We start from the raw sequence: 52,330 nt of genomic DNA, 5'->3' as shown, positions 1-52,330 counted from the left end.
GGTGGCTGTGCTTGCACAAGGAGAGCGGTGGTGGCCCAAAGGGGCAGTGAAATTATCTCTTTCCCAGGTGTGAGCCCCTGACCTCCAGGGACTCCCGCTCCAGAGCAGAAGCTGCCGCTAGCAAGAAAGTCGGGCCCCGGGCGAGAGGGGAGGGGGTGTGCTTCACAGCTGTGCTCCAAACCATCTGACTTGTGCTGTGAACCATCAGGTGTGCTCTGGAGACCTCTCCTCTCTCGCGGACAGAGGCAGAGGCCACGACTCTGGGCTTCCGGGTGGGGGTGTGGGGAGAGAGCAGGCTAAGCCTTAATGGAGGTGGGAAGGGCTCTGGGGCCAGTCACTGCCCTACCAGGCAGGATGCGGGAGCACACCCCACCCACCCCAGGCAGGGCTAAGAACACTGGAGGGTCCACCTTGAGCCCGGGGCCAAGGAGCCCCCTCATCCCACCACCCCCGCTGCCAAGGCTCATGCTCTAAACCAGAGGGCACCGTGTGCCTCACCAAACAGAACTTGGGGATTTCTGCAGACTCCATCCCGAAGTCTGAGCCCTGAGTCCTGGCACCTCTGCCCCATCCCCGACCTTAAATTGGGCACCTCTGGAAAGGGACACCCCACCCAACCCATCCCTGCGCCACCACCACTACCTGGCAGCACAGATCTAAGGGACTCCGAGACCTAAGACCTGCAGGAGAGAGGGAGTGTGGAGTGACCCCTGAAGTGGCCACTTGGAGTCTCCCCTGTGCTGGGAATCGGGACGTCTGGGTGGTCCCAGTTACTCAGCTGTAGTTTGGTAAGAGGATCTCTGAAGGTTAGCTGGGTTGGGGGCCTAGACTGGGGGACAGAGCTTCTCCCAGCCCCCACTCAGATCTAGGAAGCAGAAGTCGGCTGGGACTGGGGTGGAGGATGAGGCAGGGCAGACCCCCTCCCCTTGGGCAGAGGGCCTGGCCTGGAAGGAAAAGCCAGGCTGGGACACGTGGGCTGGCTGGGTGTGGGAGGCGAGGCGGGCAGGGCAGGGCGGTGGTCACAGCTCCGACTCAGGGGTGCTGGCCAGGAGGTAGCCACTCCCATAGTGTCCGTTGGGGTTGCCACTGGTCTCCAGGGGCGATGTGCTGCCGGGCCCCAGGTAGGAGCGGTGAGTGGGCATGGGGGAGGGCGCCTCACTGGGCACCTTGCTGAGGATGAAGCGGGTCTCGTCGTTCTCCTCCAGGTTGGAGATGTCCTTCATCATGCGGCCCTTCTTGTAGGACACGGAGAGGGTGTTGGAGCCGTCGGAGAGCAGGTGGAAGTGCCGCAGAACGAACACCACAGGGATGGGCAGGACAGCCACGACGATGAGCGTGATCAGGAGAGCCATGGCCCAGTTAGGGAAATACAGGTAGCGCTCCGCAGCCTAGGGGTGGACACGGGTGAGGGCTGCTGCCCGCCCTGCCGCCGCCTCACCCTCTCAGACTCCAGGACCACCACCCCCGCCACGCTCATCCTGCCCAGGCACTGGCAGAGATGGGGTTCATCAGGGGCTGCTCCTTGGTTAGCTGGTCCCCTTGGCTAAGGGCCTGAGCTTCCCTGGGTCTCAGTTTCTGCACTTGTAAAAAGCTGGGGTGGATCCACTCCACGGACTCCACGTGGAGAGAAAACATGGGTTAGAAAGACTGGACAAGTGCGTTCACCTTTCTGACCCTCAGTTTCCCCATTTGTGTGACAGCGATAACACCACCTCTCTCTTTGGGTTGTTGTAAAGGTTACAGACCAGCTGTGCAGAGCCCCTGGCGGGGCCTGGCACCGAGTAGTTGCCCTATAAGGGGTTATCTCTACCACCTGTGGCATTAAAGGCCTGAGAAGATGCCAATGTCCCTGGGGTTTCAGACCCCGCCTCTCACCTCCTCCTTGATCCAGGCGCTGTAGCCCGGGGGCGTGACCCCCAGCTGGATGATGCTGGCCGTGGTGAGCACAGCCATGCACAGTGGAGACACGAACTTCCACATGTAGAAATAGAAGCGGTAGGGCCGGAAGCCCAGCATCTCCGTCAGCTCCTGCATGAACCTGCCAAGCACAGCGCAGGGTCCAGAAGTTGGCACCCCCCACTATGCCGGCACAATGCCCCCCAGCCACCTCCTCCAGGAAGCCTTCACTGACCAGTCCCTCCCTCCCAGGCTCTTACGCTCTTCACATTCAATACATTATTCTGTGGCCCCGCTGGCCTCTGAAAAGGCTCTGTTGTCCTCCCCTAACTTCCTCTGACTATGTCACGTCACACCTCACCCAGGGATATGATACAGCCCACAGGACACGCCCTGGGCAGGTGGACAGGCTCCAGAGGGCTTTGCTGGGTGGGCACCCAGCCCACCTGGTGCTGGCCTGGCTCTAGACTCCCCCTGCTGGAAGAGAGGTAGAAGTGCACATTCCTAGTGTCAAAAGGCAGAAGGCCGTCCTGACTTAGGGATGCCTAACCACTGGGCATGTGGGTGAAATTCCAGGAGGCTGGCAGGCTGTGTACATGAATGGCATTAAAAAAAAATCATCTTTACCTCAGTAACACCTAGCTGAAATCTTGCATTTCTTTCTATTATAAGTGCAAGCAACGACAGTAGTATTAACAGTACCCAAGACGCTGTAAGCAATTGATTAAATCACAGATATTTTCCTATCACATTACAATTGAGATACCGACAAACATCATTTATGCTCATCACTGCTTTGAAATTACCATTGTTATTAGACCCACAGCTAGATCTTGTAACTTAATGCAGTAAAAATAAAGTACACGTATATTACTGTATCACAGATTTTAAACATTATTTTGCTAATTTTCAATATAACTAGTTTCCTATATAATCTTATATATTTTATCTTATGCATTAAAAAATAACAGTCTGTGAAGGGGTACGGGGCTTCACCAGACTGCAGAAGAGTGAGAGCCTTTCCAGCAGCGTGTTCTAACCCCGGCTCACAGGGTTGCTCTCTGTCTTATCAGCCCATTCCCTCCTGCACTCTCCGAGGAAGTAGACGGCTGTAGCAGGGCCTGTGAGAGTCTGATTCTGAGACCAGGTCTAGACATCAGGGTGGGTCAGGCTGAGTGGGTTAGAGGAGCCCCGGGCATTGCTGAGTGAGTGAAAGGACTTCCTGGGGACACAGATTTGTCCTGAAATGAGGAATGAGGCCAGGGGCTGACAGTGTGTATAGGTTTCCCTGAGGCTCAGGCTACGAGACCCAATCCTTTCATATTGCTGAATTCTCTTACCCCACCCAACCCCAAACTTAGGGCCCAAACCACACCTTGTCTCACACTCCTTTGTAGCTCACTCTAGAACTATGAGTCAGGTTGCTGAAGTCAATGGGTTCTTTGAGGGCAGGGGCCTCTTGTGTACCCACCAAGTGCTTAATGAGCTTGACAGAATTCTGAAGAGTTGATACCCAGGAAAGGTGCTATGGTAATTTAAGCCCGTTCAGGATGATGCCAGCACCTGAATCCAGAAGACTTGTGTCCTCAGCCTGGCTCTCTCTCTCACCAGCCCAGTGGCCTTGGACAGTTGTGTCCTCTCTCTGAGACTCAGTTTCCCTAAGTGATCTGTAAGGGCACTTTCTGGCTGACACTCTGACTCTGTGATCTCCTGCCCCACTCATGAGCAGCCCTGGGAACACAGCACTCTCCAGGGAGTCATGATGGGACAGACCCCTCCTCCTGTCCCCAGCTCTCCCCCACGTCCCCCTTACTTCTTGGTTCCATAGATCCAGGCCACAGCGACGTTCTCAAGGATGACGATGACGGTGAGCGGCAGGGTGGCCGAGTAGTCATCAAACATGGTGACAAAGTAGTTTCCGGAGCGCTGGACGAACAACAGCCCCACGAAGAAGGCAAAGACACAGCAGCCCACTACAGAGAGCCGGGAGGCCGGTATGGGGGCAAAGGTGCAGGGTGCGTGGTGCCCCAGGGGTCTTGGGGGCACCCAGGTCCCTCCCATCTCACCCCTCCTCACAGCAGGCCTGCAGCCCACCCTCCGGTAGGCCCAGCCCTGCATGGAGGTGGGGAGGGGGTCCAGATGCTGAGGTCCTGAGCTCCTACTCTACTAGGCAGGGAGCACCCTGGGGCTGGGAGTGACAGGGATGGAACAGGGTGCAGGGCTTGCACGGAGGAAGCCGCCCCTGCTAAGACACCTCAGCAGGCCCTTGGGGAGAAGGGCAAACGAACCAAGAAAGAGGCCTATCTCCCAGCCCAGGTTTGGCACAGATTCCCAAACAGCCTTCTCCCTTCCGGCTCTGAAGTGCTCTTCTCTCGGTGGCGGAGCCAGGCTCCAGCTGTGTGCTGGGTTGGGTGGGGGGGGGTGGAGCTTTCTAAGTGTGGAGTCATGAATAACCCAGTGGGAAGCCAATCTTTCTACCGTCAGAGCCACCACCTGTTCACTGTCCCCCTGGACAGCCCACAAGGCCAGTGGGGGCTGCCGGGAGGAGTTACCTGTGAACATCTCCTTGGGCACCTTGAAGGTGTCGATGATGGGCGTGGTGATGCCCGCCATGGTCCCGATCATACTGCCCAGGCCCAGGTTGATGAGCATCAGGAAGAACATGACGGACCAGAACGGGGAGGCGGGGAAGTGCGTCATGGCCTCGGTGAAGGCGATGAAGGCCAGGCCTGTGCCCTGCACGGACTGAGGGTGGGTGCGGAGGGCGGGGCTGAGTGAGGGTCCATGACCACCTGGGAGCCCCCTGCTTCCTTATCTCCGCCCTCAGAGCTTTAGGAATATAGCTGTTCCCTCCTTCACAGAGATCCCCGCCCCCCTAAATCCTCTTGCTTTCGGCCAGTGGGTCTCAAATTTGAGTGGGCATCAGAATAACCCCCAGGGAGTAAAACATTAATTCAGGACTTCACCTGTGGGGCCTGGAATCTACAAGTTGTCCAAGGACCCCAGGTGATTCAGATGAAGATGCTCACTTTTAGAAACACACCCAGCTCAAGACTCTCCTCCTCTAAGCAATGCAGCCGCCCCCAGCTCTGAATGCCAGACTTTACCGAAGTGGGCTCAGCCTCGGCTGCCCAATGGACTCACGTTGGAGCCTTTAAAAAACACTGATGCCTGGGTCTCTCCCCCAAGGACAATGATTTGTTTGGCCTGGGGGTAAAGCTGGGTATCAGGGTTTTATAAAGCCCCCAGGTGACTCTGATGGGCAGCCAAGGTAGAGAACCACTGCTTTAATGCCCAGGTCCCTGCTCACAGGGAACTGACCGCACACTGTCCGCTGACATCACTTCTGTTCTATCCTGTAGTGTCTGCGGACTGCGAGGGAACACCTCCCCAAACTGTGAGAGTGTAGTTCTTGTCATTTAGATGTTATCAAGATTGTATTATGTAAAAAAAAAACTGCTACGGGGACTTCCCTGGTGGTCCAGCAGTTAAGACTCCGTGCTCCCAATGCAGGGGGCCGGGGTTCTATCCCTGGTCAGGGAACTAGATCCCGCATGCCGCAACTAGAGATCCCGCATGTGGCAACGAAGATCCCACACGTGGCAATGAAGATCCCGCATGCCACAACTAAGACCCCGCACAGCCAAATAAATAAATAAATATTTTTTAAAAAAGCCTGCTACCATCCTACTTCTATTCAGAGGACCAGGCCACGCCTGTGAGAATGGGGCAGGGTCTCAAGGAAGGGTGCCGTCCTTTATGCTGCCAGTTACCTGGGGAAGAAACCAGGGCAGGGGTGCCCAGACATGGCCCTTTCACTCTTGATCACATGGGAAGAGCTCACAGGGGACACAGTCCCTCAGCATTAGGCTGGTGCCCGTAGAATGCAGCTGACTTTTTCACGAGCGCAGGGAAAGCGTCAGCTTCCCTGGCTCCACGGAGAAGGGGAGGGTTGGTCGAGGCTGACTGACGGGAGCTGGCTCGGCCCCATGGGAGCCCTGGCACCAGCTGGATCCCAGGACCCCATGGGTATGTCTCTCTCCTGTTACCCCTCCTAACAGAACAGTCACTTTGAAAGTTTCCAGCTGTGCAAACGGGGATAGAAGCAAGGTGTCCAGACTTGGGCCTGCACGTTAATGAGAGCATTGCCCTGCCCTCCCCAGGGGCTAAGGGTCATTGTGGCAGTGCGAGTGGGATAGCTGGGGGAGGGGCAGAAGCATCAAGATTTGAACCCTGGCTCCCCTACTTCTTAGCTGTGAGACCTCAAGCAGGCTACAGGCTGCTCGCCTGTAAAACAGGAGACAACATTAATACTCGGCTCACGGCTCTGTCACGAGGGCCCAGGGAATAGACAGCAAAGGGCAGACGCTAACATAAACACTTATTTTCTTCTTGCTGTGTCCAAGGCACCGTTCCAAACGCATTACACATGGCAGAGACGGGTGCGCAGGAAACCCATTCAAGACACGTGAAAGCCGTCCCCGTTCCCTGTGATTTCTGGGACTTGTGCATCTGCCTTGTCTTCTCAGAGAGACTCAGCCTACCTCAGGGCAGGGGTTTTGGCCAACACCTTCCCTCTGTCCTTCTCTGGGCACATAGTAGGTCCTCACTTATCAAGTAAAAAATGAGTCCCTGGAGGCTTTCTGCACCCAAGCTCCAGCCACCCATGGCCTGTCTCTGGGTCTTGCACCCCCACACCTGCCTTTCTGCCCATCCTGGAAAGACAGCCTGCCCCATACCTTGTCCAGCTCATCCTCCAGAAGGCAGGGATCGAGGCCCAGGGCTGAGAAATGGTCCTCCTTCACGGTCTTGATGACCTTGTACATCTCCGCGTAGTCCTTAGTGGTCAGGTGAGAGAAGTTGACGTGAGGAGGGATGAGGGCCCGGCTCAGGACGTCGGTGTTGAGGTACCCCAGGATCTTCTCGGCATTCCTGCAGCACAAAAGGGGAGGGTAACGTCAAAAGGTTTAAAACAAAAAAGTCGAGAGAAAAGGTAAAAAAAAAAAAAAAGTGCAGGTAAAAAGGCAGGACTGGGCACCATCCTGGGGGCACCTCCTAGACACCCAGGCAGGATGCCATGGGCGTCGACGGAGACATCTCTGAAGCTGTCCCTGTGGTCCAGGGCTGGGGACAGAGAGCTCCTCTTACCTCCATCGCCCAGCGCGGGTGGAGGGGGACTCTCCCAGGGGAAGGTGGACAGCGAGAAAAAAAGGACAGGAGGAGAAAGGGGCCACCTACTCGACCACACACTTCTCGTTCATGATGTTGGCCTTGAAACCCAGCACAGCGAACACCACGAGGGTGGCCAGCACCGAGGTGAAGAAGTTGATGAAGGACACCAGGGCGGCGTCGAAGTGGCAGTTGTTGTCCTGTTTGTTGTAGCTGGAGAAGGCGATGACACCCCCAAAGCCCAGCCCCAGGGCAAAGAAGACCTGTGTGGCTGCCTCCCGCCACACCTGGGGGTCCAGCATCTTGTCCAGCTGTAGTGGGGGAGGGGCGACCATGGCAGGGGAAGAAAAGAGACACACAGATCATGGCTTAGGGAATTCCCTGGCGGTCCAGTGGTTAGGACTCGGCATTTTCACTGCCGTGGCCCAGGCGCGAACCCTGGCCGGGGAACTAAGGATCCTACAAGCAGGCGGCGCAGCCAAAAAAAAGAAAAAAGATAACGGCTTTATTCACGTGCAGTGGAATTCCCACCACACCCCCCTTCCTCAGCCTCACGGAGTCCAGAGGCAGCGTGGCACAGTGGTAAAGAGCTACGTGTGGCCTGGGCAATTCCCCTAACCTCCCTGAGCCTCAGGTCTCCTATGGGTAAAACACAGATAGCAAGAGTATCAGGAATCTTAAAAAATACAACAAACTAGTGAATATAACAAAAAAGAAACAGACTCACAGATATATGGAGAACAAACTAGAGGTAATCAGTGGGGAGAGGGAAGGGGGAGGGGCAAATGGGGGAGGGGATTATGAGGTACAAACTATTGTTTATAAAATAAGCTACAGGGATATATTGTACATCACAGGGAATATAGCCAATATTTTATAATAACTATAAATGGAGTATAACCTTTAAAAATTGTGAATCACTGTATTGTACACCTGTAACATATACTATCGTACATCAACTATACTTCAATTAAAAAAAAGAGTATCAGCTTCAGATGATTGTCGTGAGGCCAGGTAAGATAAAATAAACGCTACATGCTTACATAGTAAGTTCTCGGTTAATTTTAACTGCTATCGTTGTTTACCACGGAGCTATCATACCAAGGAACATCTTCAAGGCCATCAGGAATGATGTGTAGGGCAAACTCTAGGGAGTGACATTCACTTAGACTATAGTGTGAATGGTGCCTCCTGGAGTCGTGCAGTATACAGCCTGCACAACTGTACAAGACAACTAAGAACACAAACGTGTCCCTCCTCCACCTCAAACCATGAAAAAAGATACCAACCTCTCCCTCCTGCCCACCCAAACTCCCTTTTCCAAAAAAGAAAAAAACCCTACGTTCATTCATATACATCTACAGGCCCATCCAGATCACAGAAGAATCACCCCCAACCCACCCAGCTTGAAGCACAGAACCCAGACACTTCCTGGAGAGGGGAGCCCCTACCTGATCTGTCCATCTGCCCTCAGACCCAACAGGACCCAGGACCTCCACAGTATCTAGATGGCTTGGGGCAATTTCTAAACGCTTTTCATGTCTGTTTTCCTTTTACTGTTTGTTCCTCAATGCAGGGACTAGGGCTTGGGCCCAGCATAGGGTTTTAGAGTCAGAAAGACCCAGGTCTAAGTCTGACTTCCTCTTTAAATAGCTGAGAAGGCTTAGGCAAGTGATAGTGCCTGTTTTATGAGCCTCTGTTTTCTCATCTGAAAAATGGGAATAATAATAGAGTCTCCCTCCGAAAATGATTGCGAGGACCAAATGTACAGTCTCAAGTAATGCCTGGCGCATTTAATCCTAGAGCATTTAATCCTGACAAAATGCCTCTGACCTGATCAGGACAGAGGTGGGTTTTGGGGTTTTTTTGGGTTTTTTTGTTTGTTTTTTTTGGTGGGGGAAGGAATTGTTATTCACATTTAGAAAGAGTAAACTAAGACCCAAAGGTGAAATAACTCACTCAAAGTACCGGAGCCAGCCAGCTGGGGCAGAGGAGTTACTAAAACACAGATCGTCTGACATCAGGCCATGGCGCCCTCCTAGTACCATCTCCTGACGCAGCTGGTCTGCCGCTATACTCCTCAGACCACTTTCCCTTTGGACTGTTGCTGCTGAGGTGGACCCAAGCGACTTCACTCCAAACAGATGAGGGAGGCAAGGAGCGAACTAGAGAATCTACTCCCCCTGTGGGCACAAGCCCCACGTGGTCCTGGCCCGGTTGCCCCTTGCTGCGTGCCTATAAGAGAGTCTGTTCCTTGTGTGTACAGTAAAGTGATGGGCTTAGGGTCCATCCAGCTCTAATATTTCAGTCCTAACATCCAGGACAGAGGCCCACCATCTCAGCAGCTTCCCAGGTGTGTCTGAGCACCAGGAGTCACTGCCCAGCTGAGAAGGCATTGTTAAGCTTGGAGGCTCGCAGAGTGATGGGCTAGGGGAGGAGGAGGAGGGAGATGGTAGTAGAGCCCTTGGGCTTTGGGTCCTGTACACAAATGGAGGACCAGGAGGACTGCCTGGTCGCTAGTATGCGCATTCCAGGGGAGATTACAGTCCCTCAGTCCACGCAAAATAGGTAAAGCCATCTTTGACCCACCAAGAAAGCTCCGAGCCCAGACCTTAAGGAGCCAAGAGCCCCTTGTCATTCATGAGGAGGTGACACCCTCCCACCCCCTCCCCCTGGCTGTACACTCAACAGCTGTAACGTGTGTGGGCTCCCTGTGGATACGACATGCAGCCACTCATCCATCAAACCCTGAGCACCTACTGTGGTCCAGGCCCGGTACTGGGTGGTGGGGAACCACAGGGAGCAATAGCAGGCAGGGGGGCTTCCCTGGTGGCGCAGTGGTTGAGAATCTGCCTGCTAATGCAGGGGACACGGGTTCGAGCCCTGGTCTGGGAAGATCCCACATGCCGCGGAGCAACTAGGCCCGTGCGCCACAACTACTGAGCCTGCGCGTCTGGAGCCTGTGCTCCGCAACGAGAGGCCGCGACAGTGAAAGGCCCACGCACCGCGATGAAGAGTGGCCCCCACTCTCCGCAACTGGAGAAAGCCCTCGCACAGCAACGAAGACCCAACACAGCCAAAAATAAATAAATAAATAAATAAAAGAGAGATTTAAAGACATACATTAAAAAAAACAGGCTTGAACTTCTCTGCTATCCTTCCCCTCTCTCCCATGTCATCCCCCTCAGCATACAAAACATGCTGTAATTTCTCCTTCCTTCAAAACAGAAAAAAAAAAAAAAATAGCAGGCAGGGTCCCAGCTCTCGTGGAGCTGACATTCTAGTTGGAGAGATGGACATTGGTCAAATGACCCCATGAATAGATGCTAAGTTGCAAAATTGACAAGGGCTGGGAAAGCCAGGTACCTAATGCTGGGAGAGCCTGTGATAGGGGGATTTGAGTGAGTCAGGAGGCCAGGGAAGGCTTCCAGAGGAAGGGATCTTTGAGCTGCCCTCGCTAAAGGAAGGGAAGAGCATTCAGGCAGAGGGAACAGTGTGTGCAGAAGCCCTGAGGGGGGACGGAGGAGGACACCCTCCCCACACGGGGAGCTATGTGTGTAGGGAAGCGGTGAGGACAAGGCAGGAGTGGCACAGGCGAGGCTGGGAGAGTCAGAGGAGTCACAGCAAAGGCCCGTAAGGATCCTTGTCTTGATCCTAAAAAAGCACTTAACCAGGGAAAGCACTAAGGGGTGTGAAGGAGGAGGCAAACAATCGGATGGGCATTTCTAAAGGAAACCAGTGGATGCAGCAGATCTGCGAGGAAGCACATCCTGGGATTCAGGTGGGAGGTCACAGTGGCGTTGCCTAGGGTCAGGGTGGTGAAGACAGAGAGGGTATAGTAGGAAAAAACAAGTCTACCTTAGTGACGGACTGGAGATGGGGGCTGCTGGAAGGGGAGATGCCAGGGTGACGGCCACAGCTCTGGCCTGCAGACCTGAGTGGGTGGATGTGGAAACAGCGGAAGAGGGGCCGGTGTCGATGGGGTTAGAACAGGGAAGATCAAAGCATCCCTTCTAGAAATGCTGAGTTTAATACGTCCTTAAGATATCTACAAGGAGATGTCAAGCCGGTAGTTAGACAAATGAGTTTGGAATTTCGAGGAGAGCGCTGAGCTGGAGGTATAATGTGTGCGTAGCAGGTGTACAGGCAGTGATTGCCCTGAGGCTGTGGATAGAGTGAGAAGAGGCAAGAGGCTGGGGCCAAGTCAACATCTGCAAGTTTAAAGCAGGGAAGAGGATCTTACAGGGAGGGAGAGGAGAAGCAGCAGTGGAGGCCGGAGGAAAAGCAGGAGAGGGCTGGATCACGGAGGCCATGGGAAGAAAGCCCGCCGGGGAGGAGCGGGGACCCCTGCTACGGAGTGAAAGATGCTACAGCCACGAGGTCATGGGTGAGCTTAGTCGGAGCTGTACAGGGAGCAATGGGGCCAGAAGACAGAGAGGAATGAGGAGAGGTGAGAAGCAGAGGGGAAGAAATGGTGGACACTCTGGAGAAGCTAGGCTTGGAATGAAAGACAGGGCAGTATCAGGGGAAGGCTACAAAATCTGGAGGGTTGCTTTTTGATTTGTTGTCTCGTTTTTGTTTTTAATGCAGTGACTTGACGATACCTAAAGCTGATGGAGGACAGGAAACCTAGAGGAGGGAAGAGGAGCTGTCTTCCACAGGGGACCCTTGAGCTGCTCACCTGGGGGACGAGAGAAGGAGGACAGGATAGGGCAGCTGTGGGCAGGGTTGTATACATATTCTGTTTCTGTGTCCGCCATCTAAGGGAGTTTTCGTCTTGGTGGCTTCTGTTTTCCCCATAAAGCAGGAGGCAAAATCATCTGTTGGGGATAAGGTGCACTGGGAGGAGAGGTCAGAAGGTTCAGACAGTGGAAGGGGTTTAAAATGTTCACCATGGAACACGGGAGAGAAAGATGGCCAGAGAAATGGCGCAGGGTCATCCCACATTGTTGAGGGCCCGCTGCTCTTGCAGTGTCATCTTCTTTACAAAAATGGTACAGACCTGCATCGCCTCATCTACAAGCCTTGGGACCAGACTGGTTTTGGAAACCAGACTTTGTTTCCAATTTTATTTTAGAAAGGTAATACGGTGCATATGCCACAGAATTACATAACACCCCCCATGGGGTCTGGGGCAGCACCCTGTAATCAGACACATTAGTATTTCTGCAGCAGAATATGAATATTCACACCAAGTGAATCGATAAAGACTATAAATAGTCTCACATCTGTTCAGGTCATTTTGCCGCCAAATGAGTTCTGGGAGAAAGAAAAAAATTTTTTTTTGTTTTTCAGGGCTATTTGGATTTTGGTATTGTGCATAAAGAAATAGGCGCCTATACATGCTCCTAATAGAAATCTGGAGATTATTTTAAAAGGGAGAACAAAATAATCATAGTTCCACTGGGAAAGGACTTCTGTACCTCCCTTCTCCTGGGTGGGTTTTTTGAAATGATCCTCTCAGAAGGTTCCAGAAATGGGTGGATTACTTATGTCTGGAAGGCTTGCTGGTATTCACTGAAGTTCACGGATGTCAGTCATGACAGTCCTACCAATCCGCTGGAACCTCAGGCTAGAAACCTGGACCTAGTGGGAGGGCTCTGGGTAGTTTGGAGAGTTCCAACTAGGAGGAAGCACAAGGTTTTGTAAGAGAGGGCCGGTTGAGACAGACATAGCTCTGGCAATGTCGTTTGCATGTTGAAACATCTTTAATGGTTCCCCACTGCCTGCTGGAAAATCTTTTTCCATTCTGTGTTCTGAACATCCTAACCACTCTTCAAAAGCACCGTGGTCTTACACTTCTGGCCTTTGTCCAGGCTGCTCCCTCTGCCTGGAACTCCCTTCCACCTACTCACTTTCTGGTGAACTCCTATTCATTTCTCAAAACCCAGCACAAATATCACCCGCTCTTTGAAGCTTTTCCCGACTGCCTCTGGCAGAGCTACTCGTGGTCCCTGGACCCTCACAGTTCTTGTCAATACCCGCATTTCAGGTTTATGTGTCTGTCTTCCTTTCCACACTTGGTACTTGTTAGGGGTGGAGCCCATCTCCTGTTCACCTTTGTGTGAGCAGTGCCTGGCACACAGGAGAGGAGGAAAGAGTGGGGGGCAAGAGAGAGACAGACAAAGGCTGACCTGTGTCCTCGAGGTGAGCTGAGCAGGAAGGACCAGACCAGGGGCCATGAAGTTGTATAAGCCTTTTTGTGCTAAGATGCAGTCTTCTCGGACAGGAAGATCCTTAGGACTTTAAACTTCTACTTTCTAAAACAAGGCTATTTTAATGCTGGCTTCCTTTCCATCTCCTTTCCTTCTCTTCTCTCTCATTTTGAAGTAATTATTTCCTTTTTAATCTATGTCAGTCATTACCAAAGTTTTTACAGAAAGGTCTGGGCCGCTTATGAGACTCAAACACATATCATCATTAGGATTTTCACCACTTCCTGAGCCTAAAACTACGATGTGGATAAATTCCTAGGCCCAGGCACCATCAGGGCCAATTTCATAAATGGAGGCGGCCACTTCAGGGAGGACACCATAATCCCAAACTGTACCATCAGAGCTGACCCTATAGCAGGCGGGATTTCTCAGAGGACAGGGTAGGATTGTCTTACATGCAATGATTTTGGACGGAAACAAAAACTGTTTTTTGTTTGTATGTTAAGATGGTATTTAATTGCTGTTATTTTTCCATTTTTAAGAATTGTAGAACATGGATTACAAAATGTACAAAAGTGGAGAGGATAGTGTTATGAACAACCCCCATGTACCCATCCCCCAGCTTCAACAATTATCAACACATGGCTAATCTTGCTTCCTCTATATCCCCACCCTTCCCCCCGCCCACCTCTACATTACTTTGAAGTAAGTTGATGGATCCAAATCTGACATTAATAAGCCCCCAGGAAAGCAGCTGAGAGGGCCAAAGCTTGGTCTTTGTGTGAGTGGTCCCTGGGCATCCCCCCTTCCAGCCTGCAGTGTGGAGGGCAACTCTTGCCGGTGGAGAGGACCAGAAGCCCAGTGCACATCTGGGGGTAAAAAGAGCCAGGCACCTTCAGGACTGAATGCCTGTGTTCCTTGAATTTAAAGGGGCTCTTTGAGGATTTCATGGATGATAGTGCCTGATCTCAACAAGGTCCTGATCATAGTGTCAACAGAGGAGGAACCCCAGACCAGACCTCAGGAAGCCCAGTGTCCTTTCTGGACATCAGGATGTGACTGCAAGAAGAGAGGTGGGAAATGGGCTTTCCCCACTGAAAACAAGGCTCAAACCTGCCTCAGGGTGCCCGCCCTGAAACAGAGCAATGGCTTGCTGCCATTTCCTTGGCACACGGCTGAGTCACTTCCTCAGGCGGGGAGCAAGGTGTTCCACGGCATTTGACTCAGCAGCATGAAGATGCTTTTTGAATCGGCAAGCAGCTGCTGAACCCTAGCCCGGGCTGGTGCATGACAGGAGCGCACGCCGCCCTTGCTTCTCAGCACAGACAGGCCCGCAGACACCAGATGGCACTGGGGCACCTGGTTCCTACTGCCCAAGAACAGTGTCACCTTCACGACGGAGAAGAAAAATAACTAATGCTCACCATGCACTCCCTGCACCCCGAGACAGTCCTATATGCTCTCTTGACGATGCAGTGAGGGAGCTGCCATGGTTCACCCCATCTTGCAGCTGAGGAAACTGAGGCCCCGAGAGGCCAAGGAACTTGCCCTCCCACGACTGAGGGATGAGCTGGGATCTGAGCCAGACTGTCCGGCTCCAGAGCCCACCTCTGGGAACAAGGCTGGGCTGCCCTCACCACCCTGCTCAGAAGCCTTACGCTAGTTGCGGGGGTCACAAAGTTCCTCCACTAACCGCTACACCTGGGCCTTTGCAGGGACCCCCACTTCTCCTCTCTGAGGGTGAACGCACACCCCAGACCCTGCGGCCTGTCCTCACCGGGGAAGACCACTTGCTCGTCCAGACCCCAGAGGCCGCAAAGCAGATGCCCGCAGCTCCCGCGTGGCTCAGGTTGTGCCAAGTCCCGCCCCCGAAGAACTGGTGTGGCTTCCACCTTACTGATTATAGGTGACGCGGTTACTGGTTTAAAACTCAAAAGGCATAAAAGGGTCTCCCTTTTCTCACCGCTGTTTCCAGATACTCAGTTCCTCTTCCCTAGATGTAACCACAGTACCAGTCTCTTGCCTACCCTTCCAGTGATATTTTATGTGTATACCAGCAATATAGATATATGCGCGCGCACACACACACACACACACACACGTCACACACACGCATATCTACGTGTGTGTGTATTCCTCCCTGTTTCTTCCCTACTGTCCACCAGAGATGTTGCCCCCAGCCTTAACACTTCCTCATCCTGCTGAGTTGGGAACCCACAGGGTTCCGGGGCTCCTGGTAAGCTGCCCCCTCTGTCCCTGCCCACTCATAGCCTCGTCCCCACAGTTGGCTTAAGGGACCACCAGGCCAGGTCCTCGGTCCCAGGACCCAGTTTAGCTCCGCCGCTGCAAGATGTCCAGGACTCCAGGGTCATCTTTCATCTGGCCTTCATCCCGGGAGGGCCAGGTCTGTCCCCTGCTCTGACTCAGGCCTCTGCGCCACCGCCCACAACTGCCTGCACCCTACCACTGGGCCCTGTTATCAGCACAATCCCCCATTACTGCAACGCATCTCTGGATGTTCTCTTCACCTTCTTGCTGTGACTCAGCAGCTCTCCACCCTGGCTACACATTAGAATCACCTGGGGAGCTCTGACGCTCTACTGCCATCTGGACACCACACCCAGCGATCCTGATTAACGAGTCCAATTGCTGGATTCTGATTAGTCGAGGGTGGGCCTGAGCGCTGGTAGTTTTTCCTGGTCATTACAGCTCCCAGGGGAGCCTGATGTGCAGGGAAGGGCTGAGCAAGGGGCCCTGAGGCCGAGGCGGCCCCTGCAGCCTCTCAGGGGGAAGGCTGTTTTCTTGCACACTTAGGAGCACTGGGCCTGGGTGGACAAAGTGCTGTCCGCTCTCCCGGCCGCTCCCCATGTTCCACTGCACACTGTCGCTCTTCCCAACACTACTGCTGCTGTCATCTGGGTGATTTCAATATCTCCATCAATGTCCCCTCCAACAATCTGCCTCTGGGTCCCTTTTCCTCCTCCCTTCAGAGACAGGAGCAAAGAGGGCAGGGCACAACCTTTAGAAGAATGACAGAGCTGTTGAGGATACAACAAAAACTGGTTAGAACGGTTTAGGCCCAAGATGGCGGAAGATTCGACTTCCAGTGGACTTTGAGCCTCATGATACATTCATGTAATAGATTAGCTACATGACACACCCACAGGCGCCAGGACAGTTCCCAGGCCAAGCATAAAAGGCCAAAAGGTGGGTGATGGCCCAGTTCCTGGAAATCCCCGTCCCTTTCCCAAAATAGTTGGAATAATCCTCCCACACATTAGCCTATGAAATTACCCAGCCCATAAAAACTAACCACCCCACCCCTCGGGGCCTCCTGAGACCCGTTGTGTATCTCAGTAAACCTGCTTTCACTTTACGATGGCTCGCTCTTGAATTCTTTCCTGCGTGAAGTCAAGGACCCTCCCTTGGCAGCCCATCCCAGGGACTCACCCGAGACCTGGGCCATGACCATCCTCTCAGGCCCCATTTTCCTACACTTCCAGTACTCTTCGCCTTCCCCCACTCTTATGGTCGTGCCATGGCCTTTGTCATGACTACTAGCTGTGCTCCAATTAAACCTCAGTTTTTAAGGGTCCCATACTCCAAAGCACTCCATCTTTCCAGCTCACCTCTAGTAGCTAAACTCTAAAAATTCTTCAGCCCTGCTGGGACCGCCAATCCTTTGGCCTACCTCCATTTCACTGCCCCTCACCCTGTTTGTATCCTAACTTTCCTTCGTCACTGGCTTAGTCAATGTCCATCCTTCTCGTCACTCCTTGCTTACACTCTCATCTCCCCTGCCATCTCTCCATTGTCATCGCTTGATAAGCTCCTGACCCTGGTGATGACCAACCCCCCGTCTACTCTGGGCCTGCCCCCAAGCAGCAAGCATAGCTGGACACAACGCACACCTTGGGCCCAGGACACATGGGACCTTGAACTAATTATTTAACTTCTCTGTGCTTCAGTTTCCCCATGTGGAAAATGGTGATAATAATAATACTTCTAGAATTGTCATGAGTTTAACTGAGTTAATATACGTAGGTGCCTCACATAGTAAGCACTGACTGCTGGAAAACATGTGATTGTTCTAAGTGTCTCACTGATTGTGAGAACAGCCTGCCTTCAGAGATGGTAAAATATGAAGAACTGTCCACCGTGGAACTGGAACCTCGCTGGCTGCCTTCCCTGCTCCCCCCACCCCTGACCTCCAGCTCCTGCCCCCTCCACCCCCGTGTGCATGCATCCCCATCTGGTACACAATTGCATCACACTCACCCCTCCTCAGGCCTCCAACCCCTCCCCCACCATCCCTACTCTCAGCTGATGACCTTGCTGCCTACTTCACAGAGAAAAATGACCCAATGAGAAGAGAGCTCCCACAGTGAGAATATCCTCGCCACCGCTTCTCAGCTGCCAGCATCTGTGCCACAGGCTGGCCCATCCCTCCTGCTCCTACAGGGACAGTGTGTGCTCCAACCTAAGACCAACTCCTCCACCTGGGCACTGGGTCCCATCTCTCCTGCTTATTCAAGGACTTTGCTTCCCTCCTCTCCTATAGCATCAATTTCCCTCTCTTTTCTGGATTTTTGAAAAAAGTGTACAGTTCAATGGTTTTTAGTATACCACAGGGTTGCACAGCGTTCCCACAATCAATTTTGGAACATCTTCATCACCCCAAAACGAAAGCCCATACCGTTAACAGTTACTCCCCATTTCTCCCCCAACCTCCCCACAAGCGACCACTAATCTGTTTTCTGTCTCTACAGAATCACCTATTCTGGACATTTTATATAAACAGAATCACACAATATGTGGTCTTTTGTGACCGGCTTCTTTCCCTCAGCATAATGTCTTCAAGGATGAATTCATCCATATTGTAGCACGTACTTCATTCCTTTGTATGGCCAGCTAACATTCCATCGTATGAACATACTACCTTTTATTTTTCCATTCATCAGTTGATGAACATTTGAGTTGTGTCTACTTTTGGCTATTATGAACAATGCTGCTATGAACACTTGCGCACAAATTTCTGAACATATGTTTTCAGTTCTCTTGGATATGCGCCTAGGAGTGGAGTTGCTGGGTCATACGCTAACTTTGTGTAACCTTCTGAGGAACTGCGAGACTGTTCCAAAGCGGCTGCACCATTTTACATTCCCACCAGCAATGTATGATGGATTATTTTCATCATCATATAAAATTCTGAAATGACACCTTTGATCCCATGGTCATCTCTGGTTACCACCCCATTTCCTGTTCCTCTGCTCCCCTTACAGCAAAACTCCTGAAAATCAGTGGTCTTCATTACTTGCCTCCAGTTCCTCCCCTCCCATTTTCCCTTGAACCCACTGTTATTGGACTTTGTCCCCAGCATGCCACCAAAACAGCTCTTGTTGAGGTGCCAGTGACCCCCCTGCCGCCAAGCACATTGGCCATTTCCCAGTCCTCATCACCTGACCTCTTGGCAGCTTTGGACTTGGCTGACCATTCCCTCCTTCTTAGAGCACTTTCTCCACTTGGCCTCTGGGATGGACCTCTCTATTTTGCTCTATCTCTCTCATTTCTCCTCCGCCCTCACTGACTATCTCTCCCCCAACCTCTAAACACTGGGACCCCAGTGTTCAGTGTTTAGTCCTCTTCTCTATGTTCACTATGTGACTGTTACCAGTCCACGACTTTAAATTCTCAGACTCCCAAATTTATACTTCCACGCGACCTCCAGACTCATCTATCCAACCACCCACTCAGCTTCTCCACTTGGATATCTCTTAGATGTTTTAGACCCGCCATGTTCAAAACAGTACTCTCGGTGTTCCTCACCAAACCTGCTCCCCCCAACCACATCCTCCTGGTCGCTCAGGCAAAAGGCCTTGCGGTCATCCTTGTCACCCTCTCTCTCACATCTCACATCCAATCCAGCAGCAAATCCTGTTGACTCTGCTTTCTGAATATAGCCTCAATCTGACCACTTCTCATCTCTTCCATTGACATCACCTGGGCTCCAGCCAGTCACCTGCCACCTGGATGAATTCTAGCACCTGGATGGAGGCTTCTCCCTAGTCTACCCTTGCTCCCTCAGATTCTCAATGGCAACCAGACTGATCCTGGGAAGACAGAAGTCAGATCATGTCACTCCTCTGCTCAGAACTGTCCAATGGCCCCCATTTCACCCCAAGGAAACACCAGAGTCCTTACCTGGCCTACAGGACTCTCCTGGTCTGGCTCCCCACTGGTCCCGTGGCCACAGGTCCTATCTTTCTCCCCTCCCGCTCCAGCCACAACAGCCTCTTTGAGAATGACAGACACGTACAAACTTAAGGGCTCTTCATTTATTGTTCTCTCTGTTTAGAATGGGATGTGCTACTTCCAAATATCCACATGGCCTGCCCCCTCACCTCCATCGAGTCTTCACTACAATATCACTTTCTCGGGGAGGCCTTCCTTGAGCACACTAGCTAAGCAAAACTCTCCCCGGTGCCCCGAATCCTTCTTTCTCTGCTTTATTTTTCTCCTTAGCAACACCATCCAACAACTCCTTTGTCTTACATTATCTGTCTCCTGTTACTAAAATATAAGCTCCAACAGCGCCAGGAAGTTTATCTGCTTTGTTCACTGCTGGATCCCAGAACCCACAGCAGTGCCAGAACATAACAGGAATTCAATGAACCTTTATTGAATGAAGAAATAAATAAATGATGGTCATTCAGGTTGTTTTCACTCTTTTGCTACTAAAACAAATGCTGCAATGACCAATATTATGCACAGATCATTTTGTGGGTGAGTACATCTGTAGGACAAATACCTAGAAGTGGAATTGCTGGGCCAAGGGACGTGAACAGTTGTAATTTTGATAAATATTCCCTGGAAGTTTTGGTGGTTACAAAATCTATCATAATCCATTTTATAATGAGCAAATCACATGGTTAGTCGTATGGTACTCCATAGCGACTCGGGTTTTAACTGGATGGAAAGAATAATTCAGAAAGAAGTAGCCCAAGGAATTTAAGAAGTTCGTTAGCCATTAACATGAGCTACTGTCCCATCAAAACTGCTAGTGGGTCATCATGGTATCCTGGCCACACTGCATTCATCACACTTAATAACTGCTTGAAGGCATGGACTGAGAGCCCAGGTCCTCTAGCTTGGATTATTTCTGATGTTGGAAGACTTTATAGGAGGGGGCATCTTCCTGGTTATTCAGCATACCCATGGAGGGCCTATGCTTCTTTCAGGTAGATTCTGAGATGCCCTGGCCAAAAATCTGCTTGGACTGTCCCATGGCTGCCAAATGGCATGACCCATTGGTGATGTCATTTACATTGTGGTCGATATGAATGGAGCAGTGCACAGGCTGGGCAACTGTGTGCAGTGACCCTGGCACTCTACAGCACTATACTAGAGCCAGGACTTGAAATGGCTCCCGGGTTCCTCATATCTCACCAATCCCATGCTGAAACAGTCCCAGCTCTGCAACAGTAGCTTGCCATGTATGGACAGTCAGACATTTGTGTCTGAGAATGGATCCACACTTTTTGCAGATGACTTGGAAGGATTTGTAAACAGGAACTTCACCCCAGCCATCACCACTGGGCCTCACCTGCCTAAAACAAATGGTGACACAGGCTGTGAAGGAGATCCTTGATGGAGGGGTTTGGCCTCTGATGCCCTCAAGTCTCCCCTTCCCTGCTCAATACATCCCTCCAGGGTCAAGGGCAGGAGCTGCCCCATGGCACTGCTCAGTGGACAAGGTCTCAAGATGGGCCCCACAGGCTCTATCCATACCTGAAGGTCACAAGAGCTAGATGGACCAGGGACCACACCTGCTGGTTCTTGGTGACCTGGCTCCTCTAGGGCCTTCTGGATTTGATTTAAGTTTCACCTCGTGAAGACGCGGGGCCTCTGCAAATGCTAAAGTGGAACCACACTGTTTCCTGAACATCCAGGAAAAGCTCTGGGAAAGGAGCGCCCCTGTTATTCAAAGTGTACATCAACCTTTTTGCATCCACCTGATTGGCAAAAATTGCAGTGTAACACATGTGGAGCAACTGGGTCTCTCATATACAACTGGTGGGAGTGTTAATATCGATAGATGCAACCACTTTGGAGAGCAACTCAGCCAACATCTAGTAAAACTGAAGACACATATACCCTTTAAGATGGCAATTCCACTCCAAAACATATATGCCGAGAGAAACGTGTGCACATGAAGACCTGTGTCATAATGTTTATTAGCATTATTAGCAATGGTGAGAACTGGACACAACTTAAATGACCATCAATTAGAGAATGAATAAATAAATTTTAGTTTAGTGCCACAGTGGAATACAATACAGTCATGAAAACGGATGCACTAGAGCTCCATATATCAATATAGCTAAAATCTCAAAAGAGTGTTTAGCAAAAATAAAAGCAAGTTGCAGAAGGTTGCATACAATACAATAAAGATTAAAAGTATGCACATATGCTACATCCTGTTTAAGTATACACATATATGTATTACAAAATTTTAAAAATGTATTAGCAGGTTAAACCACAAATTCAAGATAGTGATTATTTTAGGGAAGGGAAGAGAATGGGATGAGGGCCGGCTACACAGGCACTTTTATGACATCTGTAATATTTTATTTCTTAAGAATGTTTATTATATTATTATATGTGTGTTTATATGTCTGAGATGTTTCACTTAAAAAAATGTTTTAAAGAGTGTCTGAATCAGAAGGGGAGCAGTATTGTGTGTGCTGGGACTGGCAACTGATCTTATGAATCGGTTCCACTGGCTTCTGAGTTAAGTACCAGGCTCTCTTAGCACCACCCAGCGGACCATTTGGAGACCTGTGTGAATCTCCATGTTTATTAACATCTCCAGAGTATATAATTTTCTCATAAAGCTCAATAAAGTATAACGGAAAGACTCAAGTGAACACATTAGACTGATCACGGTTCTAGAAATACAGTTGAATCCATTCGTAAAAACCATCGGCTTTCATCTCACGGCTGTTTTCCCCCAAAGAAACCAGGTTTGCATTTTCCTCTTCTTTGTCAGACATCACATGTTCACAACAACCCTACCCCAGCCAAGTGGCTCGGTAGTCACACTCATGCCTCGGGAGATTCACTAAGTGCTCCATAGAGCGGATCTCCGTGCTTGTTCACGTAGAAACCTAGGGTGTTACATCCAAGGACGCTGACGGCCCATATGCTCTGTCCAGTGGATATGGAGGGGTCTGTGTCCTGCCTATTGCTACCCACCTCCCCCACCCCCAAACATCAGGAGCTGTTTGCAGCTGCAGAGCAGGGGAATTGGGAGGGAACGGGGATTTCAAACACCACTAGATCTGGATTCTTCTCCCTGTGCCATTTGTATGGACTTTCTTTGTAAGCATTAATGCGTGTGTGTATGTGTGTGTATGTGTGTATGGGTGTCTGTGTGCGTGCGCACACATGAGTGAGATGGCACTACTGAGGGACAGTGCTGAGGGCCTTAAGCTGGCCTGGCAGGGTTCTGACCCTGTGCCTGCGGACTGGAGCCTCACCAGGCCCCTGATGTTGCTTACTGGTCAGCTGGCATTTGGAGGTGGACTTCCCAGCCTGCCTGCTGGGGCGACTAATGTACTTTGCTTAGGGTTACATTGAAGGGCATGCCGTTTCTGCATCTGAAATTCTCTTATTCCCCAGTGAACTGGCTCATGCCAGCTGTGCCCAGTGGTCTGAAGGGCAACAGAGAGGCAGGGCCACCTGGTGGGCAGAGACCATGCTTAGGAAACTGGCTGTTTCCATTTTCCTAAGGAGTATAGGTGTCCACCTTCAGGACACCATGCACCACGGTCCTGCTCATCCCTCACTGGGCTACTGGGAGGATCTAATGAGAGATGTGGATAGCTTTGGTAAGGGTAAAATGTCTACCCACGTGCTCTTTTATCTTTAATAAGATAGTAACCTCATTCCCCTGATTGGGGTACAATTTGGGATTCCCAGGGAGCTTTCTTCTCTTAGGCATCTCCTTGGTTCCTGCTGTCACAGATCCACTCAGTGAAACCGCGCCCTCCCCCCAACAACCTGAGCCAAAACTGACTTCACACCATGGCCCCAAGCACGCCCAGTGCTTTTCCACACTCTCACTCATACAGTTCCTTTGACTGCAACGTCCTACTGCCGCCCACTGAAATCCTATCTGCTCCCTGAGGCTCGTTTCAGATATCATCTCCTCCCTGAAGTGTCTTCTGATTTCACCCATATTGATGTGGTGTCCCCGCCCTGTCGCTCTCCTTGCAACCACACGGGCAGGGCCCATGCCCGCTTCCCTGGTGCCTCCCTCCAGCGCCCACCACAGTGCCCGCCACACAGCACGTCCTCAGGCAGTGTTAAACTGCGTGAAGCAGACAAGGCCCAGAAGAGCTGTCCGTGTTCCTGGGGAGCCCGAGACCCTTACCTTGGGAGTGAACATGTGTAGGATGCCGTCGACGGCCCCCCGCAGCAGCAGCCCCCGGACCAGGAAGCAGGCCAGCACCACGTAGGGAAAGAGGGAGCTGAAATACATCACCTGCAGAGAGGACAGGGACCCACGGTGGGCCAGAGCCCCTCCTGCGGCTGGCACCCGCCTCCCTGCTCGCAGCTGGGGTACACGCGCCTCCTCTGATGGCAGCAGAAAGCAGAGCCCCGGGACCCCTGGGCACGGGGCCAAACCCACTGCACGTCTGGCATCGAGCCAAGGCAGAAGCAGCCACACAGACAAGCTGGAGTCAGCATGGCTGTGCCTGAGGCTTGTTTTCTCCTTTCAAGGGCTGGTGGGGCTGGGCTCAAGGGCCGCCAAGGGGGCGAGGAACCCTTTGCTCCCCCCTCTTCATTTTTTCATATCTCATGCCTGCTTTTCTGTCCCTGACTCCAGTGGACCCCCTAAGGATCTCCCCTGTCCTTAGAGCTCCTTTGACAGAAGGCATCCAGGAGGTTATAGGCACGGCTCCCAAGCAAAAGCATCAGAAGACGGTCCTGCCTCTTGTGATTATAAATTAAATGCTACTTTCTAGCACATGCATTTCTTGAACATTTCTATGTCTCCATGGGCCTGGCACAGAGCCTCCCACAAAGGAGATGCTTACAAAGAGTTTGCTGCACTGAAACAAACCAAGAAGGCTGTTCAGGGAGGATGGTGTAAGGTTAAAAGCACGCAGGTCCAGAGCTAGACAACCTGAGTTCTGATCCTGACTACCATTTTCCAACCACATGACCTTGAGCTATTTATTTAACCTCAGGGTGCCTCCATTTCCTCATCTATAAAGTGGGTAAAATAACTCCTAACTCCTAAGATTGTTGTGGCCCAAATGCACTCATACATGTGGCAGTGCCTGATCAGTGCCACGAAGTGCCAGCTACTATTTTGGCCTTTGGAGAGAGAAGAGGTGGTGCCTGAGACCATGCTACCTTTCCAGGGCTTAGCTTCCCTGCTCATCAAATCCACCAAAGAGCCTGGAGTCTCAGACAGACAGACAGCCAGGATTCTAGTTCCAGCCCTGGGGCTGACTGGCTGCCTGATCTCAGGTGAGATATTTCCCCCCACCTCTGGAACCTCAGTTTCTTCATCTGTAAAATGGGTGGATTGGGCTATAGGATCTCTAACATCTTTTCCAGCCCTGGCAGTCCACGAATACTGACACATGACAAAGAAGAAAGTGCCCTTATTTGAAGGGAATCTGACCTACTGGGAGAAGGTGTGTGTGGGGCTTGGCTGGTCTGCACCCTCAGAGGCCCCCAAAGCCCCCTTCACTCACAGTACCCACCCATTCACAGAGCCCATCAGTTGTAGATACATTGAGCTGTTGGTTTTCACCAAAAATTGCTGAGCAGGCTCTTCTAGGGCTCTTGCTAGGGAAGCTGAAGGGCTAGGGTCTAGCCGAATATCCTAGCTCAGTACTCCTGGTTTTCCTTCTCTTTAAAGTCTGTGGGAGCAACCCGGAGTTATCTGAGCACGGAGGCAGCTGGGGTCAAGGCAGTGATTTTCCACAAGACCATCCCTGGCGGGCTGTCCACAGGGAACAATACTGTGGCTATGACGCTCCCATCACCTCCTCAGGGGCCTGTGTCCTCATCCTGAGCCATCCAGAGGCCAAGCTCACCCAAAGAACCCTGCAGGGGCGACCCAGAGTTCTCCACCCCTGCCTTCCACACTTTTCTGTGGCACCCCTTCCCCCGTGTAGGTGTGGGTGCCCCCCCCACCACTCACCTTCCCCGAGGACTGGATGCCCTTGACGACGGCCATGCCCACGATGCTCCAGGCCACGAGGAGACACAGGGTCATCTTCCAGTTGAGGCCCCCGCTCTCTGAGATGGAGTTGGAGATGTCCAGTGCCTCTCGGTACCAGAAGTAGGTAGTGGCCGAGCTCTTCTCACACTCTGGCTCCACCACTGAAACGGCAGCAAAGGCCACAGGGTCTCGGTGGAGGGGCCCATGGGACCACCTCCTCCACTTGACCCCCACCCAGGGCAGCTGAGCATGGGCAGCAGGGAAGAATGATATTGTTCTGGGTTAGCCAGGATCTGCCAGACCCTGAGGACTCCTGGGATCCCAAGGGGCCTGGGAGGCTTCAGGATACACTGATCTGACTGAATTCCCACTCATGTCATCCCCCTGCCCACATCCATCCATGGAGGGCAGGAAAGATTAGGCAGAACTGGCCTCAAGTTCCTTGGGAACGGTTCTGAGCGAGGAGCTGGAGACCTGCATTCTCATCCTTGATCCTTGGTTAAATCAGTGGTGTGACCATGGGAGAGTTGTTTCTGGGCCTCAGTTTACCCATCTGTGGGTGGGATAAGTCAGCCAGCCCTTTAGGGGACTGGCATGCAAATTAAGGTTGTTTCCAGATAGGATGGTATTAGAGTAACCTAGGGTAGTTAATAATAACTAAACAAAAGTCACAATCTCCAGAGTTATACCTACACTCACTATTTCATTCAATCCCTGTAAGAACTCTGTGAGACAGGCTGGCAAGAGATCATCAGAAGGGGAAATGAGGATCAGAGAGGGTAGGTGGCTTATCCAAGGTGACACAGCAAGTCAATGAAATCCCAAATCTGTGCCTTAGCCTCTTAGGCTCCTTCAATTCCTTCCTGGGACAGAGCTGGCTGGAATCCCCAGGTGGGTTCCTCAGAAGAACCATACTTGCCTGCCACGGTCCCATTCCTGGCGACAGGGCACTCACTCCAGGGCAGCGGGTACTGGAAAGACTTGAAGAAATAGAAGATGCTCCACCCGATGATCACATTATAGTACAGCCCAACAAAGAGGCAGACCTGCAGACGGGGGTCCACGGCGGTCACAGAGGCTACAGGCAACTCCATCCCCACGCGCCTCCCCACACACAGCCTTGGAGGAGGGGGAGGAGGGATGGGATGATGGGACAGTGGCAGCTGAGGGTCTGCTCCTAATCCTCCACTCATCTGCTATTTGGGGAATCCACAGAGGAATGTTTCAGATATTAAAGTTCTCTCCTTTAAGCAGTAAACTCTTAAAATGTTAATCCTCTCCAGTTTGAAATTCTTCTAAGACGCCTGAAGCACTTCCCCATCATTTCCTGATGACTCAGGATTACAATTCCAGAGCTGCCCTCCAGGACTATGGAGGCATGTACAGCTACTGCCGCTACAGTAAATGGCCCCAGACTGCTGCGCTTTTTGAGGTTTTGTAAATGCTTCTTATTGGCTTCCTATGTCTTTCCTTCTCTCGGGATGCTACTTTCTCTTTGGTACTCCCAGCAGTCTGCTTCTAGAAAGACATCACTTCTCGTTCTTGGAAACATGATAACCAACCTTGGTAGAATTGTATTTAAAATAGGAGCACGTGGATTCTGACTGAGGGTTCAAGGGGTTTCTTTGAAAGCAATGCTTTTACATGCAGAGATTTGCTGCATCCACTTTGGATGTCAAGAGATCCCTTCTATTTTCAGGGGCACGGCTATATGATGCATCAGTGACACTGCTGGGCAGTGTGAGAGCTGAGAGCCCCTTGCTTTATTAATTTCACCTAAGCCCGGGTATGCACAAGCAGACACTCCTACAGCACACCTTATGTGGAATACAGAAGGAGAGACACTCACTATCTTTACTTGGATGCTTTTAGTCCAAGGGGCAGGCCACTCACACTCATGCATATACACCCGGCCAGCCCCAGCAGAGGGTGCTGTATTCAGCCATGTCAACCTGTGTAGAGGTGATCTCTCCCAGTCGCTGAGTGAGGCAGGTTTGGGCTGGCCCTGCTGCCAGGGCTGACAGATCCTCAGTCCCTTCCAGAAGCAGATTCCAGTTTTTATCCCAGGTGTGAGCATGGGCACCTGTGGGCTTTGCCCTTAAGGGAGGCTCGGTTTCCTCACCTAGAGAGCTAACTAAGCAGGGCCTCGTCTGCTGCCCCGTGGATCAGCCTGGAGCTCTCATGGAGTTCCCCATCCAGGCCAGTGGGGTCTCCTTGTCTCCCATTGTTCCAAAGCCTCACCCCTCCTCGGTCAGCCCCAGGCTCCTGAGTCCTTCTCCCAGTCTGCTCATGCGCACAGCAAACTGGCAAGGAGACGCCATACCCCAGGGCTGCCTTTTCTCGTGCCACCCACTTACCCAAATAAAATACTCTTTAACCCAGGAAAAAGGACGGGCCTCCCTCACAGAGAGCTGATGGTCTGGTAGGCAGAGAGGGGAATCTGGGATGGTCCACATGTCCCCAGAGAACTCTGGCGGAGATGTCCCAGGCCTTTCCTCCTTCATAATAATCCCAAATATTAGACCATCAGAGAGCGGTGCCAACTTTCGGTTTAGGAAATATGTGGCCCTGAGACACCAGCTGGCTGCAATTCTCATGATGAGGGTCTCCCTCCCTGCCCTCACCCCCGCCCAGGACTCTGGTCTGTAAACCCTGTGCCCAAGAGCAGCCCCTCTGCCTCCTGGCTAGTGCCCGCCACCAGCCCCCGACTCACTATGCAGCTGGAGAAGCCGATGCCGCCCAGGCGGGGGCACACATAGTGCCACACGCCGATGCTGCCGCGGCGGATCCTCTGGCCCACAGCCAGCTCCAGGAAGAAGAGCGGGATCCCAATGATGATCAGCAGCACCAGGTAGGGCACCAGGTAGGCACCTGGGGAGGAGGGAGGGATGTCGGAGGGTGTCTGCAGCATAGCAGCAGGGCAAGGGAGGGGTGGCAGCCAGGCCCTACAGCATCGGCCACATCTCCCATCGCCCTCAAACCGTCACCAGTCCCTGTGCTCCTCCAGGAATGGTCTGGCTCACACGTGCGACCTACCACACACTGGCCGCCCAGACCTCCTTCTAGCCCTTGGCTCCCCTGACCCGAAACACTAAAGGAGGATCCAGATGTATGTCAATGCCTCCCACTCACGAGGCTGGACTCAGAGACAGACACAGCCACCTCCTGACATACTCTGTGGACACCTGTCCCCCCAACATGTGCCCAAACTGCCTATGAGTCCAGGGGGTCGGGCATCTCCGGGGCGCACGACCCGGCACTTGGCAACAGTCAGCTGTTATCTACTCTGTACCAGGTGTGTGCAGTGGGGAGATCAGGGCAACAGAAGGCACAGACGCTATCCCAAGAGAGCTGCGGGACCCTCAGGTTCACACGAGCAATGTCAGTGCATGCACACACATCACACACGGCCAACTGAGCACATGTGTCCTGAGGGAGGGGTGTGAGTCCCATGGAGCTAATCAGGAGAGGCTTCCAGGTGAGCAACCTCCCACACCTCACATAACAGCATCTAATTCGTTAAACACACAGGTGCACAGGGTCACATGCACACATAAATTCCACTTGTCACTAACAACCTGCTGTATCACGATCCTAAAAGGAGGAGGGCCTGAAGGACCCCTGGCTCTGTCTTTTAACCTAGTTCTGTCTCTTGGTCTCCGGCTCAGGGAAGCAGAAGAGGAGAGAAGTGATCTGCAGGAAAGGACAGGGACATATCTCCCTGCACATCTTGCCCGACCTGAGGACTTGCGGGTGAAATACAAAACCCGGGAGGCTGTGTGACATGTCTATACATGTCTCGCTTCTTGCAAACCCCATGGTTATCCCTGGGCCTTGAAAGACCATCTCGATCTCAGCCTGTTGAGATGCACACTGAGTAGGGGTTGAGATCCAGACCACAGAGCCAGACCTCCTGGGCCTGAATCATGGCTCTGCCACTTACTAGCTGTGTGATTTTGGGCAAATTGCTTGATCTCTCTGCGCCACTGTTCTGCCATCTATGTAAAGAGGATGAAAATATCAAGGAGAACCATATGAAATTGCTGATATTTGATCATTTTTGACTTATGAAAATGGCCATTTCATATGCTTCAACTGTATACCTACTGCACAGGGCTGTTGTGAGGATTAAATGAGTGACTTACCCATAGTAAGCACCTGATGACCATTTGCCTCCTTCTCATAAAAATAAAGAGAAAAAAAAAGCAAACTGAGAGGATGCAGAATAAACTGTCAACATCTGGCAGAGCTAAGCAGAGTTCCAGAGTTTCCATCCAAAATTAAGTAATTTTGACTGGATCACCCAGGGCTCAAAACCAGAGTTTTGACTCTCAGACCAACCATCTCCTTCCTGTGATAATTTGCCTCCTTCCAAAAAACATTTAAGATGACTTACTATAAAAACGGTAAAATATTGGGGAGTTAAAGGTAGAGATAAAGAGGGATTCCAGGAGTCAGAAAGGATGGGAAAATGAAGGCAGGAACATGGGATGGGGAGCTCAGAGTCCTGAGACCCGACAACGCTTTTCTTCCAGGGGTGTTCGTGATGTCTGGTGCCGTGGCAACTGTCTGGTGACACTGGAAACTAACAGACTTTGGCAAGAACACTGCCCGGGGGAGCGGGGGTGCGGGCAGAATGTGTGGTGGGGAGAAGGACTCTGTGATCCAGCATCAGGGCTCAGGCAGACTGATTATCTCGGCCACAAAGGACAAGGTTGGAGGTTGCCAGCCAGAGTCCCCAAATGCAACGTGTCCTCCAAAGTTGTTTCGGGTACTCTGAGCTCTTAACATCTCACCGCACTTAAGGGAAACACATACTTCCATTTGTATCTTTGCTTTGGGCTGGTCTTGTATCAACTCAGCGACCTGGGCCTGGCCATGCCATACAGACTGAAAGCTCTGATTGGTAGTTATTTATTGGGGGAGAAAAAAAAAGATCCTTCAAAGCAAGGAGAGCATAGAGGGAATAGACTGTGCCCTGGTGGCAAGATGGAAGTTTCTGGCCTAAGTCAGGTGGGCATTCTCACTCCCTGCCCTTCACTAGAAACTGCAAAGGAGGGGAAGCCTCCAGCCAGACTCTGTCTTCTGGACCAGGGAGAGTGTCCCGGAGAGGAGGGAGGGTCCCTGACTAGGGCTCCATCACTGGGAGGAGAGTCCCACAGGGCAGCGAGGGAGGCAGCAGGGTTAAAATGCCTGCAAAGCTGCGGCCACACCTTCAGGCTGGAGTGTGGCGGTGCCAGGGCACAGGGACTCAGGGGCATGAAAGCTCTCTTCTGACTCAAATCACTTTCCCAGGACCAGAGGTCTGAGCTTGGAAGCGTCATTGTTTTCAGTCCATTGGGTTTTGCCTTGCTCATTTTTAGTTAGTTTCCCCCTGGTTTCAAAGCAAGTTGCCTTTGGAACTTTCTAGCCTGCAGTCAGGTGCTGGGGGATAAGGCCTGGGGGCCTCTACCCACCCTGGGAGCTAGAAGTAGTGAGTAGAAGGGGTTTGATACCACGGGCAGGATCCTCTGGGGGGACTGAAACTCAGGGGGCAGCATGAGGACCCTTCCTACCTGGGAGGCTGCGGGTATAGTGATTAAGTGCTCAGGCTCTGGGGCCAAGCCGTCCAGGTTTGAATCCTGACTTTATCACTAGCTGTGTGACCTTGAGCAAGTGATCTAACCTCTCTGTGCCTGTTTTGCAGTTTCTAAAGTGAGGATGAGAATAGCTCTTCCTCACATAGGCTTTTTGGGAGGATATGATGGTTGAACCATATGAAATTGGTGCTTTGGCTGTTCCAAGACACTCACATATCAGCAGTTTCATGTATTTCAGCCTAATATCCAAGAAGTGCTTACAACACTGCCCAGCAGTTATATGCATTTAGTAACAATGGCCAATAGTTCCTGTGTCAGATACAGTGGTAAGCATTCTACATGTAAAGCTCATTTAATTCTCCCAACTATCCTGTGAGGCAGGAACTACTATTATTCCCATTTTACAAATGCAGAACAGCAAGGCACAGAGAAATTAAGCAACTTGCACAGGGTCCCAGTGGCTGCACTGGGATTTGAAACCAGGCTGTCTAGGGCCAGAGCCCACATTCTTATCATCACGCCTGCAGCCTCCTGAGAGCTGTTAGCCGTTAGCTATTCCTGGGGAGCCTCACTCTGGAGTTCTGAGCTCCAACCTACGAGGGCTCTGGTTCTGCCTCACAAAGGGGTGTCTCTTTTCTCCCCTCAGCCCAGCTCATTTGCAGGGCACCCCCAGGGCAAGCAGGGCTGCCGCTTACCTCCTCCATTTTTCTGGCACAGGTAGGGGAACCTCCAGATGTTGCCAAGGCCCACAGAGAAGCCGATCTGGGCCAGGATGTACTGCAGCTTGCTGTTCCAGGCCGGCCGGTCCTCCACATCCAGCTCCCCCTCCGCCACCTTCTGCTTGCCGCCTGCTTCTCCGGCCACATTCAGGATGCTCTGCTTATAATCCACAGGCTCCTCAAGGGCCAGCAGGTCGGCCACCGACTCCGTGACATGCTCACTACTGTGCTCGCGCTGGGTCACCTTGCTGTTCTTCGGCATTGGGCCACCTGGGCGACGCAGCCCTGCTCCCCAGCACGCAGAGAAGGTGGGGCTCGGCTGCTGTCAGCGCCTTCTCATGCAGGGACCTCTGAAACCAGATGAGCAGGAGAGGATTAGCTGACCACGCCAGAGAGGTGGGGAGCCCAAGCGGACACGACCCAATCAATTCATCCACTCCCCGTCACTCACTCAGAGGCTGGTCAGTGGCCTTGAGCATTGAGCTCGCCTTCCTCCCCATCGAGGTGCCCGCTGAGGAGCTCGAGGTCTGCACACTCAGTTTCCCCACTGGCCTTCTTACCTGAGCATCACCAGAAAGGCCAGCCTAATGGGACGGAAGACGCAACACCGTACACCAAACCCAAATAAAGGGTCGTCCTCGACAACACTGACCCCTTTCCTAACCACAGATCCTAGAATGTTCAAGAACATCTGGAGGGCTCCACGGCCTTCCCCGCCCAGGGCAGCACAGGGTATAGCCAAGTCCTAGCCCTCCTGTGTTCTATTTAGTCAAATCACCTGGTGGGACCCAGGAAGCCAGCGCCTGCATTCAAAATGCAGTTTTGGGGCCAGTGGCATCATGGGAACTTGTGAGAAACACAGACTCTCAGGCCCACCCCAGACCTACTGAATCATTCTCTGTATTTCTACAAAACCTTTGGTGATTCAGAGGGACACTAATGTTTGGGGAAAAAAGGGCTAGAGCTCTTACCGTGGAGCCCCTGGACACCAGCATCCCAGGCAGGAGCACCGGCCAGGCTCAGCTAAGGATCCTGGCAGCAGAGCCCTAGAGATGTTTGCTCAGTGCCAACAAATCCTGGGTCATCACTCAGCAGTGACATTATCTGAAGGCCACCACAGCCAAGAGCCAGTTCTCCATCCTTCAGTGACAGTTTTACAGCAGATAATGTCTGCAAAAGGTGGGTGGGGGAGGCAAAACCCTCCCTACTCCTGCCATTCCCCATCGTGTATCATGCTTTCCCTTAAACAAATAAAGCACCAGGGAAATGAGTCCTTTGAAGGATCCCAACATTCTGCTTGTTTTGAAGCACCTCCTCATTAAGGGAAGGTTGGAGGATTTAAAATTAAACCACGTACAGCCCGGCCTGCAGTTGCCCTGCATCTTTCTAGGGATGTAAATTATGCGGCTCTGCCATTACTAAGGGAAGGAGCTGCTTCTGTTCTCCTCGCACGTGCCACCTGAACTCTTGGGCAAGGTCCCTGTGTAGCGGAAGCCCCTCCTGCTGGGCTTGACCCAGACCTCCTGGCTGACTCCAGCCACAAGGACCTTCAAGGAGACCTGGCTGGCCAGATCCCGTTACACATGTAATGAAGCTAGGAGGCCTGGCAGATGGGGACAACTGTCCACCCTGGTCCGTGGGGTTAGCCAGCCCTCCCCAGGCCAGGCCTTGGACCACACAAGCAGGTGACACTTCCCTGCCCTCCTCATCTAAAGGGGACAGTGATTCTTTAGGGACTGTCCCCTTCCACCTCAGGCACAGCCAGGGTCTTGGGCTTTGGAGTGACTGGGACAGAGCCAGCCTGCCTGAAAGACCTCAGAATCCCCTACAAAAAATGTAGCTCTCTGTTGGGACTCAACTTTACAGTGGGTCAGCTGAACACTCCATCATGTCCTGGAGGGTGCTCCAAGGTGGGACTCTTGTGTCTGTGGCCTCTCCAGCCCTCAGCCTCCCCCCGGGCTGCTACGGTGCCTGTGCTACAGAAGCCAATGGTGCCCGCAGGAGTTGTGCAAGGGGGAGGCCTGTGTTCTTGCCTGGGCTGCCAGGACAAGCCCCTCCCCCTCCCCAGTCAGTAGGTCCCTGTCCCCAGGCTCTCAAATGGAGAACAAAACCTAAGGCACATGCAGTGGTCGCTTGTCCAGCTACCCCATCTCTCCTCAGCTTATGTCAAGAGTTTTATTAAAAACTAGAGCTGGGGAGAAGGGTGAGGGTGGGTCCCTCCTGCAACCACAATCACCAGGTACCTTAGCCCAGAGTCTCTCTGCAGGTACTCAGCCTGCAGCAGGATTTGATCAGAACAATCTGTTGTGCGTTAGATATGATGTACTGTTCATCTTGCCACAACTGGAGAAAACCAAGGGGGATTCCTGCAAGTCTGCAGAATTTATCTTGAGGCTGACCAATTAGAGAACATGCTTCCCCATAAATAGATGAGTGAGTGGCAGCTCTGGTCACCAGCATGAGAAGCAGGGGGGAGGGGAGGAAGGCATCATTTTAAACTAAGTGGGCTCAAGGACAAAATGAACACCTTCTGGTAAATCCAGAGAAGGATACCCACAGCAGCATCACGGAAACCATAGGCATCAGCTCAACATGAGCTTCTTCCTCTTTCCCAAGACATCACTGATGTGCACGAACAACCTGCACTGCAGGATGGGGGCCCGGGGTCCTCCTAGGCCATTGGGTTTGCAGGAAGCAAAGTGCCGGTGCAAACTTGCAAGCTGAGACACTGGGCTGGGTTTCAGTCATGACTAGAACCGTCTGTGCCCAGTGAATATGCTCATGTGACAGCAGAGTCCAACATTTGGAATATTAAAGTTTGAGGGATCCTAGCAACATTCTCATTTTATATATGAGGAAACTGAGGCCCAGAGAGAGGAAGTGAATTGCCCAAAGCCACTGGGTCAGACTCAGCAAGGGGGGTGGGACACTGGAAGAAGACAGTCGTCTCTCATGGTAAAGGGCAGAGGCTTTGAAGTCAGAGAGGCCTGGGTTTAAGAGCCCATTTCATTCATTCATTCATTCACTCACTCATTCATTGACTTGACATACATTAACTGAGTGTCTTCTCCGTAGCAGGCTCTGTTCCAGGTGTGAGGGATACAGCAGCAAACAAAATAAGCCAAGTGTTTCCTCTTGCGGAGGTTATATTTCTAGTGGAAAGGCCAGATACTGAAGAAAGAAATAAACAGATAAAATAGCCAGTGGTGATTTTTGCTATAAAGACAATAACATGGGGTAGAGAGCGGGGTGGCTTGCGAGCTGGAAGGCTGCTATTTTATGGTCTGGAAAGGCATCTCTGAGGAGGGGACATCTGAGCAGAGGCGTATACATCAGGAGACGTATGTTAAGTGTGTGAGTGAATGAATGAAGTGCCTGTCTGACTTCAAAGCCCCTGCCGTCCGCCCCGGACGCCTCCACCCCACCAACTCTAAAGACGTCAGCTGGTGCCGAGTGAGGGGACAGCCACCTCACTTGAATTATGCGAGCGTCAGGCTCCCTTTCGGGTGAAAATGTTCTATCTGATGACAGTTCCTGCCTCCCAGGCAGGGCTGCATGAGGATTCCATGGGCAGATGCATACAAAGTGCCTAGTGCAGGGCCTGGCACCAGGAAGAACCCAAATGACAGAGGCTGCTACCTGGAAGCCTGGCGTTCTTTGCCTTTATTCATTTAAAAATATGTAAGTCCCCCTATTTATATTTTGTTACATAAATGCCCTGTTTCTCCTCAGGAAAAGCCAAAATGAGTTTGCGGGGTGGGGGGGGAGCGGGGTGGAGGATGGAGAGCATTTTGCAGCACCACCAGCTCAGAGATGTCTTTTTCTGTTAGCGAGAAGTGACAGCACCCTGAGGCTGCTGGCGCAGCACCCTGCGAAGCCCAGGCCCACTCACCTGCCCCAGGGTCAGAGGGAAGCAGGTAAAGGCCATGCGGCGCCAGATCCCGGGCCCAAAGATCAGTAAGGTTATTACTGATAAAAACATGGCCTCATAGTAAAGTCTAGCAGTATCATTACTCAAACTATAGCTCGCATTTGGAATAGTTTGAAACCATTTAAAAACAAGTTTTACACAGTCTATGGGCACAGTATGGGGTGATTCTGCTCCGAAGCCGAACTGCCTGGGTTCGAATCTCAGCTTCGCTCCTTACCAACTGCCGGCCTGGGAAGCTTCTTCACCTTACTGAGCTCGTTTGGTGAGCGTCACTGAGGAGAGCAGCGCTCACTCTGCAATGTCATGCAGAGGACAGGTTGTACAGGTCTCAGAAGGGGACCGGCCCCCACCAAGCGCTCACAAACGTCACCTCTTCTCATCATCTCGGATTCACAGCCTGGCCCGGGAAGTGAGGCGGACAGCTATGCCCCAGGGTGGGACAGGGCATGGCTCACATCACACAGCTGTCAGCACCCAGGTCTCCCCACTCCTGTGCCCTCTCCGTGCTTTTAAAGGGAAGGTGGCAGCAGCGACTCAGAACAACCCTCGCTCCCTGCACGCACTAGTTCCCTGAAGCCTGGAGGCCATCTGTGGGGAAAGGTGAGCTTTCAGACCAGGGCCCGGGAATCCAATGTGTACCAGCCAAGGACCCCGAAGCACTGCTGGGGACAAGCACCAGGATCAGAGAAAACCCAGGGTGGGTGCAGATTCCTCTCTGCCCCTGCCTTTGCGGACCGTGGAGCCAGCCGAGATCCAAGCAGCGGGAGGCTGGCTCGGTGCTGGTCTTGACCAACCACCAGCCAACCGTGCTAATTGGCACCATCACCCTGACCTCTCTGGACCTCAGTTTCCCTGTGTGTGAAATGAGTTGGTCTGGATGATCTCTGAGGCTCTTTCAGCTCTGCATCTATCCAGGGAGTGCCCCTCCTGCATGTGCGTGTGAGCAAGGTGTGACCAGCCCCAGGCACTAGACACTGCAGGTCCTTGGGCTGGTCTGTCAGGCCACCCTCTGCCAGCTGAGAGCTCACTGGTGCGCTGAGGGGATGCTTTGGCAGCCAACCCAGTCGTACTCAGATCATCGCCCTGTAGTAGTTGGGGGTGGATTGTAAAGTTGCTTTCCCGAGCAGCGCATCAGTCCACGGTACTCTCGGAAAGGAATGCCTCAATTACTTAAAGCACAATGCAGAGGGGCTCAAATGCCAAGAAAGCCCTTGGTGCCAGATCTGTCACTTAGCAACAGACGCAGCTTACGGCTCAGAATAGCACACGTGAGAGAAGCAGGACCAGTGAGTGAACTGTGAATCTTCTTAAAAAGAGAAAAAAATAGTGCCGCTAGGAGGCAGACAGGTAAAAATGTCTCCTGCCAGAGGACTGATGGCTCCACAGCTTTTCAAGCACAGCGCTCAGCAATTACCCCAAGGGGGTGGCTGTTCACCCTGAAACCAAAGCCAAGCCAGAGGGCCCTCCGCTCGACAGCAGCCAGAGAGGGGGCGGGGGACCCTCTGAGCACCTGCCTCCTGGGGTCGGTAAGTTTGTATCAGATACCTCAAGGGACAAACTCAAGGGAGTCACTGATTTTCCAAGGGAGACCCCCGGGGAGCTGAGTGGACAAGCTGCCATCCTGGGGAAAGAGGAGCCAAGGGGACCACAGACCTCGAGTGCTGGCTTCACTGAGCCCCAGGGGGCATGCCCAGTTTTGCTGCTCTTGGGTCGGGGGGCTCTGGAGAGGGTGCTGCACATTCGTAAATGCAAACCTCCACCACAGGGAAGCCGTGAGAGCCCCCAGCAGAGGAAAGTCGAGGAGAGCACCCAGCTCCCCGCGCCATACTGCCAAGGTCCAACTCAGGGCTAAGCGATGGTGAGAAGGAAGCAAGGCCGGGCCCCTTTCTCTCAGGGAACTTAACAGCTTCCTGATTTCCAGGTGACAAGCGGTGGTGGCCCACACAGTTGTCCTAATTACCTCAGAGCCTCTGGGCTTCCACTGAGCCCGAAACAGGTCAGACTGTTATCAGAGACCCAAATTATCCTCCAAATTATTTTTAATTGTCTTATTGGAACCCCTGGCAGTCACCTGAGGCAAACTGCTCCTGATGGATGTGGTGGCCACCCGCCTTGAGTTTTCTCGCCCAGGATGCACAGGCAGGGACCCAGCACCATTCCTGGCTTCTCCCTCCTTCACCCTTCATGCCCACGTCGCAAATTCCTGTCAGTGGGTTCAGATCTGTCCTCTCCCACCCCTCGTGCTCTAGCTCAGAACTTCTCTCCGCTAGAGGCCGGCGACAGGCTCCCAGCTCACTTCTCCTCCATGCCTTTGGAGGCGGCTTCTTGGGTACCATGTCCTCTGCACCCAGTGCCAACGCACTGCCCTGGCCAAGACACGGAGCTCCTCCTCTGGGCCCCCTTCCACCTCCCCAGCCCCGGCTCCCCCTTTCCTCCCCTGCCCACCCACCACTCCCCATCCTCTGCCTCCTGGACTTTCTAGTCTTTGAAGGCCCAGCTCGAGGCCCACTGTCTCACCTGTGACACCTTCCGCAGTTCTCTCAGTAAGAATGAGTATCCCTTTCTCTCTCCTCAGCACGCTCTTTATAAGACTATTTTACACTTTTACCATTTGGCTTTCTAGTATAGCTAGTTGTTTACAGGCCTGATTCCTTTTCTAACCACAAGGCTCCCTGAGGGCAGGACCCGAGGTGTATTCAGCTTTGTGCCCCTCCTGCCTGCCCCGGGCCCAGCAGGGCCTGGCATACCAGACAGAATGTGGTATTTACAGATGCTCCAGGGTCTCTGCCTGCCTACCCTCCAAGAACAACCCGCTTCCTATGTTGAAATCTGAACCACTGCCTTTGCCTTTGAAACAAAGAGGCCGGGGTGAAGAGTTAATAGCTCTGACTAGAGGAGAGGCGGTAAACCTACCAGAAGTCGCCTGCCCAGCCGGGGGCTCTAATCCGGCACAGCCCTCCAGCACATGTCAGGGGGACCCCAGGCCTTGGAAGACAGCTTTCTGTTCCTTATTCATATGGAAAATAGGGAACAGTGCTTACCTACCAATTGCATCTGGTTACCACATGGATAGAAGGAGAAAGAGAAAGAAAAGCTTACTGAGAAGTCAAATCAATAGGATGGTTACTTCTGACTCCATTTCACAGATTTGCTGGGTTTGTGCTGTGGTCTCCTGTCCTTATCCAGATTGACAGCATCTTTGCTTCTGCAAGGCCAAATCCTGGTGACTTAAGTACCACACGTGCTCAACAAATATGATACGAATGAAGTGAGTGCGTGAATCAATGAATTAAAGTACTTTGAACTCCCCAAATTTTCTAGGGTCTGATGTAATTTTCCAGCTTCAAATTTTCCCCATTTTCTGACAGGACATTCTGATCCCAAGAGCATCTGATGCCCCAAGCGGCAGTTTAAAGCTAAGGTAAACTAAGAAGCCTGACCGTCGCTCACTGACTTTTTGCCTTTTATAAAGGAGCCATGATTTGTGCCTCCTTTTCTCCACTTTGCAGACAGGATCCACCCTCACCAGAGAGAAATAAACACTGGACGGGCACAGTCTTGGCATGGAGCGTTTCTGAGGCTGGTGGACCATTCCAAACAACAAACAGGCAAAGGAGCCAGTGGAATCTTCTGCCGCCCGTCTCACCTTCCTGCTGCGTTTGCTGAGCGTGTTCTCTGCAGTTGGTGTTTTGTTTTCTTAGTCAAGGAGGAGAGAAAGCAGGAAAAGGGGCAGATGGTCCACAGGGGGAGGAACTGGCACTGGAAAATGTGGGCGGGGCCAGTGCCAACAAAATCTTTTGGTTCAGTTCTACCATATCATGTGAGGGGGAAATGCACGCCCAGTGGGTGTACAAGCAAGAGCAGTACCACGGCTGCCCCACAGATGCCTGAGCCTTGCACGAGAATTTAGGTTGCTGAGGGCAGAGTGGGGTGGTAATAATGACAGTGACAACAGCAGCACATAGGTGATACTTCTTTTTTTTTTTTTTTTTTTTAAATAAATTTATTTATTTATTTTTGCCTGTGTTGGGTCTTCGTTGCTGTGCATGAGGTTTCTCTAGTTATGCTGAGTGGGGGGGCTACTCTTTGTTGCGGTGTGCAGGCTTCTCATTGTGGTGGCTTCTCTTGTTGCGGAGCACGGGCTCTAGGCGCGCGGGTTTCAGTGGTTGTGGCACGTGGGCTCAGTAGCTGTGGCTCGCGGGGTCTAGAGCACAGGCTCAGTAGTTGTGGCCCATGGGCTTAGTTGCTCTGCGGCATGTGGGATCTTCCCGGACCAGGGCTTGAACCCGTGTCCCCTGCATTGGCAGGTGGATTCTTAACCACTGCGCCACCAGGGAAGTTCCCTAGGTGATACTTCTTGAGGGCCAACTCCATAGCAGCCACTGTGTTGAGCAGACATTATCTCCTTTAACCCCACCAATAACTGTATGAGGTTGGTGCCACTCTTATCCCCATTTTACAAATGAAGAAGTAGAGGCTCAGAGGGATTAATTACCTATATTTCATTGAACTTAAGATCCTTTGGTGCTGGTACTTTCTTGAACCTACCAGAAAGTGTCCATGGAAGGCTTTCACCCAACTAGGTCACCACTCCACCTGACCAACAGCCAATCTGAGACGTTGTTGATTGCACATCCTGATTTGAAGATGTGACACTGCGCAAGATTACACACCTTGGAATTGATGAAATACGGCACACAGTCAAACAGTGGAGGCCGGAGGCCCAACCACCAAACAGGATGACTCCGGAATCTCTCAACCACCACACTGTCCCAGAAAGATCATGGGTTTTGGAGCCAGGGAAACCTGGGTCTGAGTTCTGCTGCCACTTACAAGTTGTGAGTCTTTGGGGAAGTACACCTCCTCTTTTGGTTGCAGTTTCTGGACCTGAAAAGATGGGGATGAGGCTCTGACTTCGCAGGGTTGTCATGAGGATAAAATGATATAACGCAGGGGGCATACCATAAACCCACACCAGCTGCCCCTCCTCGTGAGAACATGGGGGAAACGGGTCCAACCAGGAACAGAGGCCCATCCACCCACAGTCCGGAAATGGCCAGGAACTGGTGTGGAACAAGCACGCAGGTACCTGAGGACATGTGGGGCTGGTGGGGGATGCAGGTGACTGATTTCCCACGCCCCTCTTGGGCTGGAGGAGAACGGAGAAACACCCAGAAACTCCCACGAACTAGGGATACTGCTGAACTGCTGAAATATGGGACTTTAAAAATTCCTCTCTATATTTTCCCTCCCTCTCTCTCTCCCTCCTGTCCCTTACTTCCTTCAACAGGTATTTACTGAACACTAACTATGCACCAGGCCCTGTCCTAGTACAGCAGAGAACAGAGCAAATAATGTCCCTGGCCCTGGGGGACGTATATTCCAGTGCAGAGGACAAATAAAAACCAGACAAATGTGTAATTAATATTGTATATATAGGCATAGACTGTATCCATAGTGGTAACAAATAAATATATAATACAGCAGGGATGGAATAAGGTAGGGATGCTACAATATGTAGGGGAGTTAGGAAAGCAACTCTGATAAAGACCTGATAGTGTGAGAGAATAAGTCATGTGGATATCCTGGGAAAGCATTCAGGGCAGAGGGAACAGAAAGTGCAAAGGCCCTGAGGCAGGAGCAGCAGTTGGTGAGTTCAAGGACTAGAAGGAAGGGCCCTGCGTCTAGTGCATCCTGAGCCAGGGAAGAGTGGGAGGTGCTGAGACAGGAGGATAACTGGCATCCTGAACAGGCAGGACCCGTGGGCCATAGAAAGGAGTTTGGGTTTCCTCTCAAGGATAACAGGAAGCTGCTGGCAGTTTTCGAGCAGGGGAGTGATGTCACCCGACTGTTTTTAAATAGATCAGTATAGTACAAATTAAAAAGCACATGGAGGGCTTCCCTGGTGGTGCAGTGGTTAAGAATCTGCCTGCCAATGCAGGGAACACGGGTTCGAGCCCTGGTCTGGGAGGATCCCACATGCTGCGGAGCGACTAAGCCCGCGAGCCACAACTACTGAGCCTGCACGTCTGGAGCCTGTGCTCCGCAACGGGAGAGGCCGCGACGGTGAGAGGCCCACGCACCGCGATGAAGAGTGGCCCCCGGGGCTTCCCTGGTGGTGCAGTGGTTGAGAATCTGCCTGCCAATGCAGGGGACACGGGTTCGAGCCCTGGTCTGGGAAGATCCCACATGCCACGGAGCAACTGGGCCCGTGAGCCACAATTACTGAGCCTGTGCATCTGGAGCCTGTGCTCCGCAACAAGAGAGGCTGTGACAGTGAGAGGCCCGTGCACCGCGATGAAGAGTGGTCCCCGCTTGCCACAACTAGAGAAAAGCCCTTGCACAGAAACGAAGACCCAACACAACAAAAAATGATAATAACAATAAATAAATAAATAAATAAATAAATAAAATTAAAAAAAAAAAAGAGTGGCCCCCGCTCACCACAACTGGAGAAAGCCCTCGCACAGAAACGGAGACCCAACACAGCCAAAAATAAATATAAGTAAATAAATTAATTTTTTAAAAAAGCACATGGATTGGGAGTTTGAGATTAGCAGGTGCAAACTATTATATAGAATGAATAAACAACAAGGTTCTACTGTATAGCACAGGGAACTATATTCAATATTCTGTGATAAACCATAATGGAAAAGAATATGAAAAAGAATGTATATATATATATATGTATAATCGAATCACTTTGCTGTACAGCAGAAATTAACACAATGTTGTATATCAGCTATACGTCAATAAAATAAATTAAAAAAAAAAAAAAAGGAAAAAGTGGGGACGGTAGGTTAGAGATGGTGGTGACCTGGGCTGGCTGTTGGATAAGGTTTAGGTTTTAAAGAGAGAGGGAAACAGAGGACCCCAGGGTGCTGAAGTGCACACAGGCCCCAAACAGAAGATCCATGAGACTGTCCTGATTTGGAAAAAATATTTTTTTAAAATCAGTTGTGAAAATAAAAAGTCCAGGAGCAATGAGTGAATGCCTCACTCCCTTCTTTTCTTATTCATGGGAGGCCCATGGTGGTGACAGATGGGTCCTCACAGCTACTGCCAAAATCCTCTGACCTGGATTTTTTTAAAGCCACTATTTTCTCTTGTCTCAGAGAGAGACAGAAGGAATCAAGGGTGTCCAATTACCTGAGTTACCCACCAGACTGTGAAGAGCACTTGAAGGAATAGTGATCAGAAACCCTTAATTACAGTCCCAACATGATGTCTCTTTCCTGAGAACCAGAAACGTTTGTGTCTCTTTCCTCACCAGGCTTCAGTGCGGCTTTGTGGAGGGGTGGGCAGAAAAGCACTCCCAGCAGGACACCTGAGATCACAGCGGAGGGAGCACACATGTTTGAAGACCTACTGTGCTTACATATGTTATTTACCCCCCCAAAAAAACTTGGGGGAAAATGGAATTCTCATTTTACAGATGAAGAAGCCTAAGCTAAGGGAAGCTAAATACCATGTACAAGATTACCCAGCCATAAAGCGGAGGAGAGGGAATGCAAACTGTGGTCTACCTCACTCGATAGCCCATACTCTTTCCAATACACTGGTGCTTTACATCCTTCCACATGTGATGACACACAGAGAAGAGAATACGGCTACGGCACACTGGGGTAAATGGAGGAGGATTCACCACCCTAGGCCACTCAAGGCTATTCCAAGGAATGAAGGCGTCATTATTTCTGGGCCTCATGCCACCCCTCTGGGGCCCTGGTTAGGAAGTTCTCCAACGCACCATGCCACACTGCAAAGTGACATACGTGAATCTCATTCAGCAAGTCAACAGTGGAACAAGTCCATCTACCATCATTCCTCCCTGAGGTCAGGAGCTTCCTCACTTGGCTGGGTCCTTTCCCAAAGCTAAAGGCATAATACAATTTGGGGACTGGACAAGGAGATTCCTTCCAGCGGTTCTAAAGGAGTCCCTGAATTACTAGCAGGCAGGTTGTCTCAGAGGTGTGCCAGGACCGTGGACAGCACCTACCAGGCCATTCTGGGAGCCACGGCCAGGTTGCCCAGCACAGGAGCACGCTTGCTCTCTGCCCTGTAGACACCCCAGGGAGACGAGGTCCACGTCCTCCCTGAATACTCACCTGGCAGCACCTGCTGGAGCCATTCCACCAGGTGACTGTTCACATCTCCTGAACCGTAGCTTTCTCAAACAGCACTCTTGATCTGGAGGTGGATTTAAAACCACAGAGCTCAGAAGTCTTATAATTAAAGAGAAAATGCAACCAGCAGGAATTTGGGGTAGGGACCAACAGATTCTATTTGCAAGTGAAATAATAGGTGGCAAAGCAGTGGTGCAAAGAATCCAATGGAAGTTCTAATTAAACCAGTAATTAAATTAGAAATGATGGAACACGTCGAGAGGCAACTTGTTATCTTCAAATGAACTGTGCGCAGGCCCTGGAAGACAGAGTGGCAGCGCAGTGGGTCAAATGCAGCTGGTGCGATGACCCCGGGGCCTGGGAGCTGGGGTGTCACTTCCCCTGGCCCCACTCGCCCCACCCTCACTCCACAGGAGGCCTCAGAGCAAAAGCGCTTTCGGTCTCTACTCCCAAGTTGGGGGCTCAGGCTGCCCAGGCCTCACCTGACCCAAAATTATTCTCTAACAATATATATCTGGTTTTAAATGTGAGAATAATTTGGTACAGTAATCCATCTTGCATCTGAGTTTATGTTCTCACATGTGAGTTTTCTGTACACAGTGAATATCTAATTATATTTTTCTTAAATAACTGGATTTATCCAGAGATGAACCATGTTTTAATTTTTAAAATTACTCATGGGGGATGGTGATCTCCGCGTCTTACTCTTCTGCCATGTTCTCCTCTACTTTTACTCATGGGGGATGGGAGATGGGGGGAGAGAATTACCCAAAGGCTGTATCTCCTCAAAATGGCTGTCTGTGGAGTAAGGGTTCCTGGGAAGACCTCTTTGTCTGCTGGGCATGGAGGAGATGCTTACATTCTAACTATCCACCCTCACTTTCAGAAACTTCCCCATGGTGATCAAAGGTGGTTTGAAGATGCCAGGCAGGCTAGGACAGTATGGGCCTATTCCTCCAGGTGATTTCTCAGAGAGAGAGAAGAGATGGAGAGCCAGGAGGATGCCAAGTTTCCCAGAACAGCCAAGGATGCAAGTGGTGGAGCCCCAAGGATAAAGAGAGTGGGCTCCACAGGACAGGACCAGGAAGCAAGCAACATCCCTCTGGGCAGCCCATGCCGCAGCTGCTGTAAATAACCTTGAAGTGTTAGCAGTTTTGCTCTGGGGTCTGGGACCTCACCAGAAACTGCTGCAGGTCCCTAGCACATTGTGTCCAGCAGAGAAACCTGACACATCAGAGCTCCCACCAGCGACTGGCTGTCCTTGATTCTGCAGACACAGAAATCCTCAGGGCAACCTCCAATCTGCTCTGACTCTTCCCTCACTGCTCCCAGAACCAACCCCAGACTTGGACAAACTTTAAGGGAATGAGGTCAGGGGTGGTAGAGGTCAGGAAGAGAAAGATGGACAGGACAGTAAAGCACCAAGATGGAGCCTGGGATGTTCTTCTGGATTCCAATCTACCTGGAACCACATACTGTATTCCTCAAAGCTTAGAAACTGAGATATGTTCATTCTCTACCAATTTCCCATTAGTAGAGGCTCATACCCCCTTCTCAGGGCACCAGCTTAAAGAACCAAATTCACAGGTTTAGACAAGCTCATTTGTGTAAATGCCTAGGTTGTCAGCAACATTTATTAAGAACTTATTACAGAGACACATCACATAGACATCAAGAGCATGAAGTCTGGAATCTGACAGACCTGAGTTCAAATTCTCAGGTGCCATTCACTACTGTGTGACCTTGAGCAAATTATTTAACCTCTCTGAACCTCAAGTCCCACATCTGTAAACTGCTGAGAGCAATAATATGCCTCCTGGGACTGTAACGAAGGTTAAACGAGATAGTGTATGAATAAAGCACTTAGCACAAGCCTCAATAAAAACCTGGATATTATTACTGTGTGCCAAGCACCGAGTGAGCTGCTGGAACCCAGCACCTGCCCCTCCTAGAAGCAGGCCAAGTAGGCATTTCCCCACAGATCACCATCCCACCTGCGTTCGGGGCAGTGCACTAACACAGATCTACCTGTGGTACTGTGCTTCTGACCTCTGGAAGCCTCAGTCAGGAGAGGGCTGCTATAAAAGGACTTTGTACGGGCTAACAGAGTTTTTCCATCCTGGTGCTCCAGATATTTTGTTGTGAGGACTTCTTGCAGCCCAGCCTGAGAGCAAGCAATAACTCAGACCTGGTTTTCAGGAAAAAAAACAGAAACAAAACGAAATCCATCTTCCTTTTAAACCGTTCTGCTGCTTATCTTAGCAGCTTTGAAGGGATTAATGATGAATTGTCCTGCTGCAGCAAACCTGGATGGGAAGGAGCACAGGGAAGGGATGCTGCACAGGCAGAAGGAACTTGCTTCTTAGGAATCCTCCCATCTCTGTATTTATCATCCTTGGAATTTGCTCCCAGATCCAATTGGGAGGGCAGTGATTCCAGGGTTCATGTACCACCCCCCCACCCCCCCACCCAGCCACCCCCCCCACACACACACACATGCACATTTCCAGAAGCAGACTGGAGTCCCCTGGGTCAGCATGGCTTCTTTCTTGCTGCCCTGGGGATCCCCATATTTCCTTTGCTCTTAAGGTGCACACCTCTTAGCTCAGCACCAGGTCTAGACATATTACAGGAGGGAGCCAGTGGCCCAGGATCTTTCAGGAAAGGCAGGAGATATAAAGGCAGGAGATATACTCCTTTCCTCTCCAGGAAGGCCAGCCTAGCCTCTCCTGGACTGTTCTTCTATAGCTCCCAACTCCATTATGGACAGGACAGGTGGGGAGGGGGATGACAAGACCTGATCAAAGAGCAGGGACTCCTGAAGTTTAGCGAGTGCTGCAACTTGGGTGTAGGCCACAGCCATGAACAATCCTCAGGAGTCAAAGTCTGTGCTAGAGTCTCACCCTGAAGCAGCTGCAGGCAACCAAGGGCACCCAGCAGACCCAGCACAGCCCCCTCACCCCCCACCTTCCACTCCATCCCCCATAGCACTGCTCTTACTCAGGCTTCCCCACTCAGGGTCTCCCAGGGGAGACCTGAGGGTTGGAAATAGGTCAGTTTGAAGCTGAGTTATGCGTCCTTCTTAACCACATGGAAAGCCCTGACACTTTCATTTGTCTCCATGCCCCCTCTCACACCAAGAAACAAGGACAGGAAGAGAAAGAATTACTTCTGATTAAGGCCCATAAGGAAAGGGGTGGGGAACTAACATTTAACGAGCATCTGCTACATGTCTAGCACTGGTCTCAAAAATAAGCCTGCAGAAAAGGTACCACTGGCATCCCTGCTTCACAGTTGAGGAAACCAAGGCTCGGGAGGTAAAGGGACTTGCCCAAGGTCACCCCATGCTGGCACATGGCAGAGCACTGGACCAAGTTCTCACTGAAATCACAGGGCCCCCCCGCCAAGCCTCTCCTCCAACACCCCCCCCCAACCCGGCCCTGCTCACTTTCCCCATGGGGTCAGAGCTCCAGGACCCTTGCCCAGCAGCCAGGCACCCTGAGCTCTGCTTAGCTCATTCTGGAAACTTGCTCACCTTTGGTCAGTGACTCCAAAACACTGAGAGCTTGGGTCACTGCCACTCACAAGTCCTGGTGAAGAACTCCATTCAACTCACAAACAGCTGACACATGACTCTGTGTGTGACTCAGGCCCAACACACTCACTCCAATCAGAGCTGGTGGGCACAATTTGCCTTCTACACTGAGTCACCCTCCAGGCTGAGATGCAGGGATTTGCTGAAATTCACCACCTACTTAGCCACAGCTGCTCTATTAGACAAAAAGCCAGCAGAGGAGCTGAGCCTCTCATGGTCCCCGTGGATGGGCCATGGCCAAGGACAAGCAGGTGTGACCTCAAAGCTCTTTCTGCCCAGGTGATGGGTCCACCTCACCAGACCATGGGATAATGCAAGCACAGCATGAGACGGAAGAAGCCCTCTGGTTAACCTCTACACACTCTGGCCTTGTTCTTCAGACATCAGTCGGTAGGTCCAGCACAGCATAACTAAAGTTTTGGTTGAATTTTGGGGCGAGCCATTACAGGATTTTCTTAGTTCCTGAAAGTTCCTGTTAACAGGCAGGGGCAGTGCCCTCAAAAGAATCTTCCTCCTCTACACCACTGACTTCTCTCCCCAACCCAACCCCACCTGCCTCATACTCACAGCGGAATTGCCCCAAAGGTAGCTCTGGTTAGAAATTTCCTAATCCAAAGGGTCCGTTAAATTTTTTCTCAAAGAACGAAAGAGGGGTGGGAACAAATTTTTTTTAACTCCGCGTCACAGCGACTGGGTCCTGTAAGGTGAATGGCCTCGGGATTTCTGAACACTTGCAGCCCTGACAGGGCTGTTTGAGCTTTAAAAGGACAGAGCAGGAGACCGCGCCCCTGCGGGAGCGGCCCTCCCCAGAGCACTGTGCGCTAGACACACTAGCATCGCTAGAGAGCACGGTGCGCACAGGTATAAACGTGGCAGAGGCCTCTCTCCCGAGGCGGTGCCCCCTCCAGACCTGCACCCCGCGCACGTCCCCCATCTCCGCCATTCGGTTCCCAGACGCGCTTCCCTCGAGGGAGGATGGGCACCCCGCTAGCTCCGAATTCAGCGAGGACCAGCCCCAAGACTGGGAATTAAATATTCATCTCGCGCGTGAGCGCTCTGCTTCTCTTGCCAGTGTTACTGTCAAGGTCACGGGCCTGAAGCCGAGCGGCTGGGGCTGGGGTCTCCTGCCGCGCAGGAGCCTCCCCGAGGGAACTGCGCCCTGGGCGCGCAGCTCCAGGCGGCGATTCTGGCCGGGCCTCCTCCCCGTTCCTCCGCGGGCGCTTGCCTCTGCAGCTCTGCCCGATTACCTCCGGAGTTCTTGGGCCCTCTTAGCCCCGGAAGCTGGAGTCCGGTGTCCAACCGTGAGCGCAGCGCAGGACACCCCCGGAGCGCCCGAGAAGCGCGGGCCCCGGGGCTCCGTCGCCAGGCAACGGCGGCTGGAGTGGCGGGAGGAGCCCGGGGCCCTCGCAAGGCTGGGTCGATACCCCGGCACCGCCGCCTCGCACCTCGATCCTTAGGCCTCCCTGGCTGGGGCGGGGCCGGAATAACTGAAGTTGCGGTGGCTGGTCCCATAAAGCCAGACGGGGCGCGGCCGGCGACTCACCTGTCCCGCGTGGCCGTCGCGCGGTCTCGGCCGCTGCACTCCGACCGAGCAGCTGCGGTCCCCGACGGGTCGCGGGTGCACAGCCCCTCCCACGGGCAGTCCGAGTGTGGCGGCGACTGGCCCCGGCCAGGGCTGGGAGGGGACCCGGGGCCGCGCGCCGGCGCACGAGACTCTGCTCGCTCCTCTCGCCCTCTCCTCGCCGCTTGTCCCGGCCCGTCTCCCGCCCGCGGCGCGCTCGGGCCTCGGGGGAGCGGTCCGGGAACCCAGGTCCCAAGCCGGAGGTAGCGCGTGAGGCTGCAGGCACCGGGGCCGAGGGCCACCCTCCCTGCGCCCTGGCCGCGCCGGCTCTGCGGAGCGGAACGGAGCGGGGCGGAGCGCAGCGCGCACTGTTCCCTCGCTTTGCGAAAGGCCACCCTGGCGGCGGGGCGCCGTGACGCAGGCTTGACTCACGCACGGGCCCGCGTCAGTGCGAGGCTCTGGGGCTGTGAGCGAGGCTCTGATGGACGACGCAGACAGAGGGGGTGGGCAGGGAGAGGCAGGGGGCTGCCCCGGGAGCAGCCTCTGGAAACCCCTAGCCGAGGGACCCAGATTCTGGAGCATTACCAGGTTCTGCCCTCAAAGAGGAATGGGGGCTCCATGGCCGAAGCCCTCCTGAGCCCTGGGCCTCACTTCCTTCATCTTTCCAGGCGCATCTGTTTCGGCCTCCTGGTATGAACTCAACCCCCGCCAAAGTGGTTATTCACCTGCCCTAGCCACTTCCACCTCCATGCCTTTGTTCACTCTCCACACTTTTCCACTCCACTGTCCTTCCCTCCTACCATTCTGCAAGACCCTTCCCTGTGCCGTTCAACTCCTCAATACATCGCTCATCTATTGAGCTCCTACTGTATGCCAGGGGCTGCAGGAGTTGCAAAGATCACTGCTCTGGGAGATGAAGGCATGGAACCTCGGGGAGAGGCAGAGTGGGGTTTACCCAGGAAGCCACAATTCAAGACAGAAGGATGGGAGGACCCTACAAGATGAGTAAAGTGAGTGAATCTCAGAGAGTGACTGAGCTCTGGGCAGGCCTTATGGAGGAGGTGAGACAGGATCCTGGCCGTAGAGGGTGGACAGGATTTCAATGGAAAGGGGGATGGGTGACCCTTGTGGAGGGAACAGCATGGTAAGGGCAAAGGTGCAAGTGAGTGGAGAAGGTGTGCAGTTGGGATGACTGCCTGAGCTGGAGCAGGGGTGGGCTGAGCGGAGGTGCAGTTAGGGAAGTAGGAGCCATCCCTCAGGGCCTGGGAGGGCTGTGTGGGGAGTCTGGATGAATTATCTCGGCTCTAGAGGACACTAAGGGGACCTTGGCATTAGAGGCAGGTGTCTGGGAGGGATGGGAGGTGGAGGCTCTATCAGTTGCTCTACTGAAAGGCAGTAGGACCATTGTCATGAATTCTGAAGGCTCTGAGATTTTACCCTTGCGTCTAACACCTGGGCCAGAGACAAAGGACTCCTGGGCCAGAGACAAAGGACTTTCGTACACATAGCACAGCAGGTAGCATAAGCTTAGCATTCAAATCAGTTTCTCTAACCCAAGTCCCATGGGAGGGATGTGCAGCTGGGCCCAGGTGATACTGCAGATGCTGAGGAGCTCCAAGCTTAGGAAACCCCAGTCTTTTTATAATGCAAGCAAACCTGCCAACCTTTGCTCCTGAGGGAGACATTATCTTTATTATACTGGACAGGCAAATATACCTGGCCTCCACTGGGGGAGACCCTATCTCTGTCTTTCAAGGCTGTTTGCCATGCAAACCTCCTCAAAAAGATAGTCTGGAACAAAAAGCCATCAATGCCTCTACCCATGAGACTTGTGGAAACTTGAGTCACCCATGGAGAATTATCTTCTGATAGACACTTATCTCTTCACTCAACCACTACTTAGTGTTAGCCTAGTGTTTGCCTACACTGTTTTAGGCCCTGAGGATACGGCAGAAAACAAGACAGATAATGATCCCTGCCCTTGTGGAGCTTCCACTCTGGTGGATCCAGCCAGCAATGCAGAGTGGGGTGGAGGGGCATGGCAGGCAGTAGCAAGTGATACAGGAGGCTTGACAGACGTAAACCAAACAGAACGTGATGACTGACCCTGTGTAGGAGGGAGAAAAAGGAAAGAACCCAAGATAGGTAGTTATAAGGCGGGGAACTTGAAGGTGGTGCAGTGAGGAGAAAGGGGAAGGACTTTGGACTCATACAGACCTAACTTTTCATCCTGACTACCATTTACTAGAAACCTTGAGGAAGTTATGTAACCTCTCTGAGCCTCAGTTTCCACATCTGTAAAATGGATAACACATACTCTGTAAAGTTATTATGGTGATCAGAGGAGATGATTCTTTTAAAACATCTGGTATCACATCTGATACCACCTGCTTAATAAATTACTGTTATTACTGATATTATTGGGTAATTGTATTGTTGTTAACCAAGGTAAGGAATCTAGAAAAAGGAGCAGATTTGGGGAGCATTGGGGAAGAAAGTAATGAGATAATGGATTTGAGGCATATTGAGAATGAAGCATCCGGGGATATCAAGACATAAGCAGGTGTCCTTGCCTCTCTGCCTTTGTATCACGTCTACCCAGTAAAACCCCAAACTTGAATGAACTCAATACTTGGTTTCTCTAGACCAAGTTCTCTAGATAAAAACACACTATGGGGGTACATGGGTCTCCCTCTGACTTCATGGTTTCCAACCTCAGGTGGGCTGCTCCTGCTGCCTGATGACCTTCCTATGACTCCCTGGTCGACTTACTTCCCTACTCTGATGAAGGTCACTCCAACCCTCTCCACGGTCCTTGAACACCCACCCTGCTCAATACCCTAACCCTAACCCTTTCTTACTCCCTCACAAAATCTATCACTAAATCCTGGAGATTTTATCTCCTAAGTACCTCTAGAATCTAGCCAGTTCTGTTTAATTCTGCTGCCACAACCCTAGTTGTCCAGGCAATAATCACCACCCGCGTGAACTCTCACAATCGCCTCCTGACTCAGACTTCAGTCCCTTCACCTTTTCTCCATGTAGCAGCGAGCGTGATCTTTTAGAAGCACAGATATGCTCACACCCTTCTCCAGCTCGCACACTTTTGCCCACATCTTTAACATGTCCTTCAAGGCCCCTCGTCATCTCCAGCCTCATTTCACACCCCTCTCCCCTCAGCCTTCCCTGCAGCCCACTACCTACACGACCTTCTCAGCTCTCCTGCTTACCCACTCCTTCCTGACTCAGTCTTCAGTCCCTGTGCCCTCTCTGCCCCAAGCTGCTACATCCTACTCCTCTTCCCCCGTTCCCCATCCACTCCCCCACAGAGTTCACCTCAAATCCTACTTCTTCATGC

At 52.0% G+C, this 52,330-nt stretch overlaps 1 protein-coding gene across 4 annotated transcripts; it reads right to left on the bottom strand.

Annotated features, from left to right (window-relative positions):
* Positions 1-1,012: 1,012 nt before the first annotated feature.
* SLC6A17 (solute carrier family 6 member 17) lies at positions 1,013-49,355 on the bottom strand. Of its 4 annotated transcripts, XM_057527970.1 has the most exons (14): positions 48,955-49,355; positions 43,799-43,880; positions 34,814-34,933; positions 31,739-32,112; positions 28,178-28,335; positions 26,384-26,510; positions 25,444-25,625; positions 23,656-23,766; positions 7,135-7,376; positions 6,636-6,828; positions 4,449-4,641; positions 3,710-3,869; positions 1,876-2,038; positions 1,013-1,388 (listed from the first exon to the last, which is right to left on the bottom strand). In XM_057527970.1, the coding sequence occupies exons 4-14, from the start codon at positions 32,022-32,024 to the stop codon at positions 1,020-1,022; spliced, it is 2,184 nt and encodes a 727-aa protein (XP_057383953.1). In that variant the 5' UTR covers positions 32,025-32,112; positions 34,814-34,933; positions 43,799-43,880; positions 48,955-49,355; the 3' UTR covers positions 1,013-1,019. The 4 variants fall into 4 exon arrangements, with proteins under 4 accessions (XP_057383953.1, XP_057383961.1, XP_057383950.1 ...); XM_057527978.1 differs by lacking the exon at positions 34,814-34,933; XM_057527967.1 differs by lacking the exon at positions 43,799-43,880.
* Positions 49,356-52,330: the final 2,975 nt, after the last annotated feature.

The sequence above is a fragment of the Balaenoptera acutorostrata genome, chromosome 1 (assembly GCF_949987535.1).
Source record: "Balaenoptera acutorostrata chromosome 1, mBalAcu1.1, whole genome shotgun sequence".
NCBI classification, from domain to species: Eukaryota; Metazoa; Chordata; class Mammalia; order Artiodactyla; family Balaenopteridae; genus Balaenoptera; species Balaenoptera acutorostrata.
Note: the sequence above shows the minus strand (reverse complement) of the source record. Positions and strands in the feature narration are given on the sequence as shown.

Coding starts and splice junctions, on each gene's coding strand:
- SLC6A17 (XM_057527970.1), bottom strand. CDS start 32,024: ATGCCGAAGAACAGCAAGGTGACCCAGCGCGAGCACAGTAGTGAGCAT. Junction 2,039..3,709: donor TGGATCTATGGAACCAAGAA/GTAAGGGGGACG, acceptor TGTGCTTGGCAG/GTTCATGCAGGAGCTGACGG. Junction 1,389..1,875: donor GCGCCTGGATCAAGGAGGAG/GTGAGAGGCGGG, acceptor GTCCACCCCTAG/GCTGCGGAGCGCTACCTGTA.